The 64,484-nt window shown below is 39.9% G+C and overlaps 2 protein-coding genes across 4 annotated transcripts; one reads left to right on the top strand and one right to left on the bottom strand.

Moving 5' to 3' along the window:
* Positions 1 to 4,889: 4,889 nt before the first annotated feature.
* Positions 4,890 to 14,268, bottom strand: sec23b (SEC23 homolog B, coat complex II component). 2 transcript variants are annotated; one of them, XM_040004609.1, is made up of 19 exons: positions 14,095 to 14,268; positions 12,303 to 12,530; positions 11,846 to 11,903; positions 11,498 to 11,584; positions 10,742 to 10,978; positions 10,513 to 10,595; positions 10,249 to 10,393; positions 9,081 to 9,239; positions 8,881 to 8,996; positions 8,651 to 8,774; positions 8,434 to 8,514; positions 8,252 to 8,341; positions 7,887 to 7,993; positions 7,212 to 7,365; positions 6,964 to 7,041; positions 6,669 to 6,830; positions 6,441 to 6,527; positions 6,097 to 6,318; positions 4,890 to 5,491 (listed from the first exon to the last, which is right to left on the bottom strand). In XM_040004609.1, the coding sequence occupies exons 2-19, from the start codon at positions 12,521 to 12,523 to the stop codon at positions 5,402 to 5,404; spliced, it is 2,301 nt and encodes a 766-aa protein (XP_039860543.1). In that variant the 5' UTR covers positions 12,524 to 12,530; positions 14,095 to 14,268; the 3' UTR covers positions 4,890 to 5,401. The 2 variants fall into 2 exon arrangements, with proteins under 2 accessions (XP_039860543.1, XP_039860544.1); XM_040004610.1 differs by lacking the exon at positions 14,095 to 14,268 and having other exon boundaries at positions 12,303 to 14,085.
* A 1,099-nt stretch (positions 14,269 to 15,367) lies between these two features.
* ccdc85al (coiled-coil domain containing 85A, like) lies at positions 15,368 to 38,680 on the top strand. 2 transcript variants are annotated; one of them, XM_040004611.1, is made up of 4 exons: positions 15,369 to 16,068; positions 17,278 to 18,376; positions 34,781 to 34,838; positions 37,366 to 38,679. In XM_040004611.1, the coding sequence occupies exons 1-4, from the start codon at positions 15,823 to 15,825 to the stop codon at positions 37,382 to 37,384; spliced, it is 1,422 nt and encodes a 473-aa protein (XP_039860545.1). In that variant the 5' UTR covers positions 15,369 to 15,822; the 3' UTR covers positions 37,385 to 38,679. The 2 variants fall into 2 exon arrangements, with proteins under 2 accessions (XP_039860546.1, XP_039860545.1); XM_040004612.1 differs by lacking the exon at positions 34,781 to 34,838 and having other exon boundaries at positions 15,368 to 16,068; positions 37,366 to 38,680.
* The last annotated feature ends 25,804 nt before the right edge of the window (positions 38,681 to 64,484 follow it).

The raw sequence follows: 64,484 nt of genomic DNA, 5'->3' as shown, positions 1-64,484 counted from the left end.
TATTTGATTTGATTTTTTTTTTTTTATCTTGGGAGGCACTGCACGGACAGTAATCCATCTACAAGTCAAAATCTGCTTATGCCACAAGTGTAAATATGACTATTGTAAAACAAACCCCCTCACAGAAGAGAAAGAAAAGTAGCAAGGCAGTGTAGCAAGGAGGAGACCACAGAGTAGATCCAGAGTAGATCCAGAGAATGGATGTTGTGTACTCTCACTTTAGCCAAATTATCTGTGGCCAAACAGGAGTGACAGGATGTACAGTGGTTCACAGCAGTACTTCTGTGGTATAATACTGCACTTAGCAGACCTATGTAAGTATCTTATTGGTATGCAAAAACTGAAGACTTTCATCTTTAATCCAAGGGATTTAACACAAGTATTGCACTGACTGTTTAGGAATAATGAACATTTTTATACTCATTTTTAGAGGCTCAAAGGAAATTAGACAGATGACTGATAAAAATACTAGTTCCCTCATTACTTTATGACAGATTAGACATATAAAAGATCTGGAGTTAATTCCAAGTGTTGTACTTGTAGCTGCGTTGTTTAATCCAGCTATTCCCTGGAACTCTCAAGATGAAATCCAAAAGAATGTCAGTGAGAATGAAGGAGGACATCATTACCCTGAAAAGTCAAAATCAGAAAAATAGCAAAATATTTAGGGGTGCCCAAATCAATTATCTGGTACATTCTTAAAAAGAATGAATGCAGTGGTCAGCTCAGCAACACTAAAAAGCCTGGAAAAGCAGGAATGGGAGCCAAAAAGGATGATCACAATACTCTTTTCTTTGGTTACCGCTTCAAAATATCCTGCAAATTAAACGTCTGTGACCAAACAGGAGTGAGAGGATGTCACAAGGAGGTAGGTATATTATTTTCAGAGTCTACAATCAAGAGACATACATGAATGGAAATGCAGAGATTTCATAATAAGTTGCAGACCAGTGATTACACTGAAGATCAGGAAGATTATATTTAGCCAGAAAACATCTAAAAGAGCATGTGCAGTACTGCAAAGAAAAAAATCTCTGGACAGATGAAACCAAGATTAACTTGAACTAGAATGATGAGAAGAGGAAAGTATATAAAAGGAGAGAAACAGCTTATAATCCAAAGAATACCAAATTATCTATCAAACATGGCGGCAATGTTATGGAAGGGCCAATGGAACTGGGTCATTAGTGTTTACTGATAATGTGATTGCTGATAGAAGTAGCAGGATTAATTCTGCAGTGTCCATACTATCTGCTCAGAAGGGATTACAGTCCTAATGACTTAAAGAATACTGTTAAAGCAAACCAGGAGTTTCTCGAGGCATGGCCATACTGCAGCGGTCCCCGAGCCACGGTCGTGAGTCGTTTGGTACCAGGCCGCGAGAGTTGAGGCTCGGGTGTGAAATTTATGCTTTTCAGGAGTTTTATCATTTTTTTAAGCGTTTTTATCGTTAACTCGGTTTCCCTGGGTCTTTTCCTGTGTGTTATGAATAATTCTTCTTACTTAGGTACCGGTACTGGTTTTATTTTGTTGTATTTAAAGGCCGGTCCGTGAAAATATTGTCGGACATAAACCGTTCCGTGGCGCAAAAAAGGTTGGAGACCGCTGCCATACGGCATACTTTCCATCACTGAAGACAAAACTGAGTTGAGGAAGAGTCACAAACAATCAACACCTGAAGGCAGTAAAGGCCTGGCAGAGTATCTTAAGGGAAGGAAATACAGCATTTGCTCATGTCCATGGGTTCTTGGCTTTGACCTTGTGTCCACAGTTGTCGCCATACTCTTCACAGTCAGAGTCAGGATGATGTAAGAGATACTAAATGCAAAAAATCATCTTGCAGCTGAGGTAGTTCACACATTGTCACTGCTGTTCACTGGATGGCGTGGCATGTTGCTGCAGGATGCTGTGGTAGCCATGTTGGTTCAGTGTTCACTTCAATTTTCAATAAATGCCCAACAATGTCAGAAGCAAAGCTCCCCCACTCCATCACACCTCCTCCATGCTTCACAGTGGCCCAAACAAATCTTTTCTGCTTGTTGCTTTTCCTTAGTAGTGGTTTCTTTGCAGCTATTTGACCATTAAGGGTTGATTCGTGAAGTCTCCTCTGAACAGTTGATGTAGAAATGCGTCTGCTGCTGGAACTCTGTGTGGCAGACAACTCTGTGTGGGCTCTAATCTGTTAACTTGCGATTTCTGAGGCTGGTGACTCGGATGAATTTTTTTTTTTTTACCCTTTTAGACCTTCATTTCATTTCCTTTTAGACTGTCATTTCTCTTTACTTAGCTGATTGGTTCTTGCCATAATATGAATTCTAATAGTTGTCAAATAGGACTGTCTACTGTGCACCAACCTGACTTCTGCACAACACACCTGCTGGTCCCAACCCCATTAAGAAGGGAAAAAATTCCACAAATGAACCCTGAAAAGGCACACCGTGAAGTGAAAACCATTTCAGATGACTACATCATGAATCTCATCGAGAGAAGGCCAAGGGTTTGCAGGGCCGTCAACAAAGTGTAGGGTGGCTATTTCAAAAATATAATCTAAAATATAATTACTTGCTACGTAAATCCATATATCTTGCTTCATATATTTGATGTTTTCAGTTTGTATATACAATGTAGAAAGCAGTAAAAATAAAGAAAAACCACGAGAGAAACCATGAGAAGGTGTGTCCAAACTTTCGACTGGTAGTGCATAGACATCTTAGCTTTCAGGCACAGAAGCCAGAAGGGATTTCTCTAGTTGCTGGAATAGAAAAATACAACTGAAATGTTAGGATTCGATAGGAGAAAAGAAGTTGGCACATTTCCTTACAGCTTTTCCTAAGCCCAGGGCACAAGCGTCATGAATTATCATTGATGGAAGAAGAGGAAAAAAAAGGAAAAAAACTAAAGCATTAAAAGCAATTGTAATGTTCTTTTGTCCCTTGGAACATCTTTGGGTGACAGCTTTTGCACGAATCAAGATGACCAAGTATATAGACACACAGATTAACAGACACAAATTTTCCTTCAGGAGATTATTTCATATCCGTGTTCTATATGACCACAAAATACATGCAGCATAGCAATTTTTAACTGCAAAATGCATAGACTTACAAGGATATTTTGATAGTATGCACAGCTACCCATGTCAAAAGAGATTAAAAGTCATTGCACTTATGTTTTGATTTGGTCATGAATACCTTTAAAGCATATGCAGTCTCATAGCGCACATAGTAAGGGCTAAGCTCTTGACAGACACAGCATTCATTTGTATTTCCACAGCAACTTCCACTTAAAGCCGCTAAGAGTAGAATGTGCCTCTAAACAGATAGCCCCTAAGGATTAGTCTTCATAATCTGCCGTTCACTGATCCTCGAAATCATACGGTCTGGGTGCTCTGAAATCAGCTTACAGTGATAGTAGATGGTGTGTGAGTGGTTTTATGATTGGGATTGTGTTCTATGTGGGCTTTTCATACAGTAGCAGTGAATGAAAAAAAAAAAAAAAAGACAATTGTTTGGGTATTGGGTGTTGCGTCCAATCTGCACAGAGGATGTAGACTGTAGCAGCAGCACAGTTCATGCCATTCCAGTGCTCACACTTGCACGCAACCTTTCATATTTGCAGTGCTAGACAGTAAAGAGTATTCTTTATTCTGTTCAAGAACCTTGGTGTCTGCACTGAGCATGTTTGCCAAGAGAAAATCCAGAGCTGATGACAAAACATGATTTTACACCTAATATACAAGTGCAAGGAAAGACTATGCGGTTTCCCTGTTCTACAAAAAACAGCAACAGTGTTTTACACAGCTGTACAATATAATAAAGTTTGAGTTCAGGAGACACCTGACAGTGCACCTGGGTTGTGGAGAATGAGATAGTGAATAGGACAGGAATATAGTACACTCTAAAAAAGAATATCTAAATGTTTGTCATAGAGAACATACTCAGTCACAGCTGAGCTGAACTGATTAACTTCCTGTGGTGGGGCGTGGACTGCGGTGCCGTGTGGACGCACCTGCACGGAGGTAACTGGAGCTGCAAGTTGCATTGTGGTGTGATGCATGTGCGGCTGGCAGCCGCAGTCAATAAAGATGGCTCAAAACTATGATCTCTGGACCCGCCGTGTCTCATTCACACCCCACTTCCATTACTCAGAACATTAATCAGAATTATTCAGGGAGAGAAAATCCACAGAAAACATTTAAGATCTTCTTGATGCATGCTCAATCATCCAGGTAAGTAAATCTCCAAAAGTTGATTCTGTTCATCTGGACGTAGCGTTTTGAGGGAGAAACGTTTCGTCACTCATCCAAGTGACTTCTTCAGTCTCAGCTGACTGCAGGTTTCCCCAAATCGTATAAACAGTATATTTGCATGAGTGAAACCAGCCCACTGAAGGAACAATGGACTGGGAGGTCAGTTCCTTAATCTTAATTATGCAAATTCTCATGACCATTGATCAACAACGACTGATCAATGGCCATGAGTATACCATTCACAGAGAGTTGGGGAATGGCTGCAATCACAGCATTGTAAGATGGCGAAAGACGTACCCTTAGGCCCCTCCTCGATTCAGAGATGGTCTTTCCCTTTTCACGTAAATGGCCTCCTTGACTCCGCGCTCAAACCAGCGTTCCTCCCTGTCCAAGATGTGTACTGGCCAGGACTCTGCAGTCTATTTACACCTACAGGCCAGTGGAGACTCTTTCAAGGATGAGGATGTACACATCTTGGACAGGGAGGAACACTGTTTTGAGCGAACTCAGTTTTTCACTGGAAAGCACTTTGGTCAACCACGTTGTTTTTAAAGTGCTGTATAAATAAAGTTGGATTGGATCGGGACAAGAAATCAGCACCAAGACGGTACAGCATTGCGGATATTTTTTAAACAAGTGGTACCATTATAATTTATTAATGAAAACATTTCTAGACATGTCAAATTTAGCTATAGACAAAAGCAGACACAAATAATCATCTTATTAAACCTTATACACAGTCTGATGCAGTAGATACATATTTTATAAAAAAAAAAGAAAAGATGAAAGTATTAGTCTAATCATTCTGCATTTCATAGGTAATACCAAATATTAAACAGAAGTAGGGATATTATTGATATGAGGACAGTTTTGTTGAGGAGAACTAGAAACATTTCTCATAAATAAGCTGTTTATTGAAAATGAGTAGACATGTTATTACTATCTTTTTGTTTTTTTAACATACCAATGTGCCATCACCCTTTTTTGTGTCGTATAAACATCACATTGGCCTCCAAACAGCAAACTGAAACAAGCACAAACAGTAGACTGTCTCGGTTTGGCTCCTTTACGAAACTGCAGAAATGTTAATGGATCCCGATGGAAGAAAAATGCTGTATCAATTCTTTTCTCTTTGAGGTGGAATAGCGAGTTCTATGCTGAGCTGGAAACAGCCAGTTTCTTCAAGTGGTCCATGAAGACCTGCAGGCTCACGTCATCAGTAAGGATTGGGGCTCCTGTCTCCTATTGGAACAAGGGAGGAGCAAAATGGTGACTTACTCACTCAGATGTGCAAACACATCTCATCACGACATAACTCTGACCACTTTAATGAGCAAAATGCCCCGCTTTGAAGATGGCTTATGCAAGACCACGCTCTGGTGATAATCCTATTCTCAGACTTCCGTAGATTTTCTCCTTTTCTTGCAGTATTTGTACAAAGCACTTCCTTGACTTGGGAAATAAGAGATTAGTGCTATTTTCAGCTTGCTTATCCAAGACCTGTATTTACTGACAGTTTGCCTGTCCTGTGGGTGAAAAACAATCAGGGTGGATGTCTCAGAAGACTTAAAGTCAATCCTGGGATTTTAGTCTATACTTGTACAAATAGATGAAATGAAAACTTTATGGAAAATAAAAAAAAATGTATGCATGAGGCAGGAGACAAATCCACTACATTTGAGAATTTTACATTTACATATTTGAATGTAGCGCAAAAGATATAACTATAGTAAAACTGCAAATTTGATGCCTTTCATTAAACTAAAAACAAAACAGGCTAGTTGAGAATTTCAGTCCAAACGTTTCAAATACAAATGCAAATAAAACAGTATATTTTAATACTGTACCTGTCCCCAGGCATAGAGGTTGTTGTGGGTCTGCGATGGGTTGACCTTGGAGAGCAGGAAGCGAGCCTGGGAGCCTCCGTGCTCAGTGTCAATGTAGCGTGGCATGGGGAAGCGTGTCTGTAGGATCTCTTGAGCGTCATCCAGTGGAGCCTGCAGCAGCTGTTTGAAGTTCTCATACTCTGCCATTTCTTGGTAGCCTGCTTTTCGCCATTGAGCAATGGTCTGGAACAAAAAAGAGAAAAAAAATCCAAATGCATCACAACATACAGAGTTTTGTGTAAATAGTTTAAGCATATAAAATAACATTTTTAATGGATAATTTGTTGAAAAATCTGCTGCCTTACCTCTCCATGGTAGATAACCAGCTGGAAGAAGGTGTCCATCAGCAGGATTCGATCTGGCAGGATACTGCTACTGTCCAGGAGCACAGGCTGTAACACATCCATGACACAATGCACAACAATTTAGCACCAAAAATATAAACACTTTTGCTAGGAGCTGGCTGTTCAGCTGCCAGTGAGTAACACAAAACATTGATGATAGGATGATAGTGTTGAGCGTATGAGGCTGACCTCTGGTGGTCCGTGGAAGGAGTACGAGTAGAGGATGGGCTGGATCATGATCAGGGACTGGGTCAGGTCTTGCCTGACAAAGTGATGCCTGTAGTAGGAAGACTCATCTGGGCTGTTGTTGAAAACTTGCAGGAATGGTGACCGTCGCAAGTGGAACATAAACTGTAGGTGTAGGAGAGAAAAATGTTCACACAATGTTCACATTGTTTTTCCTAGCAGAGTATTCCAGCATAACTGAATTAAATTAGGGGGGAGTATGATAATCATAATAATGGCTACATTTGAAAGAAATTACCTGTGGATAGAGGGACAGAGACTCTGACAGTCTAAAAGATGTCGGATCATCTTTGTTGAACTGGCCAAATTTCTGACACTGAAACAAAGGAACAAGATAACTTGGTTTAAATACGTACCATGCATGACGTTCACATCAGGAGTCACAATAGATAAATATCAACACTATTCACAACACGGGTATCGGAAGTATTCCAACTATGTATTGTTAACATGTTGCAAACGCTGCTACGTAGGAGTGTCACTTACCAGGCGGATGAGCTGCCTGTCAAGCCAACGCAACACATCAGGACCCTCTTCAGACTCTGCCCTAAAGACGCCCAAGCGGGCCATGAGCACTGCAGCTGCTTCTTGGTCAAAGGATGATTCGATGTGCTGAATCTGAGATTGGGCATCTGCCCAGCTGGAGTAGTTTAAGAAAGAAAGAGAAGCGAGAAAGAGAATGGGAGGGATAGAGATAAGAAGAATAGAAGAAACCAGAGAAGCGGAGGTCAGAATAGGTGTGGTGTACATGACGCACATGCAAACAGGTCTCAAAGGCGTTGGTCTAAATTGCAGGAATGCAAACATCCTTTCTAGAGAGGAAAATGTTTATGCAGCTGTCATTCTCTTGGCCTCATTAAACCAACATTTTACACTCCCAGCAATTACTTTATTGAGAACATACCAAATTTAAGTACATTTTAGGTGCAGTCTAGTTGGCCATGGTTCACATCCATTTAGATGAACAATGAAAAGGTGGCAGCTGTCATTCTCTTGGGTGCATTGGAGGCTCATTAAACCATCATTTTACACACCCGACATTATCTTTATTAAGAGGAACCGGTTTGGTAAGAACATACCAAATTTAAGCGCATTTTTAGGTGCAGTCTAGTTAATCATGTTTCATATCAATTTAGACGAACAATAAAACAGGAGTCTTACTTCCTGGCGATGGTGGTGACCCGTATCCTTCTTTGTGTGTTTGAGTGCTGGTACTGGGTTACAAACTGGACTGCCCCACGTCCGCCCTGAGGGACTGGTGCATTGTGCTGCAAACACAAAACAGTAGAAACAGTAAGAATGCAGTCGACAATCATTTCTATTTTACTGGGAAAGGGGGGAAAAAAAGAAGAAAAGAAAAACCCATACAGAGACACAAAAAGGCTTTGTTTGAAGAATCTTTTACTAAACAAAGCCACGATTCTTCATTACAACTATTCATTGTTTGGCGTCCTAACATTTCCACTCTTATCAGCTTACTGTAATTCTATCTAGCTAAAATGCTGAGGTTCAAGTTCTTATTTTACCTGATTCACAACTTCAAAATAGATGCCCAAAGTAGTAGAGGGGTTGAGACCGCACACCTTCCATTGGCTGGTGCCACCAATGCCCAATTCCTGCACAAAACAGAGAGTGCAATTTGATAAATATCCCAGATTACTCAACATGACAGTAACGAATCCAAATCATATCTGGGTCAGTCACTCACATTCTCTGATACACAGGGAGACTTTGAGTTGAGTGAAACACACGGTCCAATTGCACCGGAAACCTTCAGCTCTCTCGAGGTCTATAAAGCCAGACAGAGAAAGAAATACAGTTAACGTTTTCAACAGCTAATATATGTTACCTTTGTTCTATCATTACAAATCCCAATATAGAAAGTAATCACACGTATAACTCAAAGGACTAAATCAAGCCTTTACCTTGACTTCCAGGACACCCCCAAAGGCCATGCGGAAGTCACCATTGTAGTCCTTACTAAAGACTCTCTGGAAGGTTTGTTTGAACAATGAGGTATTGAAGGAGTCTCCCATCACAATGTGCCCCCTGAAACACAGCACAATAAATTGTCAAGATTCTTAATTATTTTTTAAAAGGGCATACTAATGCAATTACACACCTTCAATGAATGTAATAAATAGTGCTTACTTACCCAGTGAGATTAGATAAGCACTTCATTTCAAGCAGTCCCGTCTGGTCTAGGGCGCAGGCATAGATATCAATACTGTGGCCATTTGTTGCTGAACGATTGGCCAAGGCTTCATAATACTGTGAAAAACAAACAAACACGTTAAATTTATGTAATATGCAAGGAAAGGTTTCAATCAAATACAAGTACTACTGCATGCTTACCTTGGTGGCCTTTTTCAGATGGCGAGCATTGTCTTTCTGGATGTCATGCCAGGAACGAATTGGAGTTTTCAGCTCATCTCCCACCACCATTCCAGGGCCCTGGGTGGGTGGTCCTCCAATAAAAAGCATCACACGAGCCCCTGTGTTGGGGAATGTACCCTGAGGAGACAGGAAATGGACTTCAGTTAGTGCAAGTATCATTATACCCCAAGTTAACATTCAGCAATTCTGCGATATCGTGTAAAATATATCGTCAAAACTTTTTTTGCTTTTATAACAACCAATATGTGCAAGTGGAATTTACATCACAAAATAAAACATTAACCAGTCCATTTGAAAATGAACCATAAAAGCATAAATGTTGAATTAAGGGAACGAGTTAGAATAAATGGTTCAAGGAACACGTGTAAGCAAAGGGTAGACTTCATAACCAACTCTTCCAACAGTGAGGTCCAGAGTCCAAGAGTCTGGGAAGGTCTGAGATAGTGAAATATTTGGAACTTAACCAAGTAGCCACGAAGCAGCAGGAATTTTCTTTAAATATGATGTCTGTATTTGATAACACATTCTATATAAAGGCTGATTCATTTACCAAAGGGACAAAGAGTTATCATTCAAAGAGAACAAACAAATGAGCCAGCTGATACTTGATGCCACAAGCCGTTTGCGGTTCTCCTTTACATGGAAAAAATAAATAAATAAAAGACTCATTCATTTAGTCATATCCCTTAAGACAAATCAGTGAATCTGAAGTCAGTGAAAGAGCAAAATGTATTCTAGTACAGCTGGGGAATGTTCTGTTGTACTATCAGTTATATAACCACACAGATTAGCAGTACAAAAAGGGTGGTTGACAGTGGAGGGAAAAAAAAAAAAAGCACAAGGCAAATAGGTAACAGCCTTTGAACGGACAGAGAATATTTACTGTTTGTCTGATCATTATCAGACAGCGTGTGCTGTTCGGAGGAGGTACATGTGGCACAATTGTCTTTAAGAAGCTAAAGTTCAGGTTGCTGTGAATTACTGCATTTGCTTTAGTTGTAGATAAACCTTGTAAATGACTGTTTCTGTGATCATAAATGGCTTTATGTGTTCCATTTCAGATTATTGACAGTACAGCATCACTTGTATGCACTTAATGTATGAGATAATTTTTTGTCTTTCATACCTCCAGCAGGCCGACAGCGACAGACAGCGCAACACCAGTGGATCGGAGTGGCCGTTTACCCTGAGGGACAGGCCACGGGTCTCTCTGAAGCTCTCCCAGCAAATCTGTCAGATTCATATCGACTCGATGCACAGGCTGAAGAAACCTGAATATAAGACACACACGCACATGTTTTAGGAAAAAAAAAAAGTGCTTTGCTTTTTTTGTAAACAATAACCATCAACTGACAACTGACAAACATGAATTGTTTGTGCTCCGACGTACTTGCAAGTGGCAGCAGCATCCTGAGGGGCCAAAGGACGACCTTGTTGTCCTGTTACAGCTGGCTTTATTAAACCCAGCATCTCCTGAAATGAAAAGCAAAGGTTTTACACGTTTAACAATAGCTAACCTTGTTTTTTGTACTTTTTAATCTAAATGGACTTCCTGTTTTTTCCCCCCTAATAAGTGTGTCACTCACACCAGACTACCAAAGGCCTTTGGCTGGACTTACCTGTATCTGTTTGGCGGTAAGATCCTTGGTGCCTCGGAACACATAGCTCTTAGCAATCCCCTCGCAGCTCAGCTCATGAACTTGAACCATGCGGCCAAATGTGATGAGGCCCACAAGAGCGTTGGGGGGCAGCAGACTGAGAGACATCTGGAGAGACTCCTTGAGAGCCTGGAGATCTTCTTCTTCCAAACATGTGTCCACCACATACAGGAAGATGAGAGGAGCTGCAGGACCACGCTGTAAAGAGGCAGGAGACTAAAGTCAAAAACTGATGAAATCACATTGTATCCAAACAGTCATAATCACATAGTGAAAAACAATTGAGACTATTGTTTATGCATTCCTTTTCATGTGGTGCTGTGTGGTTTGCTGCTTGCTTCATATATATTTCTGTATTACCGGCACTAGCAGAGATGGCATGTGAACATCAGAAGCTCATAGTCATACTTTCTGAATACACTACACATTATAAACTAGTAGTAGTATTGTTACAAATGCCAACCACAACAGACGTCAGGCTCAAAGTGGTTTTGCTTTTATAATTACCATTTAAAATGTTTATTACAGCCACCTGTATAATTTAACTTAGGTCTACTTTTCTGTTATTACATCTGTCACTGTCAAAAATAAGGCATCCCTAAAAAAACATATATGTGATACTACTGAAAACTGTTAATGTTGACCTTTATACCTTACATCTTCTGGACTTAATACAAATTGTTAAGGTCAGAGTGCAGACATGTATGCAGTATTTACCTGTACTATGTACTCAATTGTAGAAAACTGTGGCATAAGCTCAGCTGGCTGGTTCACGTCTGATATGCCTGCGTAAGAGGGAGGGAACTGCACACACACACACACACACACACACACACACACACACACACACACACACACACACACACACACACACACACACACACACACACACACACACACACACACACACACACACACACACACACACACACATATCAAGATTAACCAACCTAAAAAAGGAATGTAGCTCATCAGCATTAAGTTATGAATGCAGAGACACATTTTGGCAGCGATATGTTTCAAATAGCAGCAAGACTAAACTATGCTCTCAGCCACAGTACTTACAGGGTTTCTCTGGAAGCAGAAGTTGCAGGCCCATATTTTTGCTCTGAAGTCAACTTGACTGTAAAAAATAAGAATAAAAGTAAGAAAATAGAGGTTGTATCTAATTGTCATAAGTGTGGCTGTGACTGAAATATACACAAGGTGTATTTAGTGTTTGCAGTTCTCATGCACCACACCCAATACTAAGAACACCTCAGCATTTAGAAGTGCTGATGTGTTAGAAAAAAAAAGTCAAATTCAAATCCCTGCATCTCCTTTCACTCACATTTACATTTGCAAATATAACACTTTAGTAAATAAATGTCAGGAACAGACATCTGTGGCTTTAAATGATGAAACTAAAATACTAAAAGTCAAGGAAATCATATCACATACATATACCAAAACGCATGATTAAAATAAACATTCAAAAGGATACACTTTATAAGCTAGAGTACTGTTTTTCTGTGAAACTCACCATAGTGGGTTGAGCACTGCCTTACAGTTGGCCCGGCTGCAAAGAACTGGCTCATACTGGACCGGTGGCAAGTTGGGCCTCTCTTTGAGAGGTGTGAAGAGGCAGGAGACAGGGACTACCAGCCTGGTGGCTTCAAGGCGGCTCGAGGGCCAGAGGTTCCAGCTGAATCTCACCCCATCTCTGTCCTCATTTTGTTGAATGAACTCCTGGTAGGTTGTCATCACTGATCTTCAGAAGGAAAAGATCCCCCAAAATAACACAGTGAGATTATCAGTCCCGCTGAAGAATTAAAATAATAAGCGTGAAAGTGGTAATCCAAACGGTACCACTCCAAATCTTCCGATGTTCCCTCTCTGCTGTGTACCGGCTTTCTTCTGCTAGCTGCAGTCAGCGCCTACTCTTTATACCTGTGATCTTTTCTCTCGTGTGCTATAAAAAGGAACGGATTTTCGAAAGCATGACGCACAAATTTTAACATTAGAAAACCTGACCAGCAAGTTTTCAAAGAGTGCGGAGGAATCCTGCAAGTATTTTAAAGCTCTACCTTTGTTAGCGGACGTCACTGAAACATTGGTGACGCCTTTTGCAAATCATTGCCAAGCATGCTGTTGTAGCAACTGTATACTCTCATTCTTTCTCATGACTATGTGAAGCTGCATAGTCAAGAATAAACATCAAAGGACTGCAAAAGCATGCAACGTGTTTAACGTGGATTAAATTATATAAGAGTTTTTATTATTCACACATTACATTATCTGTTGTAATTTTTTCCCAGTTCAGCCAACTAACTTATGTGTTACAACATACCCCAGAGCCAAGACTGACAGCACAGGGTCCAGAAATTCTCATCTCATAAAACAAACAGAAAAGGTAGTATAGATTCACACAACTAAGATGAACTTGTACAACAAATTTATATTCACAGGGAAATCTATTGTGTTTTTTTACTCATTTGTTGTGTTGCTCTAAGCCACTTTGCAGTAGTTTAGGTATGCAGGCTATTGTTATTCTTTGATTAACTGATCTATTGTTGTAAATTATTGAAAGCATGCACTTTCATTGTTTACAAAATGCACTTCATACACAAACTTTCCTTACTGACTGTAACATTTGTGAATGACAACTAATTTCTGCAAATACTGTTTTTCTGTGTATTTTATTTTTTATTAATGCTGTCACCAAATTAATGACTCGAATGATTTCTCTTCAACTCTATTACTACTACACCTGACCGCTTAAGATTGCAATGCTTAAGGCAAAGAAACTAAAAAGCCCCCGCACAATCTAATGACATTCAAGTTTGGAATGAGGAAAAGATTTTGTCCTTTTTAAAAAAAAAAATGTATTTTTTTTTTTTAACAAAGTACAAGGAAATATGGAAAAAAACAAAAGAAAAGTCAAAATTTTGAGCAACTTTTCGAATTTTATGAATCTGAATAGATTTCAACACAACACACAGGCCACGTATTATCAAAAACGAAGCCACCAGTGAGAGTTGGTCTTTATCAGAACTCGTACTCATTCAAATGCTTATTTACGCTTTGTATGCTGATAGCCAAAACACAACATAACAGCAGTGGCGTTTATAGAAGACAGACTAGTTTAACAGTTGGCCTTATTTTATTAATCTTCGCTGTAAAACCGGCTCTCTTTACTTCTCTGGCACTCATCTGCATGCTAACGACACCGGGTTAGCTAACGGAATGTAGCATTAACCTACTTCCTGTCCCTTCGTAAATGAAAGCTGAATTCGGGCGGTCTACTTTCGAAGAAATTTAAGGCGAGCTCTTACCTTTTATATTGAGTTGAGCTTGGGTATGGACAACAATAAAGAAACTGTTCGGTTCGAAACGAATTACAGCATCTGGAGGTAAATGGAGACAGATGCCCGAGAGGACACAGAGACGACGTTGACGAGATCACTCCCTATCAGCCGGGTATGCACTCCACTAGAATGACGTGTTACTCCAAGATCAGGCGTGTCCTATTGGCTCGTATTTCCATGACGTTCGTACGTCATGCTGAGCGTATGCAGCGGAAGCGTACAACTATGGGAAAATGAGTTGTTTAGATCCGCTGCAGCAGTAACGTAAGCTCCGATAATCTCGGAGTTGTAGAGCGTGTTATGTCCACCGAAAATTTTGTACTGTGTGATAACGTGTTGTTCGACAGCTGTGCGGGACTTGTATTATCTGTACTGTACTGACACATGTACATTTAGATGTACTAATGAGTATTTCAGCTGTATGCCACTTTTCTTCTACTTTACTAAATTTCAGAGAGAAACAATGAACCACATGCTTTGCCTTATATATATTTCGAAAGTTACTGTTAATTTCAAATATATGATTTTTAAAAAATTGTTTCCTACACACAGTCGTCAATATGTTCAATAAAAATGAACAAATGGTTAACGGTTACTACCCATTCTTGGTTTTTAGAGTTCATTACTATTTCTACTACTACTACTCACTTCTATTAACGTGGTGTAGTTGGGGTGTATAAAAGAAGAAAACAAATAGATGAACATCAACAAAAGCATTATTACTATTATTATTATTTATTTTTTGTGCTCAAATATGGGGACTTTTGGTCCAAACCACTTAATATAGCTACACCATACCTACCTATTTCCCACAGAGGAAAGTTCCGGTATCTAAAATATCAGCGGCTTACAATTTGAAAATCACAGACAGTAATTTAAACTTAAAGGACTACACGGTGCAACATGAGGCAGTCGAGTGAGGTTACGGACATCAGTGGATAGCCTGTTGTTAAGTTTTAGAGTATAACCTGTAAACCTGATTATGAATTCATTTATTATTATTATATTTTGGCGCTTATACAGCCTATGTTTTCTCCTAAATCGTCACACTTGCAGAAATTATGTCGTTTGGAGAAAGTACCAGAATCTTAACTTCAGAGTACCCCCTGTAATTTCAAGCGAATCCGAGAGGTAATTAACGGAGCATTTCAGAACAGTTTGCAATAATTTTGAACGTTAGGTGGCGCTGCAACCAAACTATGATTTCGGTGAGGCTCAAGCCCCCGGAGGGAGAGACCTGGAGAGAGAGAGGGAGGGGGAGAGAAAGGGGAGAGCTGTTTCCTCTCCCTGTTTCTGCTGTGCACAGCGGACTATCTCCTCTTTCTCGCAGTGTGCTGAGCCTAGATGCGGCAGGTGTGTGTGTAAACCGAAGCTTTTCTCACTTTGACCACCTGACCGACAGAATCTGGATTCTAATGCATATCGGCTGCGCACAGAGTCCATTTCGGCTGTGAGGATGTTGCAGTGATAGTAGAGCATCTTCTCCGCTGTATCGCGCCCAGCCGGCATCGTCAGCTGTTGCTCTAGGAAGAGAGTGGAAGAGTGGGGAGCAACAGAAAAGGCCAAACTATGCGACTGATTTACAATCCGTAACCGTTTCCACCCTAAGTCGACCGGGGAGCGGATGCGAGCAGAGGTTGCCAGCGAGCCTCTAAGTATTTTCTGCTCTTTGTCGGTACCGGAGGAGCTGTGCCAATGGAGAAAGCGACTCCACCGCCCCAGCCTGGGCTTCAGCTCTCGATAGCGAAGACTGAAAGTCCAGCAGAGGACATCTCCGGTCTGACTGACGAGGAACTGCTCAAGTGGACCAAGGAGGATCTGGTGCGCCGACTCAGGCGGTCTGAGGCCGACAAGATGAGCGTGATTCTGGACCACGGGAATCTCATCCGGGAGGTCAATCGTAGCCTCCAGCTGCACTTAAACGAAATCAGGGGGCTGAAGGTGAGGGGGCGCGCATCGGTGAAGGATGAGATCATAGGCTTGGAGCACACCTGAGAACGCGCATAGCAGGAGCAATGCTCTGCTGTTTAGAGAGCGCCTCTGCAAACATGGTGTGAGAATAGATGGTATATCTGAAGTTCAGTGTGCCATTGTATGGGTCATATGCGATCATTTGGGTTTAGATGGATGTAAAGTATATGTGCACTTTTGCACATGCAGGAGCTAATAAAAGCCTCTAGTTTCCATTTTAACTTTTTTGAGGTGGGAAATACGGGCTTTTAAAGTGAACTAAAAAGGGAAGGGAAAATGCTTTCTTCTAACAGTAATGTCCGTCAATAAATCAGTGGATTTGTTCATGCAGTGCTCAAATCTGATCTTGTCTTCGCATACTTGAGATTCCTAAAAAAATTCCTTCACATAAATCTACAGCAAGTGGAACACAGAATCAAGTGGCAGAAGCTCTGAAACTGTATGCAGGCTTTCTCCATTTCAGTAACCTTTACCCAGTGCCTTCATTTTCTAATAAAATAATTATTCCACAGTGTTTACAGTTAAATTCTGAGAATCAGCCTGGGGTTGTCTCAGCTGAAGCACATCGGGATCATTTGCTTTTCTTGGAGACCTCGTCACCTCTCCACCCATCCAAGCAGCCTAATTACACAGGAAAGAGCTGGAGGGTACAAAAGGGGGAGTAAGTAGGAGATGGAGGATAGCAGAGAGTTAAGTTGTTACAGAAGAGGAGAAAAGAAGGAGGTCTCTTGGAGGTGAAGAAAGAATCCTTAAGTAAATGTTGCTTAGTATGAAATGTTTAAGGCATGTGATCTATGACCTTGCCTCATTTCTGTGTGGCCTTTTCCTCTCCTCCAGATGATTCTAATTTACATTACGTATTTCACATGGTACACAGTGAGTCACTGCATTTATGGGAAAGGACGTAGGATTAGGATTTAATTTCATTATGATTGCATACACCATTTGATTGCTATCTGAAAGAGCAGTGAAATGTATTCAAATTGCACAATGGCTTGAGTGATTTAGTCGAAGTTAAGTAACCCATGAAAAATGACTTTGTTTTGCAACATTTCAAAAACTAATTTGTGTTCCTTAAGGAGCATTTTTTTCCTCAGGCTTTCTGGTTCATACACGTAAACTGTGTGTCGCTCTTTTCTAATTTCTAAATTTCTATTATTTCTCTTCTTGCTTTCACAGGACATTAACCAGAAACTGCAGGAGGACAATCGTGAGCTGCGGGACTTGTGCTGCTTCTTAGATGATGATCGTCAAAAAGGAAAGCGTGTGTCCAGAGAGTGGCAGCGTCTCGGACGTTACAGTGCCAGCATAATGCGTAAAGAGGTGACCCTCTACCTCCAGAAACTCAAGGAGCTAGAGCTTCGACAAGAAGAGGTAATCCGGGAGAACCTGGAGCTGAAGGAGCTCTGTCTTCTACTGGATGAAGAAAAGGGGGTAGTAGGTGGTGGAGGTGGCATTGGGGGAAGTGGAGGTGGAGGCAGTGTGGGAATGGGAGGGTGCCGTAACTCCATAGACAGCCAGAATAGCTTGCTGCTAGTGCCTGGCCAGGGGTTGCTAATGAGAGACGTAGGGGATGGAAGCAGCACTTCCAGTGCAGGGAGTGCTGACAGCTCTGATCACCTTCACCATAAACAGCCTCACCTGGCTGCAGGAGTGGGTGGGGTTGGCAGTGGTGGGGAAAAAGGAAGCCCTGAGCTTCTACATAAACCCAGGTGTAGCAGCATCAGTGGAATAGGAGGTGTAATTGGAGGAGACAGGGAGGTGTCCAGTCCTGATCACCCAGCTGGGCGCCATCGGAGTACAAGCCTGGAGTACCCATACACCCTCCCTCAGCTCTGCCGGCCCCGCTGCGGCTCTATATCTGTGCCTGACCATAGTCGGGTCATGCGGGGCCTTAGTCCCGAAAAATATGGAAGGAACGTGGGCCACCGAAGTCCGGAGCAGCACCCCAAGCACCACAGCTCTGACCTCGTCCTGGGCCAGAGGCAGCACTTCCTAGGTCAGGGAGGCGCCGGGGAGCTCTATCAGCGGCACAACAGGAGCAGCATCAGTAGTACAGGATGCGGAAGCCCAGAGCCCCGGCAGGCACATTTGGGGACTGGAGAGCACCATGAAAAGGGCTGTTTCATCCAGGGGGGCAGCCCGGAAACTCACAGGCACCAGTACAGCATGAGCCCTGACCATGTGAAGTTTGGCAGCCCAGTGAGAGAAGGGCAGAGGAGGCCGGCTGGAGACGAGCTGTCACCACATCATCGGAGCATCTATAATGGCATGAATGGTAGGTTTATTTGTGCCTTGTGATGTGATCATATATACTGACCTTCTATTTAACACCTAGTTTTTCCATGCACACACCCCCTTAAAGTCAAGTGGATGATGTTGCCCTTGCTTGTCTTTTAAACATAATATAGCAAGCTGAAATAAACTGATTTATACACCTAAATGAGTGGCAGGTTCATCAGAAGGAGATACTTTATCAAAATAAGTTGAACTGCCAAACATACCGTCTTACTTATTGCACTTATTATGAGCATATATAAAGGCTAATATATATTCAAGTGTTTACATGTTTTCCACACCTTAGTCACTAAGTTACTAAATCAATGTCCATACTCTGAAGACTCTGGAGCTCCAAAACCCCATACTTTTATTCTCTCTAATTGCTTTGCATGATTTAACATTGAAAATAATACCTATTTACCTCATACTGGGTCTTGATGCTTCTCTCTACTCCATATGAAATTAGCTGTTTTTTGTCCTTGTCTTCCCTTAAGGTCAACTTAGCTTTGAGCCAACTTTCTCATAATTGTTGCCTCTCATAAAGAGAAAGTTTGGATAACAAACTCATCTCTTCACAGCTGAGTGCCCAGGATGGCCATATTAAGGATATCCCCTCTCAAGCATTTAAAACAGCCTGAAGCCTGAGCTTTTAGCTCACAGGGATTACTTGTACATACAGTGACCTAATTATTTGAAACTTTGGCCGAGCTACGTATAAGTCAAAAAGGAATTTATGCTAAATAGAGTCAAAACTCTTAATTTTTTCTGTATCAGACTATTTGTTGATATTGCAGAAAATTTGTTTTAATATTTACCAGTTTCTTCTGTTTTATACTTAAGATTTATTACCATTAAATTTATATACTATCAGTGCTACTTTTGGGGGGCATATTGAGATGCTTCCTGTACAGATGGTGAAGGTTGAATAGTGTGAAATATTGTAATCAAATAAATATCTCAACATATATAGATATACAAATATACAGCCATGTGCCCAGACATACTTAAGGATGAAAAGTGTAGCATTTCAGGGTTTAGTGTTACAGTTTGTTACAGCATAGAGGTGTTTTTTTTCTCTGTAAACGCAGACATTTTCTAAAATGAGATTTACAGGTTAGTTTGGAATTGGAATGCACTTGTTTGATTGAGAAAACTGAGATACTCATGCTTATTCTGACTGCTGCAAAATTTACAGCATTATTGATTTTTTTTTTCATTTCAAGAGAAATGTGGGCTGACTCAGGACAAACTGAGAAAAAACACAGGCGTTATATGAATCTTTCCAGCTCGAATGATCCACGCACAAATTTGAGTTGTAGCATTGCAACTGTTGCCACACAATGATGAATAAACCTATTAAATGATGAATTACCTCTAAATCTTTGCTCCATTCGCATCCATCTCTGAGAGATCGTGGGGAGCTAAGGATGATGAGGAGGACGAAAAATCAAAGTACCAACTTGGCTGCTGTTTAAATACCCCACAGTGGCTGATAATGATTTCTGGAGTCCGGGGGAAAAAGTGCTGAGTGGCACAGAGCTCTCAGATGCTAAAGGACAAATTCCTCAAGGTGAAATATCTACCTGACTTTGCAATATAAGCTTGAAATTACAAGAGAAACAGAAACAATTTGCACAGAGCAAACTCAACTTTTATAGCGAGGATTTTAACTGTTTTTGTTACCAAATGATGAGTCATTTATGCCAATTGGATTATTATATGTTTACCTAACAATATGCACTTAAAAACTTTACAACTTCAAAGAGGTAGTACACAGATCTTTATATATGAACCTCAGTTTACAAGTCACAACATTCGGTTGCTTTTGAGCAGTTTTGTGGGCAGGGATAGCTTAGTAAGTAGAGTGGTGATCGGAAGGCCGGGGGTTTAAATCCACTGAATGGCTACCCTGAGGTACCCCTGAGCAAGGTACCATCCCTACACACTGCTCCCCTGGTGCCCAGTGGCTGCCCACTGCTTCACAGAGTGAATGGGTTAAATCCAGAGAGGAATTTCCCCACGGGGATCAATAAAGTATACATAAAATAAAATCTGACAAGTGACCTATTGGTGTCATGAGGGCAGCATGGTGGCACGGTGGTTAGCACTGTTGCCCCACAGCAAGAAGGTCCTGAGTTCGACGTAATCTGGCCGAGGCATTCCTGTGTGCAGTTTGCATGTGGCTTTTAACTTTTTGTGGCACTGATTATCTGTAAAACCCAGCGTAATACTAACAATGTCTGCCTCCAGAGACACCTGAAATTAAAGCACTAAATGGCCAGTGAATGCATTTTAAGATCCACAGTAGAGCCATGGTGACCTCAGAAACTACTGTACAGTATCAAGCATGCTCTCTTTAGCCATTTTGCAATCTCTATGGATTGCGCTGGATTATTATAAAGACACACACAACTTTGATTTGGATCATAATTCTGTTTCTATTTTAAGGCTCAGCGCAAACTGTAGCTCTATGAGAGATTTCAATCTTGATGTAACCTGAAACCCATATGATGTCTGCAAAAGCCACGCCACATTAATGCCTCACAAATCCTTAACTGGAAAATGTTGTGAGTGCACAGGGCCTGGTAGTTTGCCAACTGTGGCATAACTGTTGTGAACTTAGCTCGGAGTGAAATGCATGCACCAAATAGCCGTTAACCAGGGCCGTAAAGACTTCATTAGGCCTGTGTATGACAGCGGTTGAGTATGTGTGTGCCTTGTGTGAAGTCATATTGGTATATCCTAGTTTGTCATCTGTCGCAATTGATGTTTATCTCCATCATGAACTTGTCGCTACAGGGCTTCCATGCCTCCACTAACCTGACAAGGGAACTAACTTTAAGTGTCACTATAGGATATTTACACTTAGATAGAGACATGCAATCAACACGTTGCCACAGGATGATGCTTTTTCTGAAGTTAACACAAAAATATCACCCATCTGATGCTGGCGGATTAGGATACACTAAAATGCCACTTAAACTAATACAACTGAAGGAGAATGAAAAGGACAAGAAAGACGAGTAGATACAGAAAAATAGATGTGTGGGGTAGGAAACGTAAAGAGGGCAGATTTGTTGCGATATCCCTTTGTGTCATACACTGACCTAACCTTGCTGCCATGTCCTTTTTTGGATGAAGAGGAAATTTAATTCCTGTTACGATGTAGTACACTCCACTCGCTTGGATTATCCTCTAAGCCCTTTGCACAGCATTATTTCATTTTTTATGATCTTGCATGTATGCTTGTGTGTGTGTGTGTGTATGTTTGTGTGATTTGGGTGGATGTGCTAAAGTGTCCCAGGGTCAGTGTAGCGATGAGGGTTTATTTTCTGACAAATGAACGTCTCATATTGATGTAAAACTCAACAGTAGCGAAGCTCAGGCCATTTAAATTCCTGACAAAATCCACAAAGAAAGCAAAACAACACTCTGACCTCTGTAGCCTTTTAATACAATCTGCTGCAACATCTTTCAGGAAGCTAGCCTAGCACACATAGCTTATTCTGTCATTGTTACAGTCAGGAGGAAGGAATACCAACAAAATTAAAGTACTCGTGCTTTTACTTTGGTTCAACTCCGAGTTTCTGCTTGAAGAAAATAACCATTATCTTATTTTCTCATCTTGATGACATATATCCAAAAGTATATTGACTCATTTATATATAAAAAGGGCATTACAAGAAATTACAAATAAAATCAGTGCATGGCACTATAAGCTTTAACCTCCTAAGACCCGAACTCTTCCACAGCATGCATTTTTAATTTCTCTTTGATATTTGGTCACACTGGGGCCCGATGAATGTAAAAACAAAGAATTACCAGATTTTTTTTAACCTTATTTTTGTTTTTAAGAAAAGTAAGAACCACATATGAGCATATTCGTTTAACATTTTGATAGAACAGTAGCAGTACAATGTCCTCATAAGTGGATATCAGGCCTTTGTAGAGCAAAATTCAGTATTTTGGTCTAAATAACCCAAAATGTGATGTCCACATATGTGGACGCCAGGTCCCACGAGGTTAAAGCAGCAGTAATTATTGGCTTGCAAATATTAAATTGCAGTAAAAATTAAAGGCCGTTTTGACTTTGTATGCGATGAGGAGCTTTACAAATAATCAGTAACAGCAAAAGATCAATTGTGACTCATAGCACAAATATCTGCCTCGTGATAAAATCCCCCTCTGATACTAATCAGCCATGAACACTACAGTCTCCTGACCCAGACAGCAGGGATGAATGTTCACTAAGCCTACAGGATCTCTGCACTGCAGAGGGTCTTCTTCAAAAAAAAGAGGAGAGACTTAATCATGTTTTCTGCTTTAGCAATCACATGTTCTGCATATTAGCTTAAGCTGCTCAGATGATCAGGAGGAGAAAAATAGGCTGCATGAGAAAAGAAAAGATGGTGCAGTGTGTGGGGAAACCTTTGCTCTATTTTCTTACAGTACATACAGTACTGCAGATGTGTGGCACTCTGTGTACTGTATTTGTAGTTTGCTTGAAAAGTGTGTGTTTGTGATAAAGACAAAGCCATGCTTTTTTTAGCCAGTGACTGCTACTTTATTCTTAGTTGTTTTAATGAAATAGCTCAGTTTGATGTGATACACGCGCAACACGAGCCTTCTCAGGTGACAGATCAAAATAAAGATACAGTATAATGTCTAGCATTGTAATGCAAGCTAGTGCTACATAATGGCTAAACCACAGATATATGAGGCTCTCATGTAATATTTGATATCAGTTTAGACAGAATATTAGTAAACCCATATTAGCCTTCCAAATATCAATAAAGCTACATTTTTCTGCTAGGCTATAGCGTTATAGTGCATGCATTTAATTTGAATGTCAGCAAAATATAATTCCTGTTTGGATGATTTTCTTACACTCGAATAAGAAACAGCATATAGGTGTAATATTTTGGTGTTTTATTGTTTATATATAATAGAAAGTCTAACCCATTAGTCTGACAAATATAATGTTATGGCAGGTAATGGGTTTGGTGGAGCATAAAATTTGTACTAAAGAGTCGCTAAAGTTAGCTGAAACTCTAATATAGTAACATCCACCCCCCACACAGTGGGGAAAAATAATACACAGTAGAAATGCTGAAGAAAGCATTTTCTAATAAAACCCCATGAAACAACCATAAAATAATAAACAGCAACTTATTCATTCTCTCAAAGAAAATGGAAAGAGCTCAGATGATATCTTTTAAAGTCATGGATTTAGCTAATTAGCAAGACATCAGCTCAACATTACCCTAAGTTAGAGTACATACACAGTTTATTCCAGCAGCTATAGTTTAGTGTTGTAATTTTTTTTAATTGAAGAAACATAGAACAGATTTATGGCACACAACTACATACCTTTACATGTTTTCCTATTTAGGTATCAAATAATGTTCCATTTAGGATTTCTCTTGGGTACTCCCAGCCCGTTCACACTCCCGAGGCGTAATATAATGATGATTTGTCAAGTCCCGCGGTGTTCCTGAGGAACGTGAAAGGTGACCGCCTGCGTTCTTATGCTACGCGCCGGGTTATGGACGAAATCCAGTAGAATAAGGCTCCTGTGGTAATACACATTCCAGCCATGTATTCCATCCCTAACCTTAACCAGCACTTTAATGATGTTAGATAGTGTTTTCCAAAGAGATTTAAGTAAATCAAACATACATGTGTAGATTCATTCCAAACGGTTTTCTCATTTGTCCGATCTTGTAATCTAGGGACGTGTTGGGTACCCGGAAGCGTAACATATTGACGATTTGTCACCTAGCGTAAAATGTTACGCTTTGGGAGTGAGAACGTGTTGGTACTCCACATTTCTAGTGAGAATTACTATCCGTGAACCACGTGACCATCCAATGGCATACAAATTGACCAATGAGGTCTATAATATTTTTTTTTACAAATAACTTGATGAATGCCACAAACTGAAATAATTCAGTCAAACCCTAAAGTTGTTTTGTATTCTGCAAGTGCTGCTCAAACCTTTACCTTGTGATTACATTTAAAAAAAAAAATCAACTAAACACATTTTTCTATCCTACTTCAGGCTTGTGGCTATTTTATAAAATCTCTCGCTATAAACCTCTCTTATTTTTCTTTTTTATATACTCAAGAGGAACTGACACGCTCTGGTCTTCCATTCTCGAGCATGTGATCGAATTAGCAAAGACCAATCCACTCTTTCATTCCATCTGTTAATCTCTATAATTGTGGCATTAGTTCAGACTGTCCAGCTCCTCTGGCTGCTGCTTAGAAGTGCTGCTGCCTGTCAGTGCAACAGGAAATCATCACTGAAGCTGTGGTCTCAGATAATGTTCTCCCTCACCAGTGTCGTTGAAAAGCTAGTCTCTCTCTCTCTCTCTTTCTCACTCTCACTCTCTCTCTCTCACCATCCTAATTGGCTGCCAGTGTGAACAACCAGCTGTCGCAAAGAGAGAAAACTCTGATTACAAAGCCCTGTTTCGGGAGGATGTGGTGTTTGCCAGACTGAGCTAAGGAAAGAGGGTTGAGGAAGTATTTGAGTGGATTACTGGCTATTTTCTTCCCCTCCTTCTCTCCCTCGTTCTGTCTTCCTCTCTATAATACATCTTTTTTTGTTCCTCTTGCTCCACTCTATCCTCTTCTTCCTTGCTTGTCTGCCAAGGCGATGGATGGAAAGCATCCCTTGAAAATTTGTCAAGTCTCGCAGTCTAAGCGGCCTGGGGAAACTCAAATGTTTGTCACAGCTGCTTGGTATGAAAGGATTTAGGGGAGCATTAGGCTGGTGTAAGTCAAATGGAATAATATTATAACCAGACAGTCTCATCTGCCCTGCCATTCCAGCGTTACCTTTCAGAACTTCTTGAACTTGCTTACACGACAAATGCAGCGAAGACCAACTAATTCTAATTCTAGCAGTTTTTTGTTTCACAGTCTATAACTCATTTTAAAATCCCATGGCATTGGATCTTTCTGCAAATAAGAGATGAATGTTTAATTTACAAGTTGAGTAGGCATTCCCTTATTGATGTCTTCTATCATTAAAAAATTGGTTAAAATTTCAAAGATGCTTTCGAGTTAAGGCCATCAGAGACATTCAATTCTCAAGGTGGATGACTTCATCTGCAGAGGGGAAAATGTTACTTTTAAATGTTATCATGGCCTTTGAATTTGTAATCACATCTGAGACCAATTATCCCAAACACCCTTGCCTATAGGCCATCAGAGCAGCTATTAACCCAGGAGTGCATGATTAGGCATTTTGTTTATCTTCCACTGGTGCATATCATTGTCATTTTTAATCAAGCTGCTCTAAGCTTTGTCAGTTTAAAGCCTCCTCCTCCTGGATGCAGCAAAAAGCCGTATATTGCCTCTGCAACTCTCAGACAATGCCAGATCCACACAAATACTCGTGACAGTGGTAATGTCAATGGGAAATGGGGTGTAAAACGTGTCTAACATAAAAACAAAAATTGTTTTCAGCAGACTAAATTATAAATTAGAGAAAGGAAAGGAGGATGATTTTGTGCTGCAGATTTAGAAGAGAAGAGCACATAATCAAACGTCTTTCCATGCATAGAATCACATTGTCATACACTGTGGCGTGACTGATGTTATGATTATGGGTTCATAAAGAAAAAACCCATACGAAGATAACTCAGAATTTTTGATTATGTCGGGCATTTAACTATTCTAGGATTCTCCTAAACATTTCCCCCGCAGCAGCTCGTAAGTGGCTCTTTGAGTTATGAAGGAGGCTGCTTGGCGCATACTAGCGTTGCTCCGGCCCAAACCCCAGAGGTATGTGACAAATGTTGCACAGTAGCCCCACTCATCCGGTAGACATGCAAACCCAGTGGAATGGAGAGCAGTCTTTGTCCTCTTACGCCATGCCAGTGGGGAACAGCCCACTGAGCTGAGAGGAAATTAGCTTGCTAGGCCAGGTAATTAACTGAAAGTTGAGTGGCTGCCATGTATGAGGGCAAGAGTGGGCCTGAGGGAATTTCTCACAGTCCCAGAGTCACCAGCAGTAACCACATTTTGCTACTGTTACATTTACTTCAATTCTAGCTGTGTGCCATTCTGAGAGCTGTCAGTCTGAGGGTATCAGGCAATGAGGTGCGAGACAAGGAGGAAAGTGAAGCTGGACAGATAGACCTAAGTGAAGCATGGGAAGTATGCAGGTGAGGCTGCGAGAAGAGGGCTTGGTACATTTGCATACATTTTGTGAGCATTAGCTTAGTGATCACATAAATTACATATTAAATTAAGGTTAATTTACCTTCATGTTCGCTGGCAGCAAATCTGTGGTTTTTGCAAAACTGTGGCTAATGTGGTCACATATTTCTGGACAATGTTAAAAGTATAGCAGTGTAATATTAATCAGCAAGTCAGGGGTGCAAAGTCAGACAAAATGCTTTTACTTTCTTTCTGAAAGTAACATGTGACAATTTCACATTTCTATTAAAAATATCTGTCATGTTGCTTATTAATTATTTGTTTTAAATGATTTGAACCTGTCTTCAATTGTTTTAGCCTGCTTTTAAATGCTCATTTGATCAGTTAAATAGATTTTTTAACTTCTTCCCCCCCAAAAAAACCACGAACAAAAGTTCAATTTTTTTACTTTAAACAAAATTGGCTGCCTTAAAAACTACAAGTAGTTAAATCAAATTAAAATTCTTTGGTCCCCCCCTTTAAAACACAGAAATATTCTGAGATGATTTAACATCATCTCAGAATCAAGCTGTAACAGCACGTAGTAAGTAGTGAGGAATCCTGTCTTCATTGCAAAAAGCCACATTTATGTTGGTTGTTGCGTAATCAAAATATAAACCTCTGTTTTGGTTCATCTGTCATTATCACTGGTCATGCCCGACAAAGTATGCCTCCGTTTTTAAAGCCCCTGATTGTGTTCCATTACACAATTTAAATTTTATGTTTGCGAATTCAACTTTTAATCTTCAAGAGAAACAACGTATTATTAATTCTTTATAAGGGCTCAAAGTCTTGTGTAGGGCTCATATAGCTTGTCTGTGGTTTATGTCAGTTGTTGTGCATTGTCATTGGTCATAGCACGCTGCTGCTCCTATCAGAGCGATGGCTTTTATAGCTCAGCTGTCTGTTAAAAATGAGATAACTTATCAGGAATATAACATGTTGAAAGGATGCAGTTATCTACTTCCTGGGGCATAAATTATCTAATGCCCATTTTGTGTGTTTGAGGTAATGGTTTTCCTGATTTACAATAAGGCACGTGTGGAGCTTCCATTACTTTACATTATGTTAGACCATGAAATGATTGGCACCACTGTCATTATATTTATGCCGTTATCTCTTACTACTTCTCTTTCAGCGATGTCTTTTGGTCTGTGAGATTTCCTCTCCGAGATATTTAAATCAATTTTATTACCCCGACCCCCCACTGCTCCAGACTGACTGGCTCATTTCCTTTACAGTTATACTAAAAGGTACATTTAATCATTTAATTACTTGGCTTTGTGAGAACTTGAGCTGCAAATAAAGCATCTAGTACACAGAATTTCTCGGGTTGCTTTAAATGACAATTGATGGTCAATAGTGACCTGAAATGATAACACAATGATGAGTTTCCCAGTAGAAACATCCTTATTTCGATCTCTTAATATTCCGCTAAGCCCATCTTTTTATCCTTTATTAATAAGAGCTAACAAAATCTTATTTTCACTTTTTCATGTGAGAAGAGCTATGTGAGAATATGGGGGTGGGGGGGGTGTAAGAGCAGAATGTAAAATCACATCCACACGTCGATGTTAAAGTAGACTTAATACTGGCTCATCCTTAACACTCAAATTGACAGATGGTTACCTGTGCTCTATATTGCATTATATTGTTTTGAAGAAAATGCACAAATTGTTACGGTGCATTGCATTATTTTCAGCTAAATCTAAAGGGCTTTTAATATGACATAAATGCAAAAAAAAAAGCATTATTGTTGTTTTTAATAGCAAAGGAAGGGACAGCCTGAAAATGTGTAAACAAGTTTCAGCCCCCAAGGCATGGGTCATCGATGTCCCAAGGCTTTTGGAAGATGAAAAGCAAGACCCTTTAAATGCAGACCCTTTGTGTCACGCGAAACCGCAAAGAATTCTGGGATATTTGAATATCTAATTCAGAGCTGATGAAATTACCAGTATTGTTTCTCATCCCCACCCCTCTAACTGGCACACGCATCGCAATCCTCTATACGCTGCTCTGTGCCCGGTCTGTTATATTATTCATCAGCACTGTGGTGTGATGGGTGGTGACATGTTAAAATAGAGCAACAGCAGTTTATCTTGCGAATGTCTGCTTAAATATTTAATTTGCCTTTTGAGGATCATAGCAAAACACTACGGCAGTGCATGGAACAACAACAAGCTCTTGTAGAACTCGAGGAGACGATGTGGAGCTTCAACACAGAAGGCAAAAGAGGCAGAAGAAAAATTAGAGGCTACAGTTTCTATCTATAAACCATCATGAAAGAAGTCTCCTTCGTTCATAAAGTTAATGTCTTCAATTTAACTACATTTTGCCATAATTTAAGCACTGCTCCGTCAACGTAACTGAACAGGCTTGTGATTCAAGAAGCGATGTCTTTGCACGTGTTTGCACGTTGTTTCGTGAGTATGCACCGTCTATTTGATGTATGTATTTCTATCTGAAAGCACACACAAATGCAAACACACACACAGACATCCCTCGTAGGCTCGATCAGCCAAAGGGGCGCCAATTATTCACCTCTATTCCAGCGAGTTTCATGCTCTCGCGTCTCTGTGGTCTATTTCAGCTGAACAGTGAGCCATGCAGCAGACACATAGGCTTCAAGTTATTTGCTGTTTCTCCCTGCTGCCATCACTTACTCTGTTACAGGTCTCATGCCTCAGTTGGCCATTGCAGATTTATCATAGCAACGAGGTAAAAAAAAGGCAGCTTAAATTAGGGAGGTATTGCTAAAAGCCAGAAGTAGATAAATGTATATGTTAAAAAAGAAGAATAGAGAAGAACAATTTCAACCAATAACACTAGACTGAAAAATCTTCTCCTAAAAGTAGCGAGTGACTGATTTGTAGGTTACTGACTTACTACTGGGTTTAGTGTCCCCTAAATATTGAAAGAAATACTTTATGTTGGAAGTAAGTATTTTTTAAATATAGCATTAAATTGATCAGGAATGTTGTCACTGACAGTTAATAATTATTGATATCACTAATTACATGTTCTCTTTGATTAGTGACATTTCAGGCCAAGTTGCAAAGAAGGCAGTCATATCAAGGCACAGGCATTGGCCAGTCTCAGGTATTATCTTTTATGTGAAACTCTACCTAAAAAGCCTGGAATCACTTCTTTACTGTTCATGCTGAGACCGGAGTTTGTCGGTACCATTACTGAGAACCTGTGTGGCCTCTGTTTTCCAAAGTGCACACTGTGATGTTTATGCCCTCTTGCTCAGTTGTGCACCATGTCCTCCCAATTCTCTTGCTATTCTGGTTAGAGCCAGTTTGTACCGTTCTGTGATGCGTGTAGTGCACACTGTTTTTAGCAATATCTCTCATGGCTTTATTGCTTAGAACAAAGATGCTCTGTTGATTTTCAGAAGTTCTCCTTCTTCCATTTTAGGAGTGCAATCAAACCTGCAAAGGCAGCTTCTCCAGGTGCTCAAAGAGCTGAATTTATTGCTGTGATAGAATGATTGAATTCATGATTTAACTAGCATTAGGCCTACAAAACAGTGGCAATATTTGCTGTGTAAGGTGTTGATATGCCATTAAAAATCACGTATGATACGTGTATGTTATTGTATTAAACATGCTTTGTCGTAGATAAAAACAAATGTCCTTTTATTGAAAAAGACAACAAAACAATTACAATTTCTTGGTGAATCAAGCTTTTTGGTGTACACTGTCACACCACGAGCTCAGTTGTTGTTTGTGAAATCTAGTAAGCAGATTTTTTTTTTCTAATAAAGCTAATTTATCTTCTCATCTAATGCTAATCTTTTTTGTGTGAATTCTAATAACATAATTCATTATTTTCAGGCAGTAATATTCAGATATTTAAAGCAAAGTTCAAAACTATGTTGCATCCATTCATTTTTTTAATTGGTAATCCAGCTGGAGGCTGTGGAGTGGCTGGAGCTGTTATAGGGCCAAAGGTGGGGAACATTTTGGACAGGCTGCTAGTCTGTCACAGGGTAAGCACAAGGACAGGGAACCACACACTCACATCTAAACCTGTGGCAAATTTGCAATCACCTATTCACCTAACAAGCAAGTCTTTGAACTGTGGGAATACCTTGGAAAGAATCCACACAGGCGCAGGGAGAACATGCAAACTCCAAACAGAATGGTCCCAGCTCGGCACCACAACCTTTCCTTTACTGTGAGACTAGCCACTGCACCACTATTTAAAACACAGTCTTTAAGCGTGACAAAACAGTCCTGCAAAACAACAAAATTCAGTGTTGTTCTCTCGTTGTGTAATTTTACTGATTTAAAAGATAAGAACAGGCTCTGATAGCCTGGTGAAACCAAGTGTAACCAATTAGCATGTTGTTGCTGCTATATAGTGCTGCAGGGATGACCAAGCAGAACTGAAGTGGTACGAGCTTGAAGTCTGGTCTCACAAGACTGGGCATGGCCAAGCACAGACTTGACTCCACAAATACCCTGCATGTTCCTCTTTTCATTTGGTGTATGTATTATGGCCATGCATAATGTTATGCATTCTGAGCTTGCCATCACGCTCCAAAGTCGCACATAACAGCACAGACTTCAGCTGCCTGAGGGACATTAAAACAAGCTGCTCTCCTGCCAGATAGCTTCACTGACTGACTGACTGACTCTAGTTGTCTGTCTGACTGCCAGCTAAACGGAAGGTCACTGATCTACCATGCATCTCAACGGGCTTTCCTGCCCAGCCAGCCTGAATAATTTATATGGCAGATTTTTAGAAGATCTGAGGGAATGGCCACGTGAAATTACCTTGCATTGATTCTGTAAATTGAGAGAAGGAGAGAGAGAGATGAATAGAAAGCAACAGATCAAGGAGGACTGCGAGATGAGTAGTCCTGGGAGCAGGTTCATGTGTTTACTGGCTTGATTCACATGTCAATAAAAACTTGATTACCGGTTTTGATAAATTATATAGATACCGTCATTCTGATTTGTTTTTGCAGCTCCTTTATTGTTATTGCTCAAAGCCAGCCTTCTTGAATAATTTTCAAGCAATTTTCATCAAAAAAGAGTCTTTATTTTGTTAACAAAGTGTTAAAAGGTTTTGCAACTTCTTTATGAAGTGCAGGATTATGAGTTATATAAAGTTAATAATTTGGTGTCTGGTTGCTAAGGGAAAAGGGCTATATTCAGTATGGGAGCAGCTTCTCCCAAGTCAATCTTGCAGATCTCTTTGAGGGGAAATTTGGAGGTTTTCACTTGAGCTTTGGTGTACAGAAGTGAAATTTATGAGAGCTTACCCCCCCCCACACACATTATTCTAGACTAATCATATTATCTATATACTTGACCCACTGTTAACCCCCTTCCCTCTACACATCTCTCGCATGCGGTTAAATCCAATTTTGGTTTTAACATCAGGCTCCCCCATAACAGAAACAAACACCGCCTAAGTTTATTGCATGTTTTCTCACATCGTAACTTTCCTTGAAAAGGTCACAGGTGCTGGTTAGAATTCAGGAGGAGCAAGTTTAATTAGACGCTAATCAAGTTCTTTTAAAGGGATTCTCTGAATTTTGGCACACAGCTGGTGTGTAAACTGACCTGCACCATCACAAGCCAGCAGTTTATAATCCTGTGACCTGTGTGTGTGAAAGCTGACCTTGAGACAGCAAATCCATTCAAGCCAATTGTTTCTGTGAGCTACGCAGCTTGAATCGAGTTACTTCAAGCTAACACGGTTGAATGGTTGAAGGAAAAACTTTTGTTTCTCCTGTGTTTGTTCCAGGAATATTCTTCACTTCTAGTTGTCTTTATAGCGTGATGCAATTGAATTCAATTTTATTTATCTAGCCCCAAATAACAACAACAAACACCTCAAGGCATTATAGATTTATACAGTGACTATATATCATTTGCTAACATAACCAGCTTATAATGACAGCCTGAAAGAGTCATGTAAAGATGTGTATCAATACTGCCTTTTAATGCTTTTTCTTGCCACTCTTGATCCTGACTAGATAAAGAATAGTCAAATTGTTTACATTAAAAAAAACCTGAAAATTCGATTTTTATAATTGTTCTATAGTAACAAAGCCATTCTGAGTGTGAACATGCCACATTGAAACTCATGAAACACATATCCTAGGCATCCTAAGCTCTTAGCTCAGGAACAGAGGTGGCTTGAATAAGGAACACATGAAACTAATCATATGTAGTATGTGTTTGTATGTAGAAGTAGTAATAAAGGGCATATTAAATTTTGGGCTGATATAAACAACAAAAATTCAAGGCTGACCTTTAATGACTTTCATCCTTAGATATATGCTAAAGTAAATTTTAGCATTAATACAAACCCGGATTCTGCAACTGCCCACAGACCATGTTCAGAGTAACATCTTTCAAGTGTAGAAAAAGTCTAAATACAGCAAATATTGGCTTCACCTGTGTTAGCTGTGTGAGTAGAGAACAGTGCATGTGATGATGTACTTTTTTTTTTACCCTGTTTGTGAGCTTTAGCCGTGAAATCAGTCCCATTCCCCACATGCTGACCTCCAAGTGGAAATACCCCCCAGCCCACTGCTGCATCTACCCAACACTTTAAAGGAGTTTTCATATCTCTGTGTTATCCTGCCTTGTTCCCTGATGACCACACTAAGGGAAGGGGCAGGGAACATAGTGAAAGTGGCTACTGGAATCTTTTGCACAACTTGGCGGTCACAAGAGCATTATAAATCTTTAATGTGAGATGTTAGAGCGCCAAGGAGAGGAAATGTGCTGAAAACATGATTATGGACTCATGGGGAGGAAGAAACCGCTGGCTAGGAGAGAAAGAGATAGAGATATCAAGCAAGGGAGCAAGGATAAAAGAATTTTGAAGGGCAAAAGAGGTAAAGAGGGATAACATTTTTTTTTTGTTGCAAAGTTTGGTCTGCTTATAGCAAAAACATTATTGCACTGCTTTACCCAGTTGTGATCAGAACTTCTCACAGAGCCATTTAAGTATGACAGGAAACCCAGGAAAAGGATTTCAAAATGACGTCAAGAGCTTTCCTTGTGTTTAGGAAGAGCAAAGTTGATTGCAATGGCGTGTTTTCCTTTGAAGGTGCAACAGTTTCACTTGCAGAGAGTGAAGTGAGCTACAACCCGCATGATCTGACAGTGGGGTAAGCAAAAATATGCTAAACTAGCACATCTATCTAACCGTTACAAGGAAAAAATAATCAGCCATAAAAAGGCTTAAACCTCTGTTTGGAATTTGCCTTCCAGGTCACCTCAGTCTAGATGTTATCTTATAGGAGAGAAAGGAGATTTTGTAGGCCCTTCAGGGAGGAGAGAGCTCAGTAGGTAGAGCGTTCGGAAGGTCGGGGGTTCAAATCCACTGAACAACTACCCTGAGGTACCCCTGAGGTACCCCTGAGCAAGGTACCCTCCCTACACACTGCTCCCTTGGGTTTGGATTGGTAGCTACCCACTGCTTCACTGAGTGAATGGGTTAAATGCAGAGCGTAATTTCAGTACAGGAAATTAATAAAGTATACAAAAAGTAAGTGACCGTCTGATTCATAATTGTTTAGTTTACGAAATAAAACCTAAGAAAAGATATTATTTCAAAAGGCACTGTCTCCATGCTGCTTCTGCTTTAAATAGGTCACAGCAACAAATAATACTTCATTTGGATCTTGTCTTATGTGGTCTAATCAGAGACATCAAGCGTGCACTGTGCGCCTCCGTTGTGAAGTACAATCCACCAGTCAAACCTGTTTCGTGTGAACTTGAGCTGGAAATTGATTGACTGCCTCACTAATCCAAATCATGCCCGCTCACCTTGAAACAAGTCTAATAACGCAGGTGCATTTTGTCTTCTGAACTTGCAGCAAAAAGGTGATTGTGTTTTTTCTCTAAAATGCCAAATTTTCCAGAGTCTCTCATTCTGCTCAGTCACTATGCAGGGTGGGCATGTGCTGATTGGCGCCACTGTTCTAATAACAAACTTGCTGCATTCCAAGTTTGATTTCCGACATATAATTTAGCTGATAACAGAAGCTGCTATTCCATTAACATGTTTTATTTATTAGTCATGTTTCCTTGCTTTTGCAGTCTAACCAGACAGACATCAACTCTAAATCATTAGACTAATGAGACAATCCAGTCTTGTCAAAACAACACATTCAAGTCTCTTCCTCTGTCTCGTTCCTCTTCCTTTTTTGTCACAGCTTTGATATCAGCCGGCTGCTGCACCAACAACTGTAGAAATGTCAAGCTATGGGACAGGTAAGAATCCCTCTCCACCTTGTTTCTTTTTCATAAACTTTTTTTGTGTGCGTTAATTAGAATCTCTGAAAGAAGAAGAACAGCTAATGAAGGTCATTGTCTCTTCTTTCCACAAGGGCCCATAATCCTGTAATTAGCTCCTATTATTCTATTTTGCCATACAGTGTGCTGCTTCCTTTAGCTTGCGTCTTGAAACCTATTTAGTCGGATGGAGGGATTTACATTAGAAGGATTTACATGAATAAATAATGGACTCTTTCAGTCAGGAGTGTTTGAAATACATACAAAACTATTTGGACTTTATTCTCTTGCTAATCAGTAGGTAATCTGGATCTGAACCCGATCACAACAGATCCTGTGTCATTGCAGGGTCATTCCGTGACTTAGTCTGGTGCACTCCCTCCAGATGAGTAATGTGTTGGCATGCTTGATCTAGCCCAGGTGTAATCACAGTGGGTTTGCTGTGGGACTACAGAGTTAGAGGTGACCCTCTTCTGTCCCCGTATGCCATCCTACATCTTCAATCAGGCCCAGCGGGAGGCCGAGATGGTTGTGTTAATATTTAATGACCGCGAGACAAGACGTACCTCCCCCTAGAGGACAGTTGGGGCCCCCCTTGGCCACCCTTGTCGTTGTTTAGTACACCAACACACACAAACTGTAACTACAAGCCACACGCGTGCTTATTCCCCCACACACGAACTTCTCTAACATGCACATTAAGGACTGTTTGTCCTTTTTCTTTGCATTCGTTTTTTTCCAATCCATCACCTTCTACAAAAACATCCGTGACTCAAGTGAAGAAAAGAATAAAGTGTACTTTTTGTCAGAAGATGATTTGCAAGCTCAGAAAAGGCAACAAGGATGTGCTAAGAATGCGGACTGCAGTCAGGCCTTCTGGTCATCCCTTGGGTCTCCACTGAGGTGGAGACAGACGCAGGCAGGAACAAAGGAATCTGTCACTGATAAGTAACACAAAAACCTGCAGAGATGAACATCTTACTCGCTCAAACTCTCTCTCTTGCTTGCTCTCTGTCCCCCTCTCTCTCTTTCATTCGCTCCCCTCAACAGACTAACAGCTAATAGCTATTTATTCATGCATTTTTTTTTTGAGAACATGCAAAGAATAAATGGCTTTGAGAATCAGGGCTCAAATTCCTTTGTTGAAAGCTCACTCACATTTACAACTGTCGACATTGCAAACTATTGTAAGAAAAGACTGCCTTCAAGGTTAAACAGTGGAAATAAGAAGCTGGTGACCTGTACTTGTCCAGCAACAAAATACAGGCAATCGGGCCTTTTTCCACACAACAAATATTGACAGGAAACAAGAGTGTGCGTAAAATGTGTGACGATTTTATTCCATTTAACTCTGTCATGTTCATTCTTGCTCACTGTCATGCTGTCATGGCTTACTGGGACTCTTAGATAGAACTGAACCAGCATTATCATTGTTAGAAACATCTGTTTTTCCTAACATAACAAGGAAAACTGCAAATATAGAAATAATTAACATAGCAATATATCTGTTACAGCTCCTATTTATCATTTAAAGCCGTATATATATTTTTAATTAATGTCCTGTTCCGTCACCTGCACACTGAATAGGATTTTGAATTACACATGCTGTAACGCCCAAGCTTGAGATTAGTGAAACACTATCCCATACCACTTGAAAAATCCCTTCTTCTCAGGCAAATGAATGTGTTGCAGTACAGTGAATAAGAAGGATGTTATGTTTGCTGTTTGTTTTGTTTTTTTTTAAATATTTATGGATTTATATATTAAAGTCAATGTAAAAAAAACAACTTTATTTATCCCCAAGGGGCAATTAAGATAGATGATACCTTGCCGACCATACATACAATACACAAACATCACATTGGGGAGACAGGTCAGGCTAGGTAGCACTGGCCGGTTGACCACATGAGCAGTGACCCGAACTGAAACCACAGAAAATGCACAACATGAGGAAAGACGAGGAGAAAAAAAGAACTCCCCCCAAAATAAACTACAAGATTTTGAGAACTTTCAAAATATAAGATACAAAACAGCTAGGACAAGCTACAAAAACACTGCAGACACTTCTGCCCAAACAAACTGGTATACAGTGCGTATATATACTTAGCCCTTAGCGCTCAGGTTTATCAGATCGGTCTGGGATAAAAAATGCCTTCCAAAATCAATCCGGTTGGTTTTTGACATTTGCTTAGGTGTTTCTGTTATTGTGTTTGAGATTTAAAAAGTTTAAAAAGATTTAAAAAGTTAAGATATTCAATAATAAGCTATTACAAACAAAGAACTCTTAAAAGAGTCTCACAACCTAAGCATACCCCAGTCACAGCGAGCACAGTCACCCCTGTGACCTCACACTCACTGATTTCAGATATTTTCCCAAACACACATCATTGTTTCAGTTCGTTTTTATTTGTTCTAAAATGTCGCTCAGTTTGATCAAATGTATGTTTTCAGACCTGCTTTTAGTTTTTAGTTAACTGCAATGGCATGTCTGTCTTTTCCTGTGCAGCTTTGACGCTTCCTCTTGACCCCAACTTGGCGACCCACGCCTCTCAAAGGGAGGACGGGTTGCAGTGAGACAGCCCTCCTGCATCTCAGGCCTTGATGGACACAAGCGCCCCTGGATGCCACCTTCCACAGCTCCGGATGGTCTGTAGTCCACGGCCTCATCCATTTGCTACAGCCGTTAAACAGCCTGCCTCCATGTTTTCATTTCTACATATCGAGAGTTTGAGCAGACAGGGGTGGGAGTTTTTTCTTTTTTTTCTTGAATGATATCAGTTTAGTTGGTAAAAACTTGTGATGACTGCTACACCTAAATGGAAATCTCTCCCGGCCAACCGAGACATGGCTACCTCCTGGAGAGCACCCAGAGAGAAAGTGAGAGAGGCTGTGGATTGGTGTGAGTAGATGAAAAGGACTTTGCACTGTATGTGCTGCTACTCTCTGTTTACAAATGCAGATCACTGGTGGAGAAGCACATAAACCTTTCTATATCCTGCTGTTAAAAAACTTATTTTCCTACACTCTCCCATTTTTTTCTGCTCCCGCCTCCCCCCGCTGTCATCGTTAGAAGTGATCTTCAGTATGTGTAATGAGACTGGTGTAATCTAATGCTCTGTCTCTCAATCTACAAATCCAGATGATCACATGATTACCATCGTCTCCTCTCTCATTTATACTAGAAATTCAGAACTCTTTCAGCCATTTCAACTGACGGTAAAAATAAGACAAAATTGTATATGTCAAAGATGTTCTAGCAAAGAAAAAAAAACACATCCTCTTCCTGTGTCTTAAACCAAGATGGTCAACATTACTAGCTGCTGACAGATGTTCTTATTCTATGAGATGCAATGTTCAGGTGTAATTTTTCTTTTTGTATTATCTTCTTTGCTCCCTCAAAGCGCCTATATTTAAGCTGGGGAGAAGATTATACATTTCTCCATGTTGTTTTTTTTTACAAGTCCAAGTAAAAAGTAGATTATTGGATTAGTTTTCTATATATCTATATATATAAATACTATATGACTATTATTTTTGACTTACTGGTATTAGAACTATTATATGAAAATGCATATGATACAGTATATCAAATAATAAATAGACTTCTTTATCTAAAAGTGGATTGTTGGTTCGATTTTTATTTGTGTGCTGATTGCGTGAGTGAGCTTTGCAGTTAAACGTCAGGTTGGAGTATAAGTTGTTTCACAGCTGCTGTAAATCAAAAGTTAACCCTTTAAACCCTAACCCGTCACCGGTGACGGTTAACATTTTTAGCAAGGGTGGGCAACTCCAGGCCTCGAGGGCCGGTGTCCTGCAGGTTTTAGATCTCACCCTGGGTCAACACACCTGAATCAAATGATTAGTTCATTACCAGGCCTTTGGAGAACTTCAAGACATGTTGAGGAGGTAATTTAGCCATTTAAATCAGCTGTGTTAGATCAAGGACACATCTAAAACCTGCAGGACACTGGCCCTCGAGGCCTGGAGTTACCTTCCCCTGGTTTAAAGGGTAAATTAGGTCAGGTTTTAAAGGGTTAAATGGAAAAAATCATTCATCAACATAAATATAAGTTTAAATTAATCAGTCGCTTGCAATACTATGAGCAGCTGCAAGAAATCACATGTTAAACATGATAACCCGAAATGTAGCCACATCTCATTCAGTCAGATGGTAGACAATAGTGTAAAAATGGAAACAATTTCCTCTTGAATCACAGTTGCAGTTTGCTCTTCCTTCCTCTGCAGCTATAACCTTTCCTCATATCCTGCAACATCTGCTACACTGCTAAGAATTTCTGTTATAGCTGTGTGCTGGTCAGTGTTTACAGTAAGGGTACGAGTGACTCTCAGGTAAAAAAAAAACCCTTGGTTTTAAATAATTATGTAAGTATTTAATACTGAGTCGCAAATAAATTGTCTAAAAGACAGCTGGGCATTTTCGCGAACGTCAGCTTAACAGAAGAAAGCAATGTGCTCGTTAGGTGCTACACTCAATAGGTGCACTGATGCATATTTGGGGACAGTATGAGAACAAGACAGTATGGGCAAAAGACAGAATGACTGGGATTATCACAGAAAAAAATAGATGGTCTGTGTTCATTGTAATAAAGGAAAATGTCAGCATTTGCAGCACTGTCGTTCACTGTTTTAATGTATCCGTGATAGAGTAAGGACAAGAAGGCTCTTAGGCACAGGGGAATAACTTCTTCCGTCTCTGGCTACACAGACAAAGTATTACCAGACTTCTTATTTGATATTAGTCTTGGAGTTATGTATCCAAGTCAAGGTCAAAAAAGGTCAGGTACGGGTATAAATACAGTTGTATTAGACTCTCACTGGGTTGAGCTATTAACAACACTAATAGTGAAAATAATTGACGTTGATCTGGTTTGATATGATTGCTCAGAGTCATTAGGGTTTACTAATATGTCCCAGAAAATCTCTTTAATGAGGGTCTGTCTTTAAATCACATATCTTTACACTGCACATATGGGAAGTCCTGCTAAGGAGATGGAAGGATCTATAACCTCTGATGGAACTGAGTGATTGCCTTATGTAGTAAGTGTTAAAGTGAAAAGGAAAAACATACGATGCAAACAAACAAATACATCAACGTGTGCACATCCTGTCTTGGTATGTTGTGTGTGTCTGTGTGAATTTATAAAGGGAAGTGTGTATGTGTGTGTGTGTGTGTTGTTCCAAATACAGTCATCTATGAGGTGTGTGCATTTCAGCGAGCCAGTCAGCAGCAGGTTGATTAGACACACCCATGCCTGTTCGTCCAGTGTGCGTGCTTTTATTGATTTGTGTGCATCTGTGTATGTGTTCCTATTTCATGATATAAAGCTGCAGGTTATGTGTTTGCGTAAGTGTGTGGGTGAGAGCATGCAGCGCCCTGATCTGCTCTGCTGCATTGCAGCACGTCCTGCCCAACCCGAGGTCGCCGTCGTCCTCCGCCAGGGCATTCTTCCAAGGTCGCAGCAGGTCAATCCTCCCCATCTGCATACCCAGCCACTGCAAGGGTAAATCTATAAACACCACACCAAATCTGTCAGCTGTTAGAGCAATGAGACACCAGTAAGAACTAACACAGAGATCAGACATGTAATCTACCCAGACGACCAGTCAATCAACCAGGAAAAGCTATCAACACAAAATGAACTACTGACACAAACATTTTTATATGCAAACACATGCAGCTGGAGTCAGATACAGTGACACTTTAACTGGGAAGGTGTTAGCCTAGAGGAATTTAAACAGGGGAGTGCTTGGTTTCTACAGTGCTACTGTATGTGTGTATTCTGCTTTAGACTTGGCAGAATTTAACAAAATTACTGGCAGAGATAATATGACTTCTACATGACTAGATACTAGATTATATAAGGTTGAAACTCTGTTTGAAACTTTCTGGGAAGTGTACAGAATTTATTATTTATAAGTCAAATGAAAAAATTAGATTGTTCATTTGTTACTGACAGAGATCTGACAGAGTAAGATTCATAGCTGTGTTTTGACCCTACAAACCTTTCTACTCACTGTAAAAAGTACATTTATTACTATGTCTTGTATTGGGCAAATTTCCCCCATGCTCCACATTAAGCTCTTTTACATTAAAAGACTGGTATTACTGAGAGCCAGAAGTAGGCTGTCTGGATGAGGATTCAGTAAAGAGTTTTAGGATAGACAAAAAGCTTTTGCAGCCATGCTTAGAACTTTGGGAAATCCATCCATGCGACTTATGCTGTCATTACTGACTTAACACTAATAGTAACACATATCACAACCATGCATGCTTATTTAAGCCATCTGGGCAAAAAGTAGAAAAAAAAAAACTTTAATCGCAAAATGTCATAGCAGCCTATATGCCATTTAATTGTTTATATTCTAATGTTTTGTGTACATAAAGGCAGTTTGGGGTTGTGTTTAGTTTCATATCATCCCTACATGATAAATAAAGAGCGTGAATTCACTAGAACTGAGAATGTTATATGTACCAGTGGTATTTATCCTCAAAACATTCATTAAATTGGCCTAATAATTTTTAATTTACAAGTATGCATCTTTATGTTTAGCTAGGTAAATGTGAAATGAGTTTAGCGATTTGCAGAAATGTGAAAGCATACAGGGAAATACAGTATTTAAGGAAAAACAGAATCTTATCCATTTCAACCTTGAAAGTCAATATTTAGTATGACCACATTTATTTTTCTAGGCAGCCAGAACTTTGGTGACCTTGTAATGTTTTAAGTAGTGTTGAGAAAAAGTTCTCCAGGCTTCTTAAAAGGACACTGAAAAGCTCTTCTTTGGATGTTGGCTGCCTTTTGTTTTATTTTCAGTTAATATGAATCCACATACTGATAACAGGCTAAACCAAAACTTTTCAACTTGGATTCATTCATAACTTCATAAAACCTGTTGCCACTGAAACACAGATAGCTCAAACAAACTAATTTGGTATGTAGAAATGTGTTGAGATGGGTGGGCTATAACTATCTGACGCTCAAACACAGTATGACAGTATCCTGTGAGTCAACTGGTAAAAAAGATAATTAAATGGAGAACAATAACAGAAATTAACCAGCATGCTAACATATTAGCAATATGTTAGCATGCTGATGGGCAAATTTGTAGGTTGTAGCTAAAAAAAAAAAAAAGCTTGCCAAAAAATGCTTTTTGAGATTGCATTTCAGCAACTGTAATATGTCTTTTCCTCCCTACAAGTACAACCAAAACCCACTTCAATGTGACTGATATCTAGAACTGTTTATAGCGATAAAGCAAGCAAACGGGAAAGGTGCAAGTTCTGCTTTTCTGAGGAAGACTAATCAGACATAAAACAAATCTTGTGCTCAGCCCCTTGTTCACCTCACCACAGTTGAATGATCAGATTTCTTCTCTGAAGTATTTTTCTACAACCTCCTAAACAATGTTTATATAAGCCCTTGCCTATCAATTAAAAACACACCAACAAAGGATTCTGGCTGAAATATATGACATCAAGTCCTTTTCTGCTGTTTTTTTTTTTTTCTATTAATGCATTGAAAGCAAAAAGTATCACAAGATGAAGAGTGAGAGACAAGATTCTTCAGCTGACAGCAAACGAACCCTCATTCGGACCATGCATCTCACCAAGTGTGACTTTGGGGAGCTGTTTGACAAGGAGTGGCTTGTTGTACAAATACTCAGCCTCAGCTCATATACCAGGATGTTTGGGGTTTTATTACATTTTTGCAGCAGAAGGATTTCAATGGGGATATCAATGATTTATCATCTAGATACAGCAGAAACAAACAAATAGATGGCTTCTATGATTTAGTGTAACACGGCAAACTGTCAAATTTCCCCTGTATGAAAGAAACTTGTTTGCTTATGTAGGTGGTTGGTGTCCCAGCGAGCACCTTAGTATAAAATGTAAAATCTGTCAATAATAATAATGCATGCTCTGCACACTCAAAGAAACATCCTCACTGATATGATTAAGTACACAAATGTTATTTTCATTTCATCACCATATCTGTGATTCACAAAATTACCATGTTCTGTCAGCATAAACACTTCTTGAATATTTGTGCCTGTGTTTGCATATTAAGTGAGGAAATAAAGTGCTTTGTCTGCATTTTTAAGGCGATCATAAAAAGAGAAATGCTTCACAGTGAATGCAGCTTTACGAAAAAGCTTGTTTAACTTCCCACTCCTTGTAGGTCACCATCATAAGCAAGACAATGAAGTCGATGCTACATACGTCTTAGACTCGTTTGCTAACGATCCATCTCTAGAACAATGGAGCTTAATTACGTCCTCTAATGACTTCACACACAAAGGCTAATGGCCAACATAGATAACAGATCTGTCATTACCACTGCATATATCTTGGTTGGAAGCTTCATTGTAAGGACACTCGCCAAATTTATCTGGGTCCTACAGCGAGAATGACTAATAGGTGTGTTTAAAATCCACTTTTTACCAAATTTAATTATTGACAAACTGAGAGTCAGCAAAAATATTTTAAATTCAAGACAATAATCTGTGACATTTTTTTCTTAGAAGAGACTAAAATTAGTAAATCTTGAAATAATCAAATATTAAATGTTTGTTTAAATGTCCACAAAATGCAGCAGCTGTTACTGCTATCTGTCAGTGTACGTGGTGAGAGGCTGTCATGCAGCCATGTAGAGAAAATGTGTGATAGAGAGAGAGAGAGAGTGACAGCCAGAGAAAGTGTGGTCAGGTCTGCTTTTTATAAACTAAGCAATCAGACCCTGATAAAAACCAGCTGGCTGGGTCATGTGACCTACCAAGACTGAAAGTAAAGTCATCACATGAGAAACTGTTGAAAACATGAACAAATAATGCTTAAGCGTCATATTTCAGGGGTTATAAGCAAGACTGCAGAAAGCTTGGTAAAAAAAACTAGAGCTAGGCGTTATCTGTAACAGCATATAAATCACACAACCACACTTTTTAAAATAATGTCATTTTGACAAACAACCACAAATGGACTAAAGTGCTTCCCTGCAGCAAGAATAGGAGAAGAATGAAGTATACAGTGAAGAAGAGCACAGGGTCACCTAACTTACTTTATTTTAAAAATATTCTGACTACAGTTGAGACATGCAATGGCCTTGCTCAAAAATAATAATGTTTCAATTGCATGTGTATGTTTTTTTCTAGTTACACAAATATCCCTCATCATCCATGAGCTCTAGCTAAGCCTCAGTGCCGTTATTTTTACACGCAGCCTGCTGATACCTTAATTTATATAGCATCAGTCAAACCTTTGCACCTTTGACTGGTACAGCAAGTGCAATTTTGTAAAAGGTGTTCACTTTAACTGTCTGGTTAGTAAATATTTATTCAACCTTCGAGCCAATCGCACTTTCGAATTCTCCGTGACCATTGTCTGTAGTTGCATAACTCTAACCCTCAGGCAAAAAAGAAAAAGCCTGTAATCCTTGATGTCCTACACTAAGTGCACAGAGTGTTGTCTTCTATTGAGAGCACTGAGGCAGAAAAATAAAAGCAATTTACTCCTTCACTCAGCTGTAATCATGCCTCAAGGTTGTGTGCCTTAACCAGCCAGTCAAAACTGCTCATCTCAAATCAGCATCTTTTCAAATTTAACCTTTTCTATTGATGTCTGGGTGAAATTTTGTCATATTACAATAGGAAGTATCAACTTATGGCCCAATGTATTTAATTTTTTGAGGTCATGGTTATCTTTGACGATCAAAGTCTAATCAGTTCATAGTGTTTGGCTAAATTGGAGGAACCCCCGCCATCAGCTCTACACCAGAAATGCCAGCACATGAATACTATCACTTCAAAGCCTGCATTCACAAGAGTAAAAGATAGGAAAGCATTGGACATACATCATAAGGTGGTATACGTACTCGTGTTATGGGCGCTTGGTAACTTGCTCACGCAGACTGAGGGGTGGGTGCACTGATTGATGGATGTGCAAGACTCATACCAGGAAGCATTCAATCTGTTTGCAGTAGCAATCTGTGTGTAATTAGCATCTGATTTATTAAAGGCAGCAGATAATTAACCAATCAGTGGACTGAGCTGCTTTTTTTTAAATTCACTCTGTAAATCAAGGAACCGGAAAAGGTGCAATTCTGCTTTGAGAATTATGTGAGAACTTCTGTTATGATCCAAGTTATCTAATGACTTTTTGTAATCTATTTACTGTTTGATTTTTATTCTCACTTTTCACACCAATTAGAACAACTTGACAACTATACCTGATTTTTTCATTTTTTTAAGTTTTGATCTTTTTTCTTTATTTATGGCATGTTAAGATTTAATATAAAATATTATATTCAATATAGAATATTTCATATATATATAATAATATAATTTGATTATGAAAGATGGATATTATGATGTATTATCTTAATATTTACCTGGAAACTATTGGGGTATCAGGCGCTGAAGTCCCTATCCATCTTTCTTTGTTTTCCTTTCTTTCTCTCTTTTTTCTCCATAGTGGTTGAGCAAAATCAAGAATGGTGAAGAGACATTTTAGTATTAACACAAAGCTGATATGCAGTGACAGCAGTAGAGGCAAGCAGAGCACAGGGTTGAACACAGAAGGAGACCCGTGACTGACTCATTGAGACAGGGTTGAGAATCTGAGACTGACCCTTATGCAGAGCTCCCAAATGAATCTGCCTTGATTTCTGTGACCTCTTGCCCATGTGCTGTTTTTCTGTTTTCAGTGCTATTTTCTCTTTCTCTTTGTTTTGAGAGGTAGGAACCACTATTGCAATGGCAAGGTATAGTGAGAGTGACACCAACACTGGGCTGACGTTCGGTACTGTTCTCCAGATACTGATGAGCCTGATTTATATGTTTAATGATTTTATTTTATTTAACTTTGTTGTTGTCTTTTTTCAAATTTGCTGCAAGCTGGCTATAAAGCCAGCTTAATAAAGTAACATAAAAACAACAGACACAACATTATGGTCAGATAGATGAGTGAACAGTAGAGTGATAAAATGCTGAGTGGCACCACGATAGCGACACTGTGTGAAGTGTGTTATTTTTTTCTAACTCGTTTATTTTGATACTGTGAAGGTTTAAAATGAGGGGGTGAAAAGTTTGTCAAATGAGGCAACTGTAACTGATTGCTGTCAGCTAAGCTTCACCTGAGCTAATTCCAGTCTCTAAACCGTAGACCATACAGGTGGTGTTGCACATGGATCATTTTTAATGGAATTATTATGTGCTGCATGGTACAGATCATTCAAGAAGTCTGCATCCAGTTTTGGTGAGTGACATTCTAGTATTTTCTCAGTCTAACATGATAGCTGTCCACTACAGTGTCTGTTTATTGCACCTGTGCAAACCAAATTTCTCCAGGAATTAATGTATTAAACCTTCTGTGTATGTCCATCTTTTACAGTAGACAGAATCTGTGCACTGGACATTTATGTTCCTAGAATGTGACAGAAAACGAACTACTAAAGAAAATCCACAGATGAAAATCCACAAAGTCAAGAAGCTAACTAGGACAGCCTCAGCTGGATTCGGCTATAGAAGGAAGTCGATTTGAATTCACTGCACTGCTGGAAGGCTTGCCATGTATTAGATGCACAAACAGCACCTGGTACAGTGACAAATTCTCAGATGAAAGAACGAAGTCTGCTTTTGGATGATCATATGCTGCTTGTTATCTCTCAGATAGTGTTGAAAAACACATCAGGTTTGCAAATGTGAATTTCTAATGTCCAACATTAGGACTTTCAATCTATCTCTGTCAAAGATCAAATTAATACAAGACCAATATCACAGCAGTGATGCCAGTAATAAGCCCTCCAACACACACACATGCATCCACACAATGTAATTATCATTTGACCCCTTACAAAGAGAACATTGGCCAGCCGAGCTGGATGGGTTTAGCTTCACCAACTTCAAAGAGTTGACAGATGTTGATCGCTGTAAGCTTTTGACGATATTAAAGTCCCGTCTCTCTTGTCCTTGCTATTTTTTATGCCTCTTCCTTCATTTCTATTTTGTCTTTTTTCTAAAACTGAAAAAGCTAAACTATATAACAATAATTAACTACATCATTTTGTTAGAAATGTAGTAGTATAGTACCTGACAATGCTTCCAGTGTCTGCTTTTGTACGAGGCTAGCAAAGTTTAATCTCGTGCTGAAAGCGAGTTTTTTAAACTAAAGGTAAGAAAACAAATTAGACAGCATTTCACTTCCTCTTCTCACAATGATCAGGCACAAGGGTATATTCGTATGCATGCATGCACACACAGGACATGTATGCATTCACCCAGAAGATGAGGTGAGAAATACAGGGCCGTCTTAGATCACTTCACTATATCAGTTTAGCTACAGGGCTTGAAAATAAAGGATGAGACGACTCTTTGGAGATATTCTTGATGACTTGTCCCCTCCTGCTCTTTACCAGATTGACATTCAGAGTCCCCATTTTTTTTCTCTAGTTTTATTATCACTTTAAAAATAGCCCCATCAGCCATCGGCAGAAGCAGACTGCTGGAAAACTGTCGAATAAAAAAGATGTATGTGCAAACATAAGTACAATAAACAAAAAGGGATTACACATCTCTTTGTATAAATGTATAATGTATGATAAATACCTGTACATGAGCAAAACAATAAATAATTAAACTATGGTCTAATGTCTGTGAATTGCTGTTTTCTGTTGCTTTCAGTTCACATTGGCAAAAAGGTTTAATAAAGTTTTAACAAGATATACGTCACTTACTGACTTCATGTCTATGAATGCTAGTTTATCCCCAGGGGTGGGTTTTGATTATCGATTTTTCGATTAAAATCGATTCTAGAAATCAGCGACGATACCCAGCCCTATTTATCACCAACGGCAAAAGGGCAAGAAGAGAATCACCGAATGACCTAAAATCCTAAAGGAGGGTAAAAAAGTTGGATTAAAATAGACTGATGATGCACACTCACCACCCAGCATACACACATGCAAACACAAATACAATAATCTGTTAATCTGCCTGCATGTCAATATGCCATTAGTGTCATTCGAAATAAGAAGGAATAGGTATCGTTCTATGAGACCATCAGCCCATCAAAGGCTTTAAGCAGATTTGTTTGGGCTTATCCTTCCTGGTAATGGAGAGACGGAGAAGCAATGAGACAGAGTCAGTGAATCATGGTTAAGGAGACTTGTGGGTGTGCATTGCAAACCATCACTGAAAAAGGAAATTTTGTTTTAGAATTATCTAATACTTTTGTTTTGGTTCACTTACTTCAAGCATTGTCGCTTCTTACTAAGTAAAAGTAAATACTCTTCTTTGAATATTTTGAAACTATCTGGGTTGCTAAAATATAAAATAGCAAGACAAAGAGCCCAGAAAAGATGAGTCTCACTTTGGCACAATGGTATTATGTAGTAATATGTGGTAATATCCATGCTTTCATCTTACACATGTTGGAAACATTTCCTCATTACCTTAAAATGTACTTGTTACAAAAACAAATAAATAACATGTTGAAATTATGGTGGCTTTATTGATTTGTAGTATTTGAGCAACCAAAATGGTAAATGGCCTGTACTTGTATAGCACTTTACTTAGTCCCTAAGGACCCCAAAGTGCTTTACACTACATTCAGTCATCCACCCATTCACACACAGATTCACACACTGGTGACGGCAAGCGACATTGTAGCCACAGCTGCCCTGGGGCGCACTGACAGAGGCGAAGCTGCCGGACACTGGCGCCACCGGGCCCTCTGACCCTCTGTTTTGATTACATTCTGTGCCTCGACACAGCATGGTACTAACAAAAGTAAAGCTCCTACAAATTTAAATAAATCAGATTTTAAAAAGGGCTCAAGGAGACAAAATTGCACATAAGACAGCAAAAAGATTAAATGGGGTGTGAGGCTGTTTCGTTAAAAAGATACATTGTTTCTAATTCATCTTAAGAATTAGAAACACATTCTTTATGCATAAAGGTGAAAAACCTTCCAGGTAGGTTGCAACACAGAGAGATTTCCACTCCTCTTACATTTTAATGCATTTTACAGAAGGCAGTATCAGACAGAAGGTAGCTATGCACCATCCAAAACCAATGCATTTCTTAAAAATAAAGACAGAACAGAGGGTTTAGCCCAAGATAACAATCACAGGTAGTACTCCAGAACAATATAAAAGAGAGTGGAAAAAGAAAAAGAAGGGTTTATGATCCAGAAAGTTGCATCTGGCGAATATGTTGGAGCAGAATTATTACATGGGAATATATGGCTACTAGTTTAGCCATATATTTACAATATAATACAAAACAATAGAGATAATATAATATTTACTGTAGAAATTTACAACCCCAATTCCAAAAACATTGGAAAAAAAGTAAACAGAAACAGAGTGCAATGATGTGTAAAGCTCATAAACCCTAATTTTATTCACAACAGAAAATATATCAAACATATAAATTGTGAAATTTTCCTATTTCATGAAAAATATTAGCTGATTTTGAATTAAATTGCAGCAACATAAGTTGGAATTGGGCAACCAAATCTTCATAGAACACCCTGCAGGTGCTGAAATGGCCCGTCTTTTATCAACTGAAAACAATTTGCACATTATGAAGCAAAAAGTAGAGCAATGAAGACCCAGGACATTTGAGCAGCAATAATTCTATATCAGACAAGATTGCTCCTCTCCCAAAAGACCATTAACTGGTTTCCAGACCGTTGTTAAAAGACGAGACGTTAAACTGTAGTAAACATGGCTCTGTCTCAAGTTTTGAAATATGTTGCTGCCATCAAATTCAAAACTGCCTTAACTTGTGTTCTTAAATGCTACATTTTTCATTTTTGTGGTACATTTGGTAACTTCTGCGCATAATGTGTAATGCGTTACAGTTTGTTGAGTATTTCTGTAATTCTAGCCTTTCGATGTGAGGATACTCTGCAGAGTCATTGGTAGAAAGCTGTCAAGAATAAAACAGTGTGGATAGTGTGAAACAGTGGATGACGCGTGAGGAGCTTTGGGATGAGAATCAGAGAGCAAGAGACAAGCTGCAGCAGCCGTTCTGCTGCCCAGCAGGCCTCAGCCTCATTAGATTCAGCAGCAGTTTGGTTTCAGAGTGAGTGTGTGTGTATGTGTGTGCGAGTGTCAGTGTTTGCTTGCACTAGCTGGGAGGCCCAGTGGGCAGGAGCAGATGCTCCATCCTCACACTCAAAACTCCCCCAACAGAGTGTGTTAGCTTTCTCTGAGTAAGGCTTTTCTGTGCTTTGTCTCTTGCTCTGTCACCGCTCACTTGACCTTTCAGCTTCTGATACGTGATAAATGTACACCTGAAAACGTCACAGTGCAAAGCTTTCACTTTAGCTGCTGACCCAATAATAGCGCATTGCACTAAAAACTAGAAATCAGTCCATCTATCTTCTGTCCCAGATCCTGGTTTAGGGGGCAGCAGTCTAAGACCTCTCACTCTCCTGCTCCTGCTGGGTCACCAAGGCCACCACGTTCCCAATCCAGACTAGACACTCTGACAGTGTGTCGTGGGCAGAGATGGGCAGTAACGCGTTAATCTGATTACTTTTTTCAAGTAAGAGTAAAGTAAGGGATTACTATTGCAAAAACGATAATTAGATTACCGTTACTTTCCCGTAGGAACGCTGCGTTACTAAAACCGTGATTTTTTGCGAGAATGTCTCACGACAGTGACGTAAGCGAGTGCGCCGTTAGTGACAACAGCTGTGTGCAGATCAACAATGGATCACATATCGATTGTGGGAGAGAGTATGAGCGTGCAGCGTTTAAAGTGTGGAAGTACTGACCTTACTTTGAGTTTGATTCCATAAAAAGTGACAAAAACATTAGTGTCCATCGTGCGTGGGAAGAAAACTTCTTTTTACAGCGAAAAAAAACCCCTAAACTTCCAAGCAAGCACCGAGTGCACAACGACGTAATGGGAAACTCACAGAGAAACTCGCGGATTCTTCAACTGACCGCGGCACACCTGCACTAGGGTAAACCTCCGCCTACCGCAGTCCTGCTTTACAGGTGAAAATAGAGCAACAGGACCACTGAGTCTTTGACTTTATTTATTTTCTGCTGTGTTTTACTTGCATCTATTTGAAAGAGTGAGTGTAAACACAAAAAATATTTTATTTTATGCGCTGGAATGTGTAGAAAATAGGTTTAAATGTTAAACTAATTTATTCAAGTCAGAGAATGTTGCATATAATTAAATTTTTGCTTGATGCATAAAGTTAAAAGATTAAAACTGATAAAACAAGTTAAAAAAAGAGACTTTTCCATTTGATTACATTTTGTATGATGGATTATGTAGAAAAAGTAGAATTGGGCTGAAAGATCTATCGCTTTATCACCTCTTCAGGTTGTAAATCGTGTTTTTAAAAAGTAACTAAGTAACTAAGTAATTAATTACTTTTGAAAATAAGTAATCAGTAAAGTAATGGGATTACTTTTTTGGGGAAGTAATTAGTAACTAATCAGTAATTAGTTACTGATTACTTTTTTCAAGTAACTTGACCAACACTGGTCGTGGGTCTGTAATGAGGTCTTAGACTGGATGAGACACTCCAGAATGACTGAGCTCCTCAGCCTATCTGTAAGAGAAAGCCCAAACACCCTTTGGAGGAAGCACACTGCCTGTATCCACTGTGTCATTCTGTCACTACCCACAGCTCATGACTATAGGCGAGCGTGGAAACATAAATGAACCTGTAAATCAACAGACCTGCTTTTAACTTCGTCACTGGCCTTCTCTTGTCAGATGTTAGCATGCTAACACACTGATGCATGGTAAAAGTGATGCCACAAAACACACAGCTATTCAGACAACAACAATGCCCAAAGCGAGCCATGTGCTTGAAAATAAAAAATGCCTGGGGATTATTTTAAGGGTTTATTTTGAAGCATAGATTTCAATTCCTGTGGGGATCATTTGATTGACACCAACCACAGAGAAAAAAAAAAGACTCAGTCACGTATGCAGTATGAAAATATAAAGAAGCTTTTTCAAAGTTGTGACAAGACCATGAAGCAACTATTAACGTATCTTTTGAACATAGGAAGCAAGTCCTTATGGTCAAGGATATTTATGATTACAACAACCTTGAATATCAGCCTTATCATGAGAAAATAATTTTCAACAAGGAGGATTTTGAATTTTTTACCTGCATATTATTATTTTTTTCTGGAAGAATGACTCATCCTCAGCCGAAGGAGACTCATCTGTGCCTTTGAAAAGTTGAAAAACCAGGCAGGCTTTAATGGGACACAGGTGGCAGACAAGCACACACTTTGCAGCATACATGCACTATGTAGTCCTTGCCCTAGATCATCCATTACATCTGGTCTCGTATGCTTTTCTCTACTATCCACTCTCCTGGCCCACCAGCTTCTTTCTATCTCCCAGCTTTATCATTTTGTCTCAGCAGCAGTGTCAAGAACCCAGGCTAAATGGCCTTTTCCAGGACCCGTTTGGCTCCACATCGATTAAAACTCTGCCGGCCCAATGGGTGATATCAGCAGGAGTAGGAGGGGAATATGTCAGCCTTGTGATGGAGCGACTCAGCTGGGTAGAAACTCAGGTGTGGTAGATAGAGGACCGCTGAATCTCAGCGCCAACACTAGGAAGAGACTGTTTAGTAACCTGTCAGTGAGCAACAATGATTTCCCATAGTATGCAGAGGTGTACAGAGGTAAACAAGAGAACAGGAGATGTGCAGCGTAATGCTTATAATGCTATGAATTCATGAAAAGTATAATATACCTTCAGCTTGAAATAAATACTACTAATACTAAATAATAAGAACTCTAACTAGCTATCTATCCATGGACGATCTAGGGCAAAGACTACATAATGCATGTGATTGCTAACAAGAAAGACTTTAGAGCCAATATAAAGATTGCGTTTGAATATACTGTGTAGTTTAAGCCTAAGAATATACCGAGTACATCTCCTACAGGACTGTGCCAATCTTTATCTCCTCAGAGAGCCAAGTCTGGAAGGTCTGTAAAATCAGGCCAAGCTGCTCTTAAAATGGCCACCGGGTGTGGAGATTTATCACACCACCTGCACACTAGTAAAAAGAGATCATTTGCTGCCCTTCCTTCATACATAAACTGGTATGCCATGCTGGGGGGGATAACATTTATCATGACACTCTTTTCTGCCAGTTCTGTAGTCTGACATGGTGTTGTTGTGCAGTCATAAGGAAATTTATTGCTCAGTTTTATGCATCAGTACAGATGTCTTGTCAGACAAGAGTCACAATGATGTTTAATCGTATAAAGTCAGTTACAATTATCATCAGATTTGCATAATGTGCACAGGTCAGGTTTGTATTGACTTGTGGGCAAAAACAGAAGTTAGGTAAATCAGAAAACGGTCTTTATTTGGGAGGCTCATGCTATCCCAAGCAAGAAAAGCAAATCGCAACAGACAGGCTGTCCTAAAAGAACACGCAGCATATCACAATACCAATCCTGAAAAATCAGCTGTCTGTTTATATTTGCCCATATGGACCCCTCAGTGTTTATGGCATGAGGGTGGATTTTGTAAACGAGGCCTTTGCTGTAGTGTTTTGCAGTGATACTCATGTTCAGCAAAGGTTGGGTTTAAGCATGTCAGCCTGAGTTTAACTCATGCAGTAACCTGGAGGACTTTGCTCAAGGGTACAACAATCACTGTGCGGCTGCAGCACAAAAGGCAGGAGAGCTCTCCAGCTGCAGCCTCATGAGCTTCTGAAACTCCTTTAAATAGAAATTGCGGTTGTTTTTGACAAAAGTGGGCCTTGACATGGTGTGGAGTGTGAAGATGCACACACAGTTCCCTTCCATTTTCAAATACACCCCCAAATCAATAGCCTGATTGAATCTGGTTCTTCCCTTCTTGCTCCCCAGGGGTCCTGTTGATTGGACTTGGCAAATTCCGTGTGTGTGTGTGTGTGTGTGTGTGTGTGTGTGTGTGTGTGTGTGTGTGTAAGACAGCAAATATAAACTTCTGTTTTCTTCACTGTACACGCAGCAAAGTTGTGACTCTGATCTGTATTCCGAGAAGACGTCTAGCCCCTAGAGCAACATCTAGCCAAACACTCTCCACCTATCTTGACGGATTGCTTTTCATGAGGTCGAAAACCCGTCCGAAAGTCACGACTGTCAGCAGATGAAATCGCCTTCAGCTGATGTATCTAATTAATCTGGTAAGTCAGTGCTATTCGAAATGACTGTGAGTCAATGGATCGCGAGTTGGCTGTGCACTGACCTATCCAAAGCCTGGCCTTTGAGTGAAATTCTCTGCTACAGTGTTTTTAAGATTCTCCTGAAGCAAGTGAAATAGGGTCAGTGTGCTTACTTAATTTGTCAGGACTTGTGTTATATTGTCTGTAAATAAGTGAAATGATATGTGTGGTTTAGTCTGATGAGTGCAATGACAATCATTTTATCCAAAGGCAAATTTTACAGAACCAAATTGTTTTAGACTTCAGTTGTTTGCTGTCTTTTCAAATAAATCTCCATATTTTCATTCTTGGACTCTACAGTAGCTTTGCATTATTCAAAGCATCAAATAATCCTTATTTATTTTACAGTAGGCCAGTGAAGTTTCTGCCTGAAACAAGCTGTTTCACTTTCTGTTCCTAGTGTTTAATAGCAGGTGGGTTGGACTGCTGTAATCAAAACCAGAGCCATGTGCCTAAGATGATCATATTTGGAATATCCTCTCTCATCAGCTGACATCATCCAGCCCCAAGAGCAAAAAAGACAAAATAAAACCGACTACAACAAAAATTGGTTGAAATATATACATTTTTTAATCAAATCTCACTATCATTTATAATTCTTTTCTCCTTTTTGGAAACAATCCATGATTGAAATTCAGATTAAAATACCACTACAGCTTTTCTGATGCTGATATGCATCCTATCAATCGTATAAGTGTAATGAACTGAATGAATCAATTGATAAAGTAGCTTTATTATAATGTGACAGCTACTTTTAAACATAGAACTAAAATATAACATTTTATTTTATTCTTTTCCAATTTTTGGTTATTTCTCTTAAACAAACAGTAGCTAGCTTATTGTGTTAACCAGTTTTCTCAGCAGTTAGCTTGTTGAAGCAGCTTTGGAGCAGAAATTGTAAACAGCTAGATCTCAGACTCTGCAGGCTCCGGTTAGCATGTTAAATGTTAAAAGTTCTTGACGGTATAAAATGAAAAAGACAGAACAAGCATGGTTTGTTTGGAAGTGTCACCAAGACAAAGTGTCTTTTCTCTAAAAAGAACATGGCAGCACATCTTAGGTTAGCAAAATTGTATCTGTAAAACTTACAGCAGTTCTGCAGCAATATCTTTTGGACAGACAAGACCAAAAAACAAGACCGTTTGTGGTGAAAATCAAACACAGCATGTCAGCACAAGCATCTGATATCCCATCATCCCTCCACAGTGGTGGAGGATGATGATTTTGGCTTATTTTGCAAGGACGGGACCTGGGCAGCTTGCAGTCAGTGAGTCAACCATGAACTCCTCTATATACCGAAGTATTCTGGAGTCAGATCAGACCAGATCAAATCATGCAAAGTGGCTGAGAAAGAAAACAATCAAGGTGTTGCAAAGACCCAGTCAAAGTCAAGACCTCAACTTGCTTGAAATGCTTTGGTGGGATCCTAAAAGAGCTGCGCATTAACAAATGCAAGCAAACATCAGTGAAGCGTGAGCCAAAACTTTCTTTTTCACACCATTATGTATAAATTATGCTCTATAGTACAGAGAAACATTTTTTTCTGTGGTTTTATCTTAAAGTTATTATCCAAAGAAGATAAATAGCCTTTACTTCTGTCCTGCTCCTGAAAGACTGCAAAGCAGCTATGAAGATAATCTGCAAACATGTGAAGTGAGTATAACTCTTCCAAAGGCGGAGCTAATTTTTAATAACGTCAGCCAACATAATTAGAATTATAACTTCACGTTAGAGATTTGCAAGTGGCAAAACTTCATTAATTATTCAGAACTATCATTTAGTTATGAATCAGGCAAGATCGATCAGATGCTCCGCAGAGCTGTCACTCAGTCACAGTTTTACAGTTAAATTATTTGGTAGGCAGATGCTAACTGAGCAGTCAGAATATTGTTATTTTTAAAGTGTGATTGATTAACTAAATACATTTCTATTTATGTGTTTATTATTTTATAGTTTTTAAAGAGTGTGTCGTTTTTAGATAGATGGATAGATAGATAGATAGATAGATAGATAGATAGATAGATAGATGACAGAAACAGCAAGGATCTGTGTTGTGCTCCCTCTCCTCTTCTCTGTGACTTTGCAGTTTTCTCCTTATTAGGGAGGGAAGGAAAGGCGGACCTGCCAGTGTCCTGTTGGGGACAGCAGCAGCAGTAACAACTGCAACCTAAAAGTGTGGGCAGAATCTCTAATGAGAGGTCTAGAAAGATAATTGATGGCAATTTTGAATTTGCTGGCCATTATACGGGCCTTGAACACTTTGGTTTAATGAGAATTAAAGATTTAAAAGCAATGCATTTTATATCAATCAGGCAAACAACCCAAGGGAGGAGAACAGCAGAGAGGGGGCAGTTATGTGCCTGAAATTAGCAGTGAAGAATGAAAACAAGATTAGTCACAGTGGATAATTATTGCATGTATATTTTTTTTAACATACTCAATGTAATTTGGTTTTTAATGTTTCTTCAATGCATTATCAAATTGTATTGCTATGTTGTGATTCATTTTGTTTCTTTTGAAAACAGTAGTAATGGATTTTTTTTAGTGATTTCTTTTCATATAGTCTATACTTCAGTATAATGTTAAAAAAAAAGCTAATTTATATAATTTTTGTGATATGAAAATGATATCTAATATGAAAGTTGAAGTAAAACCATCATAAAACTTGCACTTATGGTTCTTGTTGACCAAACTGAACAATGTCTGCACATACAGGTAGTGTCCCTCTTTATTAGCCCACCTGTTTGAAAAAGAAACACAATATCCTGCTTGCAGCCTTCAAGCAACCTGGGAATGCCAAGCCAAACTGTCACTATAAGAAACCATATAGATGCGGGATGGTGCGGAGGAGGCACAGGGGAAGGCAGAAGGGGAGGACAAAGAGAAGGAGCAAGATGAGAAAAGGAGGATGCGACAGCAATCACTCTGTGGGAGAGTGGTGATGACTTCAGAGTAAACAGCAGGAAAAGCCTGCTGAGTCTCACCATGCAGAGACAAGGTATTTTCACCTACTGATGAGGGCAGAGCATGGTTCCCTGACACACCAATACACATACACAAAACATTTAGGAGTGCCTGGGCAAATGACAAGTTTTTTTAGCCTCTCAAAAACATTGATAATGTTAATGAAAAATAACCAAACAGAATTGATGGCTGTGCAACCATTACTAAAGCTTCACACCAACTCGTTTTCCCTTCACTGACTTGTTGGGACTTGTCGGCATGTCAGTAAATGACATGCGATGATGGCTGAAGAGCACTGTAAATTTTTTGACTTTTCAAACCTTCACTTATCCTAAGCAACTGAGTGAGGCTCTGTAATTTGATGTAATTGATGCCTATAAAGCAGTTGGGGGCTATAAAGAGATATTAAAACATGTCTATGCCATAATTTAACGCGTGAAATGTCATTAAGAAATGGCAGTTAAGGGGAACTGTGAATGGTAATAAACATTCTGGAAGACCAAGAAAGTTTTCTGATAAAACTGCATATCCGCTGGGCAAAAAAGGCATTTCTGCTTTCTGTGTGGCACATTGCATGGTTAGAAAGCAACAAATTCCCAAGCTGCAGATTTGTTACTTTGAAGCCATAAATACTTTTTTCTTTTTATAAAACTATTGATTAGGATGGATTTAATCTGTAAAGTAATTATAGATATTGATCTGAGAGATCTTGTGGGCTTACCATCTTTAAACTTTAGGTTTCTGTGATGTTCAGTGCAGCCTTTGTTTGAAGGGATAAGCTGGTCTCTGCTGTGTCCATGAAAAGCATTTCCAACTGAGATCCTGTACTAAAAGAACCCCAAATTACTCTTGTGACCTAACTGAGCCCACTTCGATAGATAATTCCCGTTATGTAACCATCTTAACATGATTAATAGACTGTGAGAGCCGTCTAAGAGGTGACTTTCGTTAACCTTTTATGGGTATTTCCCTCTAGAGGATCCATAAGAGGCTTGGTTATTGTCTGTTTCACCATCAGGGCCGACGCTGTTTGCCAGAGTTGACATACTTCTGTGACGTACTGCCCCTTTCAGTTGGAGGGGAAAATGAAGTCCATAAAGTCAAACATATTTTCCACTAAGCACATGAAAAAAGCTGACGATGTTTGTTGCCCTCAAGTTTCTTACAGAGACGGGCTCACAAAAGACACACAGTAGCCACACACTGCAGAAGAGCATTCCAAAGATAGATGTATATTTGTGTACATAAAATGCTGCATACATCAATACAAACACAACACACCTCTATCTGCATGGGCACATGCATAAACATTCAGAGAGGCTCGTGACAGCAGTGGGTATCCAATAACACTGTAAGGCTGCATAGTAATTACTGCAAAGGCCATTTGAAACCTCCCCTTTGGAGATTCAGATGCGATGCTCTGACAGCACGGTGAGACACTAACTCAGGCTCCCTGAGTTCCATACTTTACATTATACCATTTGTTCTGAATGCCCTGCTCTAAAGGCTGACCTGTCATCATCTTTTTTTCTTTACTTTATGTGTGCCATTTCACTAAAAGCACTGGTGCAAGTGTGTGTGTGTTTTCTGCAACATTCACAGCTTGCCATATGACATCTGGAAAGGCATTAGGTCCACTAGCAGACAAGCTTAGGGTATTATAGAGCAGAGACTCTAATATGCCATTCTGTATCTTCCAATTACTGGCTATTTCATGTGCAAATTTTCACACTGAACCTTGCCAAGAACCTCAGACAAGAAATATAAATATTAAAACTTCAGGTTATTTTGTCAGAAAAGTAAACAGAAAGGCCAGATGGTTTTTTGGGGTTTTTTTTGCTTTGAAAGTAGCCAAGCATCGAATGAAAGTACAATAAGAAGGCACAATGCAGTAACTAGAGGACTGTAAGACTGATATTTTTTGGACCTACAAATATTTAACTGTAATGCAATCAGAAGGCAGGAATAGTCCACTAATTTAGCTTTATTTCTTTTGGACAATAAACTGTTTAAAAAGTTTATGAAAATATTTTACTCCACATGGTCATCCTCCTTCTCAAAACCTACAAACACACAATTAAACTTTCTACAAGTACTCACAGTTTGTTTTAGTGGTTTTGCCAGTAGCAGCTACAGTAGCCTTGTGGCTTTATCCTTAAGTAGCAGGAGCGGGCTGGAGGGTATGCCAGCTTTCTTTTCCAATACAGTCCCTAGATTATTTTTCTTTTTCAGTCTTGTAACATAGAGCAAAAAGTATGAAAACAAAATATGAAACAAAAATGATCTGTCAGTTGTGTCAGAATATAAAAAAACCCCAAATCACTTTACATGGCCAAAGTATATATACTTTAGTAGTACTTCGGTCCTTTCCATAGAAGGGGTTATATAAGTAATACAATTCCTTAAGCTGGTCCTCGGTAACTATAATATTGTTTAAATAAAACTTCAGTCTATGTAAAAGGTAAAATTGCATGATATGACTTAGTCTGGATATGATAATATGCTTAATCCAAAATTATCTTATTTGTGAATGTTTATTTTACACAGCTGGCATGTAGACATGTAATAAAATTATAATAATCATCATAGAAAAAATATAGGCTTCTTGCTCTTACTTAGGAGGAAGCGCAACAGACAAGGTGAAAAATTTTGTTTACATACTGCTGTGACCTCTCATACTGAGCTGCTGTGCTGTCCTAATACAAAACATAATTGTAAAAGCAAGGTGAAAGTGAAGACACTGCTGAGCCTACTGCCTGCTTGTACGTGAAAAAAAAAGCTGTTCCATATGCTGGCTTTAATTCATTAAGTCAAGTGATCACCATTAGACTAAAAGATAACTTAGAACCAAAGCTCCAGTCTGTAAATACATGATGGCATATTGATGATCGGATTCTCTGCACCAAACGTACACAACACATAAAGAGTGCTACCACCCACATGTCTACAGCCACAGAGTGAAACATGATGCTGCCTTCTTAATCTGACTGGTCATCTCTGGGGTCAAGGCTGACACACATCTCCAGCATTCTGACAGTGATTTCCCTTGTGTGCTGTAATGCAGCTGTCACCTCAGTGTTCCCCCGCCCTCCGCAACTCATACAAAACAGTGGACAGACTGCTTGACAGGTCACTGGCACACAGACAGAGCTCAGTCTCCTTGCACACATGCCTCTCTGGAGTTCCTATCCCTTCCCTTCTACTTGGCTTTGCATGTTTAAATAGATGGCTTGCTTACTATTCAAACCCTAATTGTCTGGCAGGCTGGTTTATCTCCCCAGATTTGCTCAGAGAACTGAACAATCTGTTCACTAAACTTTAGCAAGAAACAACTCTTTGGTTCCTGACTTTCTAACCCCTACCTGCCTGGAACGCCATACCCAGCTCTAAGAATAAGAGTCTGGCTGTGCACCTGCTAAGCCTTCTCCCTGCAGAGGGACCTGGGGAATGCACAACAGAGAGCCTTTTAATACGAATATTCAGACAGGCACCTGCAGGGACAGCTACTGCGAATCACCACTGTGCCTTTGGGATCAAGAGATCACTAGCAGCGATGAAAGACACATGGCTACTGACACAGAGATTCTCTCTCTCATAACCACACATTTTTTTCAGACGAACATCATCTGTGGGTAAATTAAAAACAGGAGATTTTATTTTTCCTATAAGATCATCAAGAGTTTTTAAATTCAAATAAGTAATTACACCCAAATGCATCAGAAACATTGGTTTTTTGGTTACAAGATCACCACTTTGGTCCAGACTGAAATATCCAAATACTTTTAGGGTAAGATTGGCTGGATCTAAATGTATGAGCTATTATAAGAGATGTGATTGGTTCCCAGAGGATGAAACTTCCTCACCTCTCATGTAGCACTAATTACACTTTGGCTAAAGAAACAGAACTGTAGTGTGTTTACTGCTAATTAGCTAATGACATTAAGATGCTATGGCGAATGCAACCCCCCCCCCCCCCTTTTAATGTATCATTAAATGTTGATGTTTGCACTTGCCTTAAAATGCACTCTCAGTACTCGATATTCCAGCACATTTTACAACAACAAAATGCCTGGGAACTGATCACTAATAGCAAATTCATGCCAAATAGTATATAGCTAACAAAGTGAAAAAAACAAGAAGCTAATGAATGAATTTTGTTTTTCATTTTTTTTCATGTGCCCCTAAATGAAATTGTGCATAAATTAAAAAAGCACTTAAAGGGTATTTTTAAACCAAACTACTTTACATACAGTATAGTTTTAATTTTGAGTGCTTTATTTCATGTTCTTATTTTACTCTTATTTGTTCCAGCACAAGAACATGCACTCCGCACATATGAGCACTCCCACACCTGCAGAGAGCACCCATTGGGTGTCCATATTGTTGCTGGGGACTTTAATAAATTATGTTTTAAATCTGCATTCCCCAAATTCCATCAACATGTTAAGTGTCCTACCAGTGGGGACAGGACACTGAACTATTTGTACAGTAACATCAAGCAGGCCTACAGAGTAAAACCCCTGCCCCACCTAGGACAATCTGTCCACCTCTCTCTGCTCCTCATCCCTGCCTACACCCTCTCAAGAAACAAGCCCTGTACGACTGCAAACCAACCAACCCACTCAACCAACATCATCATCAAGTATGTTGATGACACCACCATGATTGGGCTAATTTCTGATGGAGATGAGACAGAATACAGTTTGGAGGTAGAGAACTTATCCTGCTGGTGCTGAGAAAATAAACTGAAACTGAACATCCTTCAAACAAAGGAACTCCTAATGGACTTCAGGAGGCACAGACAGGTTCACTTCCCTCTCATTATAACTGAAACATGCGTGGACTCTGTCTTCACCTTCAGGTTTCTGGGCACCGACATCGTCCCTGGACCCACAGGCCGAAGAGCGGCTGCACTTCCTCCGTGTCCAGAGGAAGAATAACCTGTACTAGAAGCTGGAGAATGTGCTTGCCTCCTGCCTGGGTGTTTTGTACGCAGGGGCTACAACTGAGTAGGCTGCCCTCTGCCACCCCTGGAGGCCATCGCCAGATCGTCCTATCTCAGGAAAAGCAGGGCCTCTGGTCAGCGCCTCAGGTCAATCAGGTCCCACACCTCCAGACTCACAAACAGCTTCTTCCTCTGGGCCATTTGGACTGTCAATAAACATTATCCCCACACACCCCACCCTTGCCAACCCACCTCACTAGTCTGAGCCATGGTCTGAGTAACCCCCATCACCGAGGCCACTCACACATGGACTCTATTCAGAATAAGTCTTTTCTTTGCATTACTTGCAAGCACTTCACTTAACAATACTTAACATTAACTGCACTGGCAGCACCTATAAAACCCAGAAAGGGTGGTGGATGTAGAACATCGTGAGTGCAAGTAGGGCTGTGCCATATCATATGGTCCATGATAATGACAGTATAAATTTTTACCTGATATAAAAGTGTCATATCATGATATCAATGACATAGCAACACCATTAATTTTTGTTCTCGAGTGCACAGAACAAAGACACATGTCAAGACATGTGTGACAGCGAGAGCTACGTGACAGCCTCCAACATTGATTTAGTAACAATTCATCAACCTTCAACAAACCAACAGACTTTGTAAAATATGCAAGAAAACTGTTCCTGCTAAAAGTGGATGCAACAAACTTATTTCACTACTTGAGACAAAAGCACACCAATGGGTGCATTTAGACTAAGAAGGTACATGAGAAGAAGAAGGTAAGTGGGTAATCAAACAATTCCACCCAGCATCTCTGGAACAATCGCTACTTGCGTTCACCTGCTTTAAGCAGGTTGTTAAATTCAACATCCCAGGTGGAAAATATTTTTCAATTCCAATTTTATTTTGTCTCAGTATTGTATTTAGTAGGGGTGCAACGATACTCGTATCGATATTGAACCGTTCGATACAGTGCTTTCGGTTCGGTACGCATATGTATCGAACAATACAAAATTTGCAATTTATTTTATCAACTTTCCTTCTGACGATGCTGTCTGTGTTGAGCGCTCAGTGAATCTGCGTTCGACTACTCCGCCTAGGCTGCACTGTCTAGCGCAGATCCACTGAGCGCTCAACACAGACAGCATCATCAGAAGGAAGAGAGCAGGGCAAGCTAGCGAGACAGAAGTTAAGCTCTCCTTGCAACATGGCAAATTGAACCTCCCCCACCCTCATTCAGATCTGGCGTTTGGAATTATTTTGGTCATGGACTAAAGTAAAACAGTATGTTGGATGTGCCATGCAATGCTCAATTACATGGGTGGGAACTAGTGTGTTAGCGCGCAGTTAGCTCGTTAACGTGTTAGCCGTCTAGCCCCACACAGGGGTAGCTCGTTAATGGAGATTTGCCGTGTTGTGGCATTAACGTCATTTCAACGAGATTAACGCTGACAGCACTAGTGGGAACACAACGAATATGACTGCACATTTACGCCGACATCATCCTAGTGCAAAGACAAGTGGAAGCAGACAAAAACAACAAGCATGCATGCTACAAACTTTACCTGGGTCATTTAGACAGTCGTTAGCACATGATTCTCCTTATGGGGACCCGATATGTTTAATATTGTGGCGAGCTCAGACAAGGAGGAGACGGAGGTATCGTTTGGTCTTGCTTCCCTAGCCAGGGAGCACAGCCGTTTATTGACATCTGCAGAAGAACACTGCCGCTAGCTAACTGCTCAGCGCAGCAACCGCACAGCAACAACAACACACAGAGCGCCCTCTGACCCCGGAAGGACACACCGTCGCAGCGAGAAGGCGTCACCCGTCACTATGGCAACATAAGCAAAACATAACTGTACAAACAGAACCCCGAACAGCCCTGACCCGCTACATAGCCCCCACCTAAGGGGTCAGTCGTCCCCGACGACCCCATTGCCCCACACAAAGTCCTGCAAATGTCCAGGTGCCTTCTTTTGGCGCACCGGCCGGTCACGACCGGCGGGGGAAAAGTCACTCGGGTCAGAACATGGGCTGCCACCATCATCCCACTTCTGACACCAATGTGGCGAGCTCAGACAACGAGGAGACGGAGGTGTCGTTTGGTCTTGCTTCCCGTGAGCTAGCCAGGGAACACAGCCGTTTATTGACATCTGCAGAAGAACACTGCCGCTAGCTAACTGCTCAGCGTGGCAACCGCACAGCAACAACAACAACACACAGGGCGCCCTCTGACCCCGGAAGGACACACCGTCGCAGCGAGAGGGCGTCACCCGTCACTATGGCAACATAAACAAAACATAACTGTACAAACAGAACCCCGAACAGCCCTGTCCCGCTACAATATGCTGCTGAGAATATAGCCCAGAAGAAGCGTATAGTATAGCTTTTATTTTGGAAAGAGCCATTTCTCTGTAATAAACTCTCTTTTCCAAAGTTGAGTGATTCCTCAATCAGATACAGGT

This window comes from Simochromis diagramma, unplaced genomic scaffold (genome assembly GCF_900408965.1).
Source record: "Simochromis diagramma unplaced genomic scaffold, fSimDia1.1 OVJJ01000487.1, whole genome shotgun sequence".
NCBI lineage: Eukaryota > Metazoa > Chordata > Actinopteri > Cichliformes > Cichlidae > Simochromis > Simochromis diagramma.
This window is presented reverse-complemented; position numbering and strand designations above follow the sequence as displayed.

What these genes read in the sequence shown, in the direction of transcription:
- sec23b (XM_040004609.1), bottom strand. Translation starts at nt 12,523, where the DNA reads ATGACAACCTACCAGGAGTTCATTCAACAAAATGAGGACAGAGATGGG. An exon ending in TCGCTGTCGGCCTGCTGGAG is followed by an intron (nt 9,240 to 10,248) that starts GTATGAAAGACA and finishes CTGTCTCCTCAG; the next exon opens with GGTACATTCCCCAACACAGG. An exon ending in TGCTTATCTAATCTCACTGG is followed by an intron (nt 8,775 to 8,880) that starts GTAAGTAAGCAC and finishes GCTGTGTTTCAG; the next exon opens with GGGGCACATTGTGATGGGAG.
- ccdc85al (XM_040004611.1), top strand. Translation starts at nt 15,823, where the DNA reads ATGGAGAAAGCGACTCCACCGCCCCAGCCTGGGCTTCAGCTCTCGATA. An exon ending in ACGAAATCAGGGGGCTGAAG is followed by an intron (nt 16,069 to 17,277) that starts GTGAGGGGGCGC and finishes TTGCTTTCACAG; the next exon opens with GACATTAACCAGAAACTGCA. An exon ending in CATCTATAATGGCATGAATG is followed by an intron (nt 18,377 to 34,780) that starts GTAGGTTTATTT and finishes TTTTTGTCACAG; the next exon opens with CTTTGATATCAGCCGGCTGC.